A 69,076-nucleotide genomic window follows, 5' to 3' on the forward strand; every position below is an offset into this window, starting at 1 on the left:
GTTATCATCTCGGTATTTTTTTTTGGGCAAAAAAGAAAAATCAAAATTTTGCAAAATTGAAGGCTATTTATTCACGCTTTTTGGGCAATTTTGTAGGTTTTGGGACCTAGTGTCGTAAAGTCTTGAGATACTAGGGGATACATCGCGGGGTCATATAATGTCGTTTGGAACCATATATGATCATTATACGTAGTGTGTTGTCATAAATGTCTGTGGTAGACATGAGTTTATGAAATCGGTGCAAGTTGCATTCTGAACGGCTAAATTGGATGTTTAAAGGTAAAGTGAATGGTTTCACCCACCCAATTGGACTCCCGGAGGGTATTAGGTTCCATGGTTATCAACTCGACAATTTTGTTTCCGGGCAAAAAAAAGTCCAGAATTATCCAAAATTAAAGGCTATAATACACGATTTCGGGTCAATTTGTGACATTTTTTCAATAATAAATTGAATGCGTGGGTGACTCCTGGGGTCATAAGGTGATTTAAAACCATAAGACACCTATAAATATGTCTATAAAGTATCAAGAATGCGTTTTGGCTCTATTTTGAAATTCATAAAATTTTGAAATATAAGTTGATAAAGGGTGAAATTGTGAGATTGTTTAACTTCCTATAAATGCTTGTTGATAATTTTACATAATTTACAAGTAGAGGTGGTTATTGGACAGGGTAGTCCAATGATAATAGGGTAAGGGCCAAGCTTATAGGGCTTTTAATAGACATGGCTATTAATGGACAGGGCCCTTATTGGGTAGGGTGGCCAACATGTTTTTCCAATTTAGTTGATAAAGAAAATACATAATGTAAAAATAATTGTATAGATTAATTTGTATTCATATGTATTTAATAATGGCTTTGTCCAATATTTATTTTAATTGATATTTTGTTGGTCCGTCCATTATCGACCCGCGACCCGCATTGGCCCGACCCTATATTGACCCTATAAAATGTGACCCTCTTTGACCCTGACCCGCAACCGACCCGCACCCGACCCACCCAATAACCAGGTCTATTTACAAGTATAGAAATTGTATGATTTTAAATTTACAAAATTATATTGTACCCCTCTATCTACTCCTTTCACCCGCACCACTACCAAACCATTATTATGTTGATTATTTTATCAATTTTGGGTTCACTATTAATCTATTGGGAAATTCTCTTTGGTACTCACATGTTTTTTATTTTTCTCTTTGGTAAACATTAAAATTTTCAATTATCTTTGGTAATCATGAATTATTAATATATATTAGTCATAATATTATTGATATACTTTAATTAAAATATTTAACTAGGGTTAGATTTATTATTATTTTAGTAATTAAATTATTTTAAAAATATTTTTCTTAAAAAAAAACCCACAAATCATTCCTTAACGACCAGCCACCCCCTGCCCACCACGCGAGCCCAGACCACACCCCGGCGCTAGCGAGGCTAGTCCCCTCCTCGCCGGCGCCGCGCTGCTCCACCCCCGATCGCGTCTCCCTTCCCCTTCCCTCCCCCACGAAACCCTTAAAACCCTCATTCAGTTTTGCTGAAATTGAGCAATTGGGTGTTGATTCTTGAATCTTGATGGAAAGGATGAACGCTCAATCTGAAAACCCATTTGGAACTTATTTCGAACTCGGATCGCAAACCATAAAATCTTTAGAAAATTCTTGAAAATCGTTCATTTGGGAATCTTTAAATTCTTCAATAAGGGTCGTAGTTCAACCATAACATCTTGAGGGTGAATTTCAGTTGGATCTTCTTCCCCCAATCCAAACCCCAGAAGATGAATTGGCCCAAATAAGGGTTTCTTCTATTTGGGTAAATTCGTCGAATTTGCAATTAGAGGAGAAAGAATGGGGTTTGGAAGTCGTGAACTGGTGGGGACGCTAGGCCGGGGTCACCGGTGGGGGAAGGCAGGCGCCGGCGACGGGAGGGCGCTGACTGGTCGTTAATGAGGGGCTGGCAGCCTGGTGGCTCGGTCGCCGCTAGTATGGCAGGGGGAGGGGGCTCCGGCAGGAGAGGAAAAAGGAAAAGTTTTTTTTTGTTTTTTTATTCCTTTATTTTTCTTTTAAATAATAAAATAAACCATGGTTAATAAATTATTAAAATGATTAACTAATGTCACCATTGAATTTATAGCAATAATACATGAGTACCAATGACAATAAATTTTTTTGATGTTTACCAAAGAAAAAATTAAAAAACTGATAGTTTCATTCTTTGCACCTGTTTTTCTCATCAATTAACCTATACTAAAAGCGAGCCTAAAGTGACACTTGTCACGATGTTGTAAAAAATTTTCCCGCCTTTTCTTCTTTCCTTTTTTTTTTTTTTGGCCAAATTTTAATAACTTCCATTTTATAACCTACCATAATATTTATTTCCATTTTGACAACACATTTAATCCAATCATACTCAATTAATTTAATTTATTTTTTTTCAACAATATTTTATATACTACTTCCTCCGTTCTATTAATATTGCAACAATGGACTTTTTGCACTATTCATCACTCTTGTTTGACCATATAATATGAGTTATACGTTAAGCAAAATATAGTCAAGTGGGATCTTGTTGGATTCGTCTCATAAAATACTTTCACAATATCAACTTTTTATAATTTTTATTCTTACACAATTATAGATATTTAGCATATAAAAGGTGTTTCGGGATGCGTAATTTCCTCCTTGTTGCAATATTAACAGAACGGAGGAAGTATAAATCTTTTAGTTACAAATATACTAACATAGTTTAAAATTAAGGTATTGACATATATCATCATCCAAGATTATCATAATATTATTATAATTTTTTTTCCTCCGACTTAAAATTTATTATAATTAAAAATAGGAATAATAATTTTGGTAGGATAATTTGTATAAATCTTACAAATATACATAATGTTTATAAGAACAACTTAACAAAATCATTTTATTATATTATACTCCTCCGTTTTTTTATAAGTTATGGTTGGATGCAAATTTATTGAGACACAACTTTGGCCATCAATATCTTTAATTAGAGACTATTATTTTGTTACAAATATTTTTTTTTTATTTTGGATAAATTTGTTGAATTAACACCATTCTTTATAAATTTTGTTGTAAAGTTTAATTATGACCGTGCATGGCACGGGATTTAACCTAGTACTTATATATTTGTCAATAGACTCAACACCCTATTTTTATTTACTCCTAATTTATTTAATTAAGGGTGTTGTATAACAGATACTTTGTCACAGATTGCCTTTTTGCTCCACATCTTAAAACTCTTCTTTTTCCTACCATGTGATGTAAAGTAGGACAATGGACACACAAGATGTAACACTTTTAAATGGGAAAAAGATACAAGTATTTAAAACTATTACCTGCTTGTTTTTCATAATGAGCCTCTTAAGTCTTCTCTAAATACTTGTGTACACTTAGACCTCGTCAGATCATTACCTTAGCAAAGTTTAATCGGATGCCAGGGTGGTAGTTTCGACTGTCTCATTGTTCTGTGTTTCTGTAAATGACAATCTGAAATGAAACGAAAAATGATGTGTAACTCGAGATTGCCTGAAAGGCGAATGCACTGATTAGATCAGGTTGTGGAAAAGATCATATATTTACAACCATTGGCAAGGGAGGCAAGATTATAGTTGCAGAACAAATCCATTTTCTCGGTAAAGGGCGAGGGGAAAGCAAATTTCCAGCTAAATGATACAAATACACATGTTCCGTTCTTTTCAACCCCTTTGCTCCCTCGACCCTGTTATCTTCTAAATGATTACTCTTATTTGTACTTTATAGATACTGTACAGTGATGAAACTACAATGGGATCCCTTGGCCCGAAAGCTTTACATACTAGCAACAACAGAAGGGAGGTCTGATTCAGCTTCGGCTTCTCCTTCAGAACTTTCAGCCTCTTTCGGTTTTTGTTGTGAAAGATAACGGTCTAGGGCTCCTTTCCCATAAAGAATTCTACCTCCACGCCCTTTTCCCTCTAACCCTATTGCTTCCTCATCAACAATGACAGCATCAATGATATCATCACCCGTTCTTGTGTCAGGAATCTGCATGACATACATCGCAAACATTCACAAAAAAAGATATCACAAAAAATGAAGGTTATACCCCCAATTGTACACATAGGCTCCTTATGACAGCATCAACAGAGCAGTGTGAGCTTCTAGTCTCAACAAGGATATACAGATGAAAGAGGCTGATCATGTTACCTCGTACATGGAATCCATGAGGATATTCTCCAGTATGGCCCTCAATCCCCGAGCTCCAGTATTTTTATTTACTGCTTTTTTCGCAATTAATCTCAATGCTTCGTCTGTGAAATGCAATTTCACCTGACAGAGAGAAAGAAATTAAGTCTAACCTCAGTTGTAAGAGTGGGGATGCATAACACCAAACCAACAGTGAAAATGAAGTAACTCTCAAAGGATCACACAGTCACACCTCTTTCCAGAAGGAGTTATCCAAGACCATGTTGATCTGAAAATAATCTAGAAAAGGGGTTTCGGAGGAAATACTTACTCCATTCATTTGAAACATCTTTTTATACTGCTTCCCAAGAGCATTCTTTGGCTCCATCAAAACCTATAGAACAAGAATTACATCAATTAAACATTGATAGCCAAAAAAATTAGAACCCAAAATAAATCCAATTATCTTCTCAGCATTAAAAGTTTCCCTTTCAAATAGCAGAACTAAGGCCCATGACTTTCAGAACTTCCAGGAGAATCATGTACAGGTATACCCAGCGTCTTTATTACCAATGTAAATAAAATCTCGTCCTTTTCATATGTTGAATTGTCCCTTACTAAGATCATATGTTGAATTGTCCCTTACTAAGACTAACATTCCCAAGATTTAACACTGATGATTGACAGAAATTATGTTACATTGTGTACAAGATCACAATAGAAAATTACATCATATTGAGAGAAAGTATTACCTCAACAAGTTGATCTTCAGTAAGGGCTGACAAATTAACAAGGACTGGAAATCTTCCAACAAATTCAGGTATCAAACCATAAGCTATGAGATCACTACTTTCTACCTGAAAAGGTATACAGCACACAACAAAAAATTGTAAGCAAAGCTTCTGAGTATGAATTTAGAATACCAGTAAGAATCTGCAAGAAAAAAATATCTTCCAGTTATTCTAGGTGCAAACCTAAGCACAAACATACATTATCCAATAAAGATGAAGCTATAACAGCACTTGTGGGACCACTTGTTCTCATATTGGCCCGTACAGGAGCACCAAAACCAATAGATGAATCATGGCGCCTGGGATAAAAATACAATAATTTCTTCAGCTACTTCATTTCCAAAATGGTTTTTTCCAAGTCAATACTCACAGAGGAAGCAAATTGCTGAAAAAAGGCAGAAAAGAAAATAAAACCTTTCTGAGATGGTTTTCTCCAAGTCGATAAAAGCACCCCCACAGATGAAAAGAATATCCTTTGTATCTATCTGCCAAACAAAAGATGAATAAATAAGAAATCAAAAGCCAACCATTGAGAACATTTGTTATGCTACCCAACAAAAGCATGGTCTTGACTTGACAAAATACATTTAAGTTATGAATCTCTGTACCCATGTCAAAATACACTATGATACCTGGATATTGTCACCCCGGGGATGCTTCCGAGCTCCTTTCTCAGGAACATTAACAATCTGGTGATAATTGTAAAGATCAGTAAACTTACTTTGTCTAACTAACAATACCAATTGGACAAAGTGATAACAACAAAGCTCAAAACGAAAGATGTGAGCTAAGGCTTGCTTAAGTCCCAACTGTACTAATGCAAAACAAGTACTACATCATAAAGAATAAAAATATTTATAGTTGGCAAAAGTTTCTTTAGGCACTAAGAAACATGAGGAGACTCCAATCAACAAAAAAATTGAACATAGACTTGGTATACATGATCCTATATATTATTTTCTGAAAAAAAAAAAGGGAAAAAAATTCAACCATGCAAACCCTTTTCTCTATTACCCTTTTAATATACTCCGCTGTTACAATCATCTAAATATGATGCAAAAGCTAGTTCCTTAATACCAATATGGGTAAGATGATACCAACAAACACTAAAGACACATCATCTATTCACGAGAGCTTAAATAACCAACATTACCTAGTTTATCTTTCAATAGAACACTATCACTCAATAAGCAGCATCAATCACCCAGAAACAAAAGGGCATAGGAGTAATATTTAAGCACCCACTATAAACTAAAAAAAATGAAATATTTCTAGAAAATATAAACACATGTTAAAAATTTTGGTTAACTTGACAGAAAGCAAAGGTTTACTTACTGTTCCTTCCAGCATTTTCAATAATGCCTGCTGAACACCCTCTCCTGATACATCTCTACTGATATTAAGGCTCTCAGCCTGCAATTTGACATACTCAATCAATTAGGTGTTAAAAATAAATAAATAAATAAAAATAAAAATCAAGCCTACTAAACCATAAAACCACAGAAGAAAAAAAAAAACCTTTTTGGTAATTTTGTCAACTTCATCAATGTACACAATGCCTTGTTGTGCAGCTGCCACATTATAATCAGCCACCTGAACAAAAAATAAAAAAATAGAATATATAGCCTCTTGTCGCAGAAATAAACCATCATACTGACATTATAATTTTTTGGTTTAACCAAAATAAAGCTACCCAACACTTGGAATCCCAACCTAGATAATACTAAATCCTTGCTAGACAAATACTTGTATCCAAAGTTTAATCTAATTCCAACGGCAAGATAAGATAAGATGCCAGCGAGACAGGAAAACAGCTAGACTGCTAGACAGAACTGGTCAATATTGCATCTTGCATGATTAGATGAAATTAACATTTATTACTCCCTCTATCCCGATATAAACTTCATACTTTTCATTTTGGGAACTCCTGTATAAACTCAGAACTAAAAGGGTTACTCATTTCCTGTATTATAGAGAGTTGTCTAGTGAGCTGGTGTCATCTCTAAAAATCTAAAGAGTGTATGTCTGTGAGAGTAAACTCATTTTATGGGTCTAATATAGTGAGAAAGGGCCTACAAGCATCTTCCGCGGATAACTTGTCTCATTACGAGAAAATAGTGAATAACAAAGGATAAATTTTTTATCAGTCCGTTCACTGCTTGCATTTTTCTTATTTTCGTGTGCTCATTATTCCTCAAAGATATGGAATTTATCTTGAGGCATTCAAAATGCAAAGTGGCAAGTATTCTTTCACAGGATACAAATTTTATTAAGCCACAAGATCTTTCAAAATTCATATGCATAATTAAAAAACAAAAGACAAACATGGGTTAATGATGAATTTTAATGCTCATCAAACTTAATTGAGAAGGAGCTAGCTGAAAAGCATGCCACAGAATAAATGTTCCTAAAACAATTTAGGAGTTACCATGAGAAGCTTGTATAAAATTGACTCTACATCTTCTCCAACATATCCTGCCTGCAGGTACGAAAAGAGCACATAAACATCAGCCAGCAGCCAAATTACAACAATATAACAATCCAGGCTGCCACTTAGCCAGTAATCATTCTCTTGAGACACCAAGCAAGTTAAGCACATGCATGCAGGGGTAAAAATAAATATAACAATGGTTTAGGCTTACAGTACTGAATGAGACAACATGTGATCCCAAAACAAATGTTTTTCAAGATAAACCTCAAATATGCAGAAAAGGTAGATGTAAAAGAGCGGTGCCTCAAGAAAAGTGAAAAGGGGAGATATTTAACTTTCAATACTTGATAACAAGGGTCATTTAATATTTAATTACATATGAAATTTCATAACAATTCTCTTAATTCATATATAAAGGACCTCAAATTAAAGTAGTCAAAAAGAGGATTATGGAAAGAAAGATGTCTTGAACCACTGTATAGCATGAATCCTGACCTACCTGAGTCAATGTGGTTGCATCTGCAATTACAAAGGGTACATTCACCAGCCTCGCCAATGTTTTTGCAAGTAATGTCTTCCCTGTCCTTGAGAAAGCATTACAAGAATGAGACGAAAAATGTAAATAGATTAACTTAGAAAAATAAATAAACAGAGGACTCCAACCTCCTAATACAAAACTAAAGCAAAGGTATGAGTCGTATGACCAAGAAAACAAAAAAGAGATTCAGCTCCCAACTCTTTCTCTATTTTTCACTGTTCCCTCTATTCTGTTTACATATGATTACCACCACCAAATTGGAACATCTAAATGCCTAGTAAATTCCTACTAAGGTGTCCAACCTATCGTTTCTTGCTCTTAAAATCATTAAATAAACCCCCAATATCTTTCTTACCATTTACTCAATCCAACATCTAGGATTTCACATCAAAGGAGACATTCTCATCTTCATTACTATTGTTTTAAATTCTAATAGGTCAACAGCCTTGATGGCTTGTAGAATGTCCCCTTTGCATCGACACCATGAAAAAGGAAGAATAATTTAGCCATCTCTATTCCTTGAAAGAACAGCCCTAGGCATTATCTTTGGTATAGCATCAATTTTGAGTTCCAAGTTCCCCTAAATTCATGTTCCAAGTAGTCTACTATAGCTATTCTTAATATGAAACCATTGATTCCAAGGGTATCTCTCAAAAGGGTCAATGCTCCAAATTGTCATTGACGTCTCCTGACTCTTCTCCACCCACTTCTAATAATATCATATCACTTGCAAGAAGCACACTACGGAATTTTTCCTTGGATTATCTTGGTGAGCTAATCTACAATTGAGGTGTATATCAAAATCAATCCCTTTAAGATGTTCAACATTCTATAATACTGATGAATTTGCTAGATGGCAAAAAACCGCCATATGTATATTGAATATCCGTAATATATGCTATAGTTATTTCCTTTTGCCTCTAACTCCTCTAATTTCTGGGTCAATAAAAAGAAAAGAACATAGTTGATCTTTGCATAATACAAATCCAGACTTCTTGGAAATGTATGACCTCTATCATATGTCCCCTGGTCTTAAAACCTTGAATGATAGACTTTATATACTGATAGCTATACAACATTAACTCCTTAAGTGCCTCCTTGTATACTTAGACTTGAGTATGGCATTGCAAGCAATTATTACAGAATTACAACATTGGGAACAAAAGTCTACAATTTTTCTCTCTTTAGAAAGGGATGGGAAAGAGTGAAAGACAACATCATCATCAGAGCCTTAATCCCAATACAGGGGGTCAGCTACATTAACCAAGATTTTTATTCTAATGGTCATCAATATTCAATATAAATCCTCTCCCTCTGTTCCCTCCTTTCACATGCTATATGCTCATGTAAACCCAATTTCTTCAAATCATTCTCAACTTCCTCTATCCAAAAACAATGAAAAAGAGGCTTTCTCTAATTTTATCAACATTTTCCAGCTTGTTTCCAGTATGTATAGCATAAGGAAAATATAAGGAACAGAGACAAAGGCATACTGCAAACTGCAGAAATGAAAGGCAGTGAAGTGGCCTCTAAAGTCTAAGCTAAATCCTAAGAATTATCAATAAGAATAACTGAGATCCTGCTAAGAAAATCATCTAGGGTGACAACAGATTACCTGACCCTGTAGGCCCCATTACTAGAATGTTGCTTTTTTCAAGTTCCACAACTTCATCAGTGGGATCTGATTTTCCATTAGCTGACTCCGCTAGTTGCCTAGCTTTCCACAAACCATAAGCAATTAGTTAATTTTAGCAAGATATTCATAGCGTATTCAAATTACAACATAACATAGCAACTACAAGCAAAACAATTATCAAACTGAGGCCTGTGAAAGCTTGGGACAATTAGTACTTGAATTCTTTGTCAAACTCAATACATCGGGGTATAATACCACACTTTACACATGTAGATTCCTAAAATCCAGAATATATTTTTTAAAAATAAATCATTGCCTATCAGAGCAATGGAAGCCATACTAGTCAATTCATTGTCCCATTGTCCTATAAGAGCAATGGAAGCCATACTAGAATTTGATTCAACTTCAAACATTATAATAAATATCCCATAACATGTTCCACATCCAACAATAAAGCATGCAAGACGGTTCATCCTGATGTATCCCTATAAGTAAATGGTTCATCTTCCATTAATAACAATAAATACATGCAACAGAATCACCAACCTTTGCAAGGCCTCATAATATATCCTCTTGTAGTGGTTGTAAACAGCAACAGAGAGCACCTGCAACCAAAATGAGTGTGCCAGAATTTCAGTTCAAATTCGCGCATAACAGGAAACCAATAGTCAAAAGCAAAAGTAATGTGGCAAAAAACATATACTCTCAGGCTCTCAGCATAACAAGAATTTGGATAAAATTGAAAAGATATCCACATTCAACAGGACACCAACTATTATTAGCTCAAAAATGAACAATAACATCTTAAGTATCAAAAAAACTGAAAAATTGTATACATACACAACACTCATCCAAATGATCATGCAAATCATTCTCCCAAACTCAATATCAATAACATAATACAGTAATTGAAACACACTAATACTAATCTTAGTCATAATTTTATCAATCTTCAATAACAATCATAAATAACATTTATGCTACCAAGTGTAATCTCATATAAAGCAAAATTAAACTCAATTTCTAAGTAACAAACAAAAATGGCATAAAAGGAGTATACCTTCTTAGCTTTCTCTTGCCCAATCACAAACTTATCAAGTCCTTTGCAAATTTCCTTAGGAGTAGGAAATCCACTCCCCAAATTAGACCCACCCCAGCACCCATCCTTTGAATTGGATCCAAACCCATCACCCCCACTCGAACCGGCATTCGAACCACCACCATTTCCACCACCTCCACCTCCACCTCCTCCTCCTCCTCCTCCTCCTCCTCCTCCTCCTCCTCCACCTCCTCCGCCGCCTCGAGCCCGAACAACAACCCCATCATTAGGAGGCTGCCACACCTCCGGAGGATCCCCAGAACTCCTCATAACATTAGAATCAGAACCCAATTTCCTCTTATGATGATTAAAACCCACGAATTTACTACCTCTATCAATGAATTCACCTCTGAGTGAAACAGGCTTGAATGACATGAAATGATAAGGTGTGTTTATTAAGTTATCTTCTGGTTTACTAGCTTTGTAACCAGTGTTAGAGCTTGCCATACGACTCATATGCATCTGATTCATCACAAAGTATCTGAATTGGTAAGCTGTTAAGATTGCTGTTTCTTTTGTTGATTTCGATCTAAGAGCTGCTGCTGCCATGGCGGATTTTCGATTGAAAAATAATCAAAGAAAACAGGGGCGATTAAAATTGAGAAATTCGAAGAAAATTTCGAGAAATTAAGACATGGGTTTTGTAGATTTGAGGATGAATCGAAATGGGTTGGTCTTGTTTTTTGCAGAAATCAATGAAAAACGCAGATTATTTTAAGAGAGAGAAAGAGATAAATAGGGAGAAATTGAAACTGTTAATAGATGTGAAATTGAGATGGGTAGTTATAAGATTTTTTTATTTTTATTTTTATTTTATGAGGAAATAAAAAAAACTGTAAAATTGTGAAGAAAAAATGATGATTTTAGAGAGTAGATATATGATTATGTGCACACAAAGAAGATGAAGACAGAGAACAAACAAAGTATTTTCTCTCTCCTCCCTAATCTGATTAATCACTTTAGAATAGAATATCTTCATTTTAATTTTATTTTATTTCATTTTATTTATAATTTTCATTTTTATTTTATTTTTTTGGTAAAGTGGTGGGTTGATAGTTTGATACTATGTCGTTTTGGGAGGGGATTGGGAGAATTTAGGAATCTTGCCTTTGCTTTCATGTCAAAATTAGCAACATGGCATATGGTAATTGGCAAATGGCAAATGGCAAATGTGGATATTTGGTTGAAGAAATTCTTAGTTTTACTAAATTTGGTTGTTGAAAAGAATTTGTGGAATTAAAATGGAGCAAAAATATGTAAATCTTATACAGATTATACATATGAAGGGCCTGTTCTCATACGATTATTTTCAGTTTAGTTTAGTTCAGCTCTAATAAGTTCAGTTCAATTCAGCTTCTAATTTCCTTCTCTTATAAAATATTCAGTTTAGTTCAGTTTAGTTCAGCTCTAATAAGTCCAGTTCAGTTCAGCTAAGTTCAGTCAATGAGACCACGTTTTTATTTTTCGAATTTAAAATTAATTGACCTTTTTCAATTGACAATATTATTTTCATACATATTTTATTACGTCTTGGTTTCATAATGACCAATCAAATCAGGAGATATATTATACTTTGTAATTTGTATTTAACAATGGAAATTTTCTTTGATGATGTGAGTTTTCAGTTGTGCTACGCAGAATGCCAGAATGTAATTAACGAGCCGAAGTGACACATCGACTCTCAAAATGTTGAAATTCATTATAGCTTACTTGTGAGTGTTTCACATTAAATAAAGATGAGAGATGATTCAACTTTATAACATAGAGGAATTACTTCTACTATTACCAATTGATTTTAGTATAAAATCTCCTAAGCTTTGTTCGTAGACCAAACTCTCCTTCTCCTTGTTCAGGTTGACTAGGCTCATTTCATATTCTCTCTAAAATTAACACAAAATGGGTGGCAAGTGGTAACCTCCTTTAGCGGCAAGGATTGGCAATTTGGCATAATGAAAGTCCTCATACATTGAAATAATAATGCCTTCAACGGAGAATCGGAGATAGTAAGAATATTGTCAATATATGTATAGTATTTTCATATTTTTGTATAGATTAGTATTTGTAATTTATTTATAGCATAAAGAATTGAAGTGCACTACGTACAAAATCTGAAAGGGAATAATGCACCGGTATATGTATATTATATTAACAAGACCAGATCCCAAAAAAATGATTAACAATGCGTAAATACAGTAGAAACGTATTAGATTAGCTAAGTCGTAGATAATATTTTTCTTGATTGGATTGGTTATTGAGAGAGACTGAGAGTAATGTATAGGTTTTCGACTTTTTTTTTTTTTTTTTTTTTTTGTGACATTAAAAAAAATAAAAATATAAAATAAAACTCTAATCCGCCTAATTCATGTGCACGGTGACATGGTCCATAATTGTGATAGCTTAATAGGTGTATAATGTGATACATGTGCAAGAACAAAGAAACAGGAGAGACTAATTAAAATTATCTTTAAGTTAAAGAAACCTAGCCCAACTCGGAAACTACCAATTTTTTTTTTATTAAAAAAAAAAGAATAAGATAAAAAATATAATTCATCAAAGTAAATATATATCACCATGTATATCACATAATGTGTAATATTAACATACTACGTCCAATCATATTTCATCAAAATAAAAATAACTCTATTTTACGTATACATGATATAGTTTATCGATTTCAATAAAATATTATCCTACTTCTTTTTGACATAAATTTTCTATAAATCAAACTTGTTCCATACCTATAAATACGGTTACATCACAAAAAAAAAAAAAAAAAAAAAAAAATAGTGAGAAAGAACCAACAACACTCGTTCAACAACAATGTCGTCGTCTGCAGAAGAATCCTCCAACAACGAGGTAGGAACAACCCTCAATTTCTACACAATATCAAAACGCCTCCACAACCATATCAAAACGATCCTACTTCCTCAAACCCGATCATGGCTCGACCTGATTGACCCCGCGGGGTTCTCCCACCCAAAAACCCTCCTTGAGACCAAAACCCGGGTCCACAAAAACTTACGGTACTACCGTGACAACTACGTAATATTCCTAACCCTAATCCTTGCTCTATACCCCAACACTTTCACTATATTGACGCTCTTCTGCCTCATCCTAGCCCGAACCTTCATCTACGGCATCGAAGAGCCGCCTCTCGTGGTAGCTGGCTTCAACTTCACAAATGATGAAGCTTTTAGGTTCCTTATAATGTTGGTTATTCTTCCTTTGAGTTTTTCATCACCCGTCCTTGTAACTGGTGTAGGGGCTATTTATGGTCACGCCGCGTTTAGGGTACCCGAACGAGACGATGTTCCTTTAACTGACGATAAAGAATTTGTTCATGTTGATGTTGCTGCCGATACCAAGTGACAAGTGATTCATCCCCATCAACACCGCCTTTTCAATTTATTTTACGTACTATTTTCTCTATTTATTTTGTAATTTATTTAATTTACGTCTCTATCTATAAAAATACGGTTTTTAATTAATATCGTTTCATATTATTGATTTTATGTGTTAGTTCAAGATTCTAGGAGTATGTTAATGAACTTGATTGACTCGAACCAATAAGGAAAAAAAAAAGGTTTTCACACATATGTTGGTGACTCGAAACCTAATGAACAACTCAACAATGGTTTTTGTGTTTTATACTCTATCAGTTTTATCAAATAAAAAGCGACTTATATCTCATAGATCGATCCGATAAAAATGCTAATATATGGTGTGGTTTATTAATTAGTATTTTCCAAATTACATACTTTTTGTATCATGATTAGAAGAATTTAGGGCTTGTTTGGCATCAGTTTTAGTTTTCAGTTTCCTGTTTTTTTGAAAACCAAAAACCAAAAACAGGAAACAAGAAAAAGATGTTTCCACTTTTCTGTTGTCAGTTTTCAAAATTATCATAATTTTAATAAGTTTATATAATTTTTGATTCATTATGGGACTCATATCATATACTTTTAGAAAACAAAAAACCAAAAAACAGAAAACCACAGCAATGTCAAACGAACCCTTAATTTTTGAGTTCAGAAAGTTTATTAATTTTTAGGAGTATAGATATACGTAAAAAAAAAAAAAAATAGAATTGTAGCTATTAAAGTATTAAGTAGTAGCCATGCATGAAAAATATGAAGTACTATCACATTGATTAGGGGAGAACACAATAGTCAATTGTAGATTAGAATTTCACTTGATGCATTGAGGTCAATGATAATTTGAGTTTCAACCTTATAGATAGCTAATAACTGAGATTTTTTTATTAATTCTTATTGAAGATTTTTTTTTTTTCACGCATTAGTTGTTAGTAATTAATCAGTTGATTTGAATTATTGATTTAACACATTAATCTTAAAGTCCTTAAACTAACAATGACCCCAAATTCCGTATAATCTGATCTAAATCATACCGTACTTCCTTCATTCTTTTATAGTTGATACATTTGCCTATAAACAATTTAATAAATAAGACAGTTTTGCAATGGCTCTTGGTGAATCGATCTTTTAATCTGAACCTTGAAATTTGGTATTGATTGATGATGAATTTATTTCTTTTTTAATTCCAGTTTCTATGAGTCCCATCCTGGTAAAATAATACGACGAGTCAAATCTTACATGGGACTACATGACACCAATAAATAATTGCCACCTAAGAATATGACAAATCATAACTTGCAACCTTTAGCATCACCCTAAAGTTTAATCCTACTCTACTATTAGGATTTTTTAAATAAACTATCCATAAAATTTAACCTACTCTACTATATAGATTCAATTAGGATTAGGAATTTTATAAACTTTCAAATACGTTCAATGCCTATAAACTATAAAGACCATCATCGCATCGTACTCCATCACAATGATTTCCACAACATATTTCATCAAAACTTGAGGTGTTTTATTTAAGATTATTTAGTGAATACCAAATCTCAATTTTCAATTCAATTTGTGTGCTCAATTGCTCCTCACATACATACAGTGTCCACCAATGATTCCACCCCCGCCACCACCCAAACTTATTTGTCGCGTCTCCATAACCATTTCAAAACCCGGCCCCAATCCCGACCATGGCACGACATGTTGGACCCCGCAAGGTTTACTCACCCAAAAACCCTAGTTGAGGTCAAAACAAAAAAAAATCGGGTGTAAATCCGTTATAAAGTTGTCCGATCAAAAGTTATCTTTTAGGCTATGTTTGGATAACAAAAAATGGAAGGAAAGGAAGGGAACGAAGGGAAAGGGAGGAAGACAAAGTTCCTTGTTTGGATAATATGTTGGGGGGACAGGGGAGGGAAGTGTAGGGGGAGGGAGGGATCCACTTTCCCTCCTCCTTTAATAAAGACCATCCCTTCAAAATTGGAGAGATTTGGAGGGAAAATGGAGCTCATTATTTCCTCCACTTTCCCTTCCTTCCCCTCCCTCCTATTCCCCCCCCCCTTCCATTTCCCTTCTAATTTGTTATCCAAACGTAGCATTAATGATTAAAAGTTACCGACCCATTATATTTAAAAGTCTGTCACAAGCAATAATACAAATAAAAGTTAGCTAAATTGGTTTTATTTTGACACATATGATGAGACTTGAAACCTAATGAACAATTCGATAGCAATTGTAAGGTCAAATTAATCCGACCTAATAGATGGATTTAATCGAAAATCATACAAAGTATATGGACTGATTGCGTTTTATTGTTGAAGGATCAAATCAATCAAAAGTTTAAGCTTATGGTTAAATCCCACGCACACCCTCACATGAAAAAGTCATTTAAAATTGAAATATGGGTGCAGCATGGACCCCTTTATACCCAGCGTGAAATAGTCCACCTGAAAATAGAGAGTGAATGAGTTTTAAACCCGTGACCTACAAAGTCATGTAATGTGAACAATGAAATTATACTCATCTATGTTATTCTAATTGAAAGGTGTGAAATTGTAAAATTTTGAGAATTGCTATGGACATGAGATTCTAAGAGGTTGCGTTAGTGTTTTATTCCCGTGATTCGATAGCCAGCGCAACAAATCTAACCAAATAAGAGCTAAGAGGTTGCGATAGTGTTTTATTCCCGTGATATCAATAGGCAGCGCAACAAGTCTAACCAAACGAGAACTTGGCTCGATTCTATACCACTCCAAACAGCCAAAACCCAACCCAACCTAACAATTCGCAGTCAATAGGGTGAATAGTATTAGACTGTCCCTTGTTCTAATTCCCCACCTTTCCCAAGAATTTCACTTCCAAATTCAGATCCCAAACACTCTCTTTACAACTAGAAGATGTTCAAGGTGATCGGAAAACTTTTGGGCAAAGCTCCAATTCTACAGGCAGCTCCAAAACCTAATTTTATCTCTTCATCTGTTCATGAATTCCAGTGTAGTAGAGGTAATTTAATGATGTATTTTGGTAAATTATTGATTTTTCCCCCCTTTTTATGAATTGGGTTTTTTCATTTCGTCAAATTAAGATGACGATTGTGAAATTTGAGAATCCATTTGAATGTTGGATTCTGTGGTTTGTGGGTTTTCATCATTTTGTTTTATTGCCCACCAACTGTTTGTTAAAATGCTGCTTCTATCTAGTACATAAAAGCCTAGCTTAAAATTGCTGAAATGCTCAAAATATGATTGTGTTTTTAGGTTGTATAATTCGTTTATGTTTGATCATTGATTTGTTATCTGGGTTATTTTGTACTATATTGATATGTTAATCTTCCTATTAATTGTAAATGAGACATTCTTAAGCAGTTAAGCCCATGAAATTTTTGGATACTGTTTGCTGTTTAATTAAAGAAAGGTGCAACTTTTTTTGGGGGGGTGTTAGTTTGAATGAGTAGTACTTAATAACTTGAATGCTTAGAGTGTTTGCGCATGGATATTTGATTGGAAACTAGGGCATTTTTGGGCTCACTGTTCTTATTACAATATTGCATTGTGATTGAGATGAGACGAGGACAATATGTTTTGTGAAGTGCATTGTTTGAAGTTTTGGAGCTTTTGTTAGAAGAAGTTAGGTCTACCACGGTAGGGGGCAACATGGTGTGATAGTGAATGTCTAAGCCAAGATAATCATGACTTTTTAAGGTAGGGAATTCAAGAAATTTCGAAACACCCAACTCGCATGTTCTTCCTTGTTCGTGTTAATAGTTGTTATTGGAGAACTGTGAATCCAGTCTTTGGGGCAGGGGGTCATGTAATTTTTAGCTATAACATGTAATCTGAAATGGTTATGCATGGTGAACTGTTTAGTCCAAGAACGTGTTGTGATTGGTTGTTGCTCTAGGGGTTAGTGTACTCTTGTGATTGGTTGTTGATCATCTACTTATCTAGCTACTGCTCAGTGCTAAACTTCTTCAGAAATATTTGTTGTATATGTATGCTTCTTGCTATGATTTTAGTGCTTGTTTGGTTAGACATAGGAAGTAAAATTGCCTTGGAAGATGCTTTTTCATGTACTTTTGATTCCTAGGAGTAGCTATGTTTCGTCTGGTTGATCATAGGAAAATTTACTTCCCATGGGAAAATCCACTTACGTAGGGGGGGGGGGGGGTTGGGTATGTAACTTTTCATTTCGTGGGTAGTATGAAGTGCAACTTCCCATAGTTTTTTCTAACCAAACAACCTTATCTTCTCCCACTTCGTAGGAGTACTTACGTCCCATGAATTTTGATGGCAACCAAACAATCACTTAGTTTCTTCATTGATAGATGACAAGTATTTCTATTTTACTGCTACTGTGCACCTCCAATTAAATAAAAGTGTGTAATATAACAGAGCTTCTCTATTAGACTATTAGTATTGGCTATAATTTATAACCGGATTCAGAATTCGGCTTCACACAGTTTTTGATTGTTGTTTAGATGACACTTGACTGGTGAATAATAATTATCAGTTTCCCTATTACTCTTTCATTAAATGGTTGGATGATTGATTAGGGGATCAATGGTAGGTCTGGCTTTTGTGCTGTTTGATTGCAAAAAGAGATTATACTCGGTTATGTTATTCTATACCTTGTTTAATGGTTTGCTTGTTATACTAATACCAATCATGATCGGTGATACGGATGTAAGAAGTTCTCTTGATAATTGGTACTATTTACTGAGGATTTTTTTTTTTTCCTTGTAGGCTTTTCTACTGGAGTAGGCGCATATGTTGGTGACAAGCGAAACATACTGGACTACCATCGTAGACAGCTAGCATCTAAGTACGAGCTGAGGAGAAAGCTGTACAAAGCACTGTGCAGAGATCCTGAGCTTCCTCTAAGCATGAAAGACAAATTTCGTTACAAACTGGCCAAACTGCCAAGAAACAGTGCCTTCAATCGATTGAAGAACCGTTGTATCTTCACCGGGCGTTCTCGAGCTGTGTACGAGAAATTCCGGATGTCTCGTATTGTTTTCCGTGAGTTGGCATCTCAAGGCCAATTGCAGGGTGTAAAGAAAGCATCCTGGTAACCATCAGATTTTCCAATTAAACAATTTTGGAAAACACCTGCTTTGCTTTTGAGTTTCTATAATCAGCAGTGTACAACTGATCTCTTGTTATGCCTTCTTTTTCTTTATCTTCATTACAATAGCTTCATGCTTGGGGTGATAAATTTATATTGTTGTTTAGTTGATTAACTATAGCCGCTCTATTCATGGTCCGGTGAAGCAATTCTTTCTACGAATGTCAATTAATATGACAACACAGACCAATATACAGCTTAAAGGTGTACATCATCTCCAATATTTTGATGCTTAGTTTATTAGTTACAGGGTTGTGTAACTTGTGTTGGCTACTTAAAAACAGAGAAGAAAAATAAAAATGGCAGAACAAGGGCCAGTTTAAATAAGGAAGTACAAGTTTATGCTAAAAAAACATACTCTCTGCGTCTCATAATATAGTTCCTGTTTTCCTATTTTGGATTTCCAAAATGTTTTTTCTGTTTCTATTTTCGGATAATATGTAAGGTTTATTACACCTTCACTTTTCAATGTATTTTCTAACTTACCCTTGAATTTTATTCAATGTACTTTCTAACTTACCCTTGAATTTTGCACATGCTTTGCTTTGTACTTTTTCTCTTTTTTTTCCTCTAACTTTTGTTTATGATTGTACTTTTCACTTTTATTAATATACTTCATCCACTTTTTCCACCTATTTCTTAAATACTGTAAAAAAAACACAAACAGGAACTATATTATGGGACAGAAGGAGTACATGAACATTGAAATTTCCGTTCACATATTTGCATAGGCATAGTTATATTACTCGTATTAAAGTTAAAAACCAAAGTACATACAAGTATACAACATAATCACGAACTGCGTATTCCAGTAATGCAATTCTCACGAAATTCTGGTTCCCGAGGTTTTAATCAGCAATGACTCAATAAAAGCAAATTGCACAAATAATTGCATCTTAGTTGAGACATTATTCCTCATTCAGCTGTAACAAAAACATATGCTAATTTCCAAATCAATACAAGAACAAATTATACAAGAATGAAATGATATTATTGGTTAGAGCAAGCAGTGGCTCAGTTTATTCAATTTACTCCCCATGATCATTCAAAATCTGCAGTCAGTTTTCTGAAATCGCTCAGAGCAGAACTTGCTGCGTACAGCGCCATCTTTTTCACCTAGGAAAAAAAATGAGCAGAAAATCAGTTTCACCATCTGACAGTACAAGTGACATGAAGAGAGATGCGAGTCAGTAGATTGCAGTAAAGTTAGTGATTCAAACACAAACTTTACTTTCGGAGATATGCACATTGAGATTGACAGCGGAATAGGCAAGCATTGCATTTTTGCAGATCATTACAGGTATCCCATTAGAAGGCTTAAATTACAATCATAAGAAACGCGGATGAACTATCCCATTTGGCAGTTCCCACCTCAAAAGTGATAAGGATTTGTGATATTCCAAATTTGAGGAATGCATCATGATTCAATTTGTCAAGGTAGAAATTTTGCCTCTACCATAATATCAGAGCTCTAAAACATAGATAAATGTGACAGGATTAGCTGATAAGAAAAAGAGATCACATTCACAAACCTCCAATTTGTCCTCTTTAGATCTGTGGTTTTTGGGGAGCAAGCGAAACTCATCTGTCAATCGAATGCATTCTTGAACATTCTCAGGGGATACAAAGTCGAGGGCCACTTTAATGCAAGACTGAAAAAAGTGATAACATTTTGGTAAGGTAACAGTTCTTGACATGGAAATGATCATAAAAGATGCAAGATGCTTTGTCCACACCACGTTGCTTAAATACAAATTCATGTTTCTCAAGGTGATGGAAAGATCTAATGTAGACCAGCTCCGTAAGAAACTTTAAAGCGACAGAAGTAAACTACTCCGAATAAACTAAGCTTCACAGAAGACAGATAAATTTACAAAGCGGCAATAGTTAACCAAAACGAATAATTCTGGCCTTTATTCACCCCTCCCCCAATTTTTTGGTGAAAAAAGGGGGAGGGAGTACAGGGTAAAATGACGAGACTAAATCAAGATGAATAAGAGTCTCCCTGAAACAACAGACGCACTGTAATATGACATTAAGCTTCATGAAATGCGGGGATAAAATGGCAGGGGTTAGAAAGAGAGGTTCATCATAAATGTTGGAAGTAAAGAAGAGTTTCACAGGAAAAATTCTACTCAGGAAGTGTGGCACCTTCTCAAAATGAGTGCAAGTACATCATGCCTCTAACTCTTGTTGCCAAAGCTCAAAACAATCCCAAATTATCAATATCCTATCATAAACTTTTAGCCATAGTTTTGTATACCTTTGGGTACCAAATGACAATTCTATGACACTACAGTGTAGGTAGATTGAAACCAACATCTTTCTTTGCCTAAATCAAATTCTTTTCTTTTCACTGTGATTCCTTTTAAAAGTCTAGCATGATCAATGAGAGATCTTCAAGATTAAGAATTTCTATGTTCAACCATCAAGCAACTATATGTCTACATCAAACCCTAAGGTCCGTAAATATGAAGAATTCACCATTGAATAGAAAATAAATTACATGATGATGTATCAGTCCAACAAATACAATAAATAAACACAAAAAATTATGTTGAGACTGAGAATCAAATGAGACCAAACAGTGTGAAGAACTGGAAACTTTAGAAGTAAAATGATACTAGAAATTACAACCAAATTTTTGAGGAAACTTACTAATCTATTTCTCACTTGATGGGGACATCCAGCAGGTATAAAAACAGCCTCACCCAAGTGTTGTTCAAATGTCCAAGGTTCCACACCTGCAACATATTCTGTTTAAAATTCCTGAAAATTTAATGAAAATAGTAATAGATACACCATAATAACTAGGCAATTCTTACCAAACTCGTCTTTCAGCTGTTTCTTATGGATTTCAGTCATATAAAAAGTCTGGTCATGAATAGGATGGACAACCTAGGGTAAATGGAGTCAAAATTAAAGGGGTTAATGTTGCTAACAATAATATCTAGTTGAATAATCAAACAGGTGTACAGTCCAATGAGTCAATATGACCTACTGATTTCACAGGAAGATTGTTAATGTGATTAAATTCTCGCTGATGCCTTTTTAGATAATCAAGAAGTTTTGGGACATCTTCTCTTCTAAAAATATCCCAGAGAGCACCCTCACTGACTTTATTTTCATCAAAATCAGGGTTTTTAGACGATAAATCATGCTCTCCACCAGAGCATGAAGCTTCCAAAGAACTATCAGCACTTCTTACAGCACCAGCTCCATCAGCAGAGGGGAACTCTTTAGCAGCAGAATAGTTCAGGATAGCATCAGAGTTTTCATTAGTTTCACTGTCATGTTTATCCGCAGATACTGATGTTTCTGGAAAATGGCAGACGGTGCTTACAGAGCCATCTCCATCAACAGAGGGAAACTCATTGGCAGCAGAGCAGTTCAGGCCAGCACCAGAGTTTTCTTTCGTTTCATTGTCACATTTATCTGAATACACTGATGCCTCTGAAAAATGGCTGAGTGTGCTTTCAGCACCAGCTCCATCAGCACAAGGTTTGGCATCAGAATGGTTGACGGCAACATCTAAATTTTCTTTAGTTTCAGTGTCACTTTTATCTACAGTTACGGAACCTTCAGTGTCATAAGTCTTTTGCAACTTGTGTATGACCTGCTGCTGAAATGAGCTAACATCAACCTTTGTTGTGTGCATCAACACATTAACCTAAAGAAAGAGCAGCAGTAGACAGTAGTCAAGACCAATAGCACGCTCATTTCTCAATGCATGTGAGCCCAAAAACAGAATAACGTGCAAATGAAAATCAGTGCATTTATAATTTTCTTTGGGGGAGAAAGCAGAAAATAACTCATACCGCATCAGATATATCACAGTGCAGTTTTGTCATGGAATCACCTCTACCAAGCTCTTCTTCATAACCATATGCAATGTATGTTTTTGGTCCCAAATCTGGCTTTGGCACACCATCTGGAAGTTTGGTAACAAGATTAAGGATACCACATTCAGGATGAGTGTAGTCGCTATATGGAAGCATCATGATATATTCAGCAAAGTGCCTTGGCAAGCATTCTTCAAATGAATTTGAAGCAGGCCAATCCTTCAGTTTTAAAATTTCTGGCCAACCATTACTATGATTCCGACCATGCAAATAGCCCTTGAAAAAGTGATAGATATCAATCTCTACCTGCAAAAGGAAAATGACTTTTTCATATGTATCTGGGCCTTCTATTCTTGAAGAAACATGCAATTCTTCCCCAGAGCAGGATTGCGACTAAACAACAGGTTCAGTAAAATCCTAATAACATATACAGAGAATTTATAAATTCTAAAGGGGGGGGGGGGGGGGGGGAAACTGCAAATTCCATTCACCCAGAAGCAGTTACAATACTTCCAGTCAGTATAAGGTAGCAATGTGAAACTTCAAAATATAAAGATCAAAGAAATTAGTGACTGAAAACTGGATTTTTATTTCTGCTGTTCTAATATCTGTAAAGAAAATTGAGTTTATAATTCTGAAAGAACACAAAATTATTCAGTAGACAAAATTTGATACCAATTCTTCCCACAAGGAGACAGGAGATAGTAAACTTAATTCTAGTTTAAGACACAAATGACTTGCTTAGAGAGTAACAAAGGATAATACATACCAATAGACAGTGTAAAGTACCGTTTAACATTTCCAAATTCTGAAATAAATCGACAAGTCTATCACACATCGCAAGTTCAGAATCCAAACGCATACCTTGAAAGCCTAGCACGTACCTCACACCAGTCCAAACAATCAATGGCCTTTACATTCAGTGTATCCTCCTTCATTATCTTTTTGGCTCCTCTGAAAGCCCTCCACATCACCATTGGCTCCCAACTCAGACCAGATCCTTCTTTCAATACATCTCTAACAATCACAGGTTCACCTCGTGTCCAATGCCTTTGAAAATGATCAATATTAAGTTCATTCATACTTGAAACACTCGGACAGTATAGAAAGTTATCACAGATATTCAGCCTTGAAGCTGCCTTTCTTCTTTCAGAGGTAGTACTTTGAGCATCTGAAGCAGTGGGGAGGCAGATGAGACATTCCTGACTAGAATCTGTCTCTGGCAAATAATAATCAATAGTGACCTTATCAATGCTTTCAATCACTGTGTCCACCCAATTAAGTTCAAGGACACGTCTCAGTTCAAGTACGTGAAGTCCACAACCACCATGTCCTTTCTGAGGACAAAGAATACTATCATTAATGTTCATGCTCCCACAACCTGTAGGGGGTAAATAATTGCCAACAGCAAACATTTCACTGTCCCCCATCTTATCAGCATCATGTTTCTGGCTGTTTCCCGTTATATCATGATTCAAGGAACCTCCTGTAGAGTGACATGAAGTTCCAGCTTCAAGGTCATCAGACCTTAAACCTGATCTCAATTCTTGACAACAGGATATACAGAGATCATAAGAGCAAACAGAATTGGGGCAGCTTCTGTGAAAATTTACAATGGATGTGTGGCAATTATCACTGTTGAATAAGAATAATGTTAAGGTCCAAGTGCTTGGCATAATTCTACATTATTTCTACTATCTGACACAGAAAGAATCTTCATAGGGGAGGAATAATGTTAAGGTCCAAGTGCATGGCATAGTTCTTCATAATTCTACATTATTTCTACTATCTGATATAATTTCCACTAAGAAACTCAGCAAGAGTAACTAATACCACTTTTCAGGTTCAAACTCATAGCCCTAATGATTTCACAAGTCAATATTGCAATATAGAGCATATTGCATATTCATACACCCAGTCACCCTGCCCAGGAAGTCCACTTCGCAAGTTGCAAACACTAGATGTTTTGATTCTAACAAGCAGAATTATGGGCACATACCAGTATATCCGATCATCTTGATCAAATCTAGTCTTCATTATATCCTCTTCTTTAATTGGTTTGCCTACCAAAAAAAGGAAGTAAAATACAAGGTTAAGGCTCTACCTAGAATAAGCAACAGTTAAAAAAAAAACATGAAGTCCACTATGACATCAAAAGTCGTTAAATGTTTATATCCTAATTCTAGTTCTATAAACAGCCAAGTTTTAATCATTCATTAATATAACTATATTTTCTATATACATCAAACAAGATTGCGCACCAAGTATTCTAGCTTCCACTTCCAGCTCAGCTCTCTGCTCTTCTTGTATGCTTTTTAGAATGGGGTTGATTTTGCACATCAAGTACAAAAGCCTATCTAACTTGACCTTTCTATCAATGTCTTTCTGTCTGTCCTGAAAACATAAAATTTATCAAGCATCCAATTCCAATGCATCAAGAGTAGCAAACATCAAACAAAGCAAATAACAGGCACCAGAACCTTCATAACTAGCTTCTCCTGGAGGCATATTTTGCAATTGCAATTCCCACGACAAAAAGGGCACGCCTCCCGTACTTCCTCCTTTGTTCTTTCAGGATACCTGATCCATTACGCTAGTTTTGAGACCAAACATTTATCTTGCTGAAGCATGATGATAAAGGGAAAAAAAAAACTTCGTGGTGTAAATGATAGTTCATAGTAATGACGTCTAAACAGGATAACAAATATACCCCAAATTCTAAGTAGATGAAAGAGCATGTCTTTTACAGTATTTACTATTTATGTACGGAGTATAATTTTAAATTCACTAGAAGCGATGCTGTTTTAGTATATTACCACTTTTTAAGGCATGGGAAACAATAACGTCTCTTTTTGCAGAATGAGCAAGCAATGATATCATTCTTTTCGCATCTGCACTGGTGACACCTTGAACTGGGCTCTCTTCTTCTAGAACCAGCGACAACCTGAACAAACAATCAGATGAGGGTGGCAAACATAACTTCTTTTTTTTTTGACACAAACCGGAAGCTCAGCATTTTATTCACAAACATAACATAAACATGACATTAAAAAAATATATTCACAAAAGCTACTTTGCAGCTTATGAACAACAATCCAGCCAAGCATCACCATCTTCTCTTTCTTTTGGGAGGACTGCAAAGATATGGGAAGAAATAAATGAATTTATAGCATCTTTTTTTTGTCTTGCTACTCCTACATGATTGTACATAGTGTGAAAATCTTTTCCTAGATATAAGCAATAAGCAGGCTCTGAAATGGTATATTTGGTCATTCAAAGTAAGCAGGACACTTCATCCAACACACAAATGACACCAAAAAATTCATAACAATGACTGAACACTTCCCACATTTCTGTTAATTAGTTTTTAAGGAATTGAAAATTGGTCGATCAAACTTATTAATGGATCCATCAAATATGGAGTACCATAGAGCACAAGGCCGATACACACTAAAGTAAATAAGTGTTATTTGATTCCATCCAGAAATCTATTTTCTTCCCTATGAGTTAAAGGCAGATAAATACATATACTAGCTTTAAATCTGGCATTGTAGCACTCAAGAAATTTCAAAACCGAGAATAAAGCAAGCAATTTCAGGGCTACTATACATGAGTCCATTTTTCCATGACTAACATAAGTGAGATTTGACACATAAAAGATTATTAATGGTGTGAATCATCTCCAACATTCAGATATATATCATTTATTAGTTTACCTAGCTTCTTGTAAACTATGTACAGAGACTGCAAATCTAGTCAGTGAAAATATAAAATTTAAACTCTAAAGCTGCCACTCTGAAGATGAAGTTTTGTCATCACCAGCTTATTACTTTCTTCAGGTTCTTATCACAATCATCTAAGAACTGATTGTCAATCTCAAAGAAGCTTTACCTCAGGCATATTTCTCGCTCTCAACTGGTAGTTAGAGGCCTTTATCTGAGGTTTCTGATCTTCAATTGCTGATTCAAGTAGCATTTCAGCATCATCCACCTTTTCATTTCCACAATGTCGCGGTAAGACAACTTCCATGTCCTTTTGCACAACCAAGCCTCTTCCTCCAGGTAGTGAGCTAATAACTTTGGGAAGCACTCCATCAACAAGAATTACCCTTTTGTTTTTCAAACCTCTAGGCCGTCCACGCTTCTTCTTTCTCCGGCGTACTCTTGCACCAACATGATCAGCAGGCTCATTCCTCACAACCTGCACAGCTTCACCACCTGCCTCACCCACTTGTTCTGAACCTTCTCCACAACCAGCAGGCTCATCAGTCTCATTTCTCACAACCTGCACTACTTCACCACCTGCCTCACTCACTTCTTCTGCACCTTCTCCACAAACCCTTCCCCTCCTACCAATCTTCCTCTTCTTCTTTGTGGAACCCTTAGGCCGCCCCCGCCCACGCTTCACTACCTTCTCCCCTTCCTCTTCCACCACCTCAGCAACCATAACCACCTCCTCTTCCTCATTTTTCGACCCTCTAGAACGCTCACGCCTCTCAACCTTCTTCTCCAATCCCTCTTCCTCCACCTTAGCAACCACAATCACCTTCTTCCTTCTCAACTTCAACCCCTTAACCCGGCCTCGCTTCACCACCGTCTCTTCCACTTTCCCTCCAACCTCCTCCCCCGGAAAATCCTGAATCACATTCTTTTTCCGCCTTTTCGAACCTTTCAAACTCACCAATGCACAACCCCCATCATCAATTCCTTCCCCACTAACCACCACTCCACCATTCTTCCCCATTTTCGGCTTATTCTTCACACCCTTTGGCCGCCCTCGCTTCCTCTTAGGCATGATCACCTCCTCTCTAACACTAGGCACTTCTTCATCACCCAAACCCTCATCAATTCCTTCTTCAAAACCCTGAATTCTGTTCTGATCATCTTCTTCACTATCAGACTCAAACAATTGCCTAACCCTCTTCCCAATATCATCATTTCCACCAAAATTCACACCCATTTCATCAAATTTCTTACCATCATTTTGATCAACAATTTGATCATCCCTTAACTGTTCTTGGTTTTCAACCACCATTTTCTTGTTCTTGTTCTTAGACCCTTTGGGTCGACCCCTTTTCCTTTTTTGCCCCTGACCCACCATTTCTTTGCCTCCAATTTCATCAATTCCATGAAAATTCTCTGCCATTTTTGTTCCTGCAATTTTTTCAATCTTTCTCTCTTCGAACACTTCACTAAACAGAATTTCCTGTTTATTACTCTTCTCATCACTACAAACAGAAGCTATAAAGTCATTTTGAACCCCCAATCCACGAATTCCGCCACCCGATTCATCAAGGGTAATATAGTAATTTCCCTCAAAACCACCATTCAATGCCGGTTCAGCTACCCTCTCAACCGTTTCCTTAAACCCCGTACTTAAGTCACCAAGGACAATATTGTCTTTTCGGCTTCCGACTACATCTCCCTCATTCGAATCAACCCTCGGTTCACCAAGGGCAATATTGTCATTTCCAACAGCGCCGCCATTAAAAGCCGGTTCAGCCACCCTCCCTCCCACTTCCTTAATATCCATCTCACCCAATTTACTAAGGATAATATCGTCATTTCCGCTCCCAAAGACAATTCCAACCTCTGAACCGATCCTCGGTTCACTGAGGGTAATATTGTCATTTCCAGTAGAGCCACCATTAAACACCGGTTCAACCACCCTTTCCTTAAAACCCATCCCACCCAATTCACTAAGGATAACATTGTCATTTCCGTCTTTCGTATCGATCCTCGGTAAACTCGCTTCGCCACCTGTCCAACCCGGCATAAATTGAGACCCAAAACTACCCTCACCACCACCACCTCTTCCAAGGGTGTTTAAGTAACTTCCCACACCCACTTCACCAAGGGCAATACCGTCATTTCTACCAAAACCCGGTTCACTCCGACTCGAATCCCCCTGAAAATCAAAATCAATAACCGGTCGATACGGCTCAATAGCAGAGAAAGAAGCAGACACAGAATCTCCGTTACTCATTCTCTCTCCTTCCGGTAAACTTCTCCGGCGATGATTCTCGCCGGAGATTCCCTTCCTCCCATCTAACGGAAAACTTTTCCGGCGAAGTTGCCGGGAAACGCTGAGAAAATAGTGCTTCTGACAATAAGATCTTCCAGGAATAGCTCTTTCACGGCACCTCCAATTAGGGGTTCCCGTTCTCCGGCATCTCTCGCCGTCTTCCGGCGCCGGAATCTCCATTTTCTCTCTCCTCTTTCTCAATTGTATGAATGTGAAAATGGGTTTTGGGGGTGATGATTTTAACGAGGGAAGTGAGATAAAATGAGTAAATGTGAGAGATTTTTTAAAGAAAGAAAGAAAAGATTTTGATTTTGATATTTCAATTGAAAAGATTGAGTGTCATTTTGTGTATCAGTATTGATTTGGGTCCTCACTGTTCTTTTGCTACTGACAACTGATGATTTTATTGTATCGAATTTAATGACCTCATTTTTTTCTTTTTTCTTTTTCCTTTTTCTTTTTCAGTTTTTTCTTTTTCTTTTTTAGGATTCTTCGAAAAAGACAGGATTTTTTAAAAAAAAATATAATAAAATAATAACAAGTGTTGGTGATAGTTTATCAGTTTTTAATTTGACTTTTGCAATATTTTGATCATGTTTTACTTATGGTAGTCGCTCTTTTTTTTTTTTTTTTTTTGCATCATGATAATACACGAAATTTTAGGAGAGTAATAAAGTTTCATAAGTAGATGAATAAATTATTATAGTAAAAGTAAGATGGTGACCATGAAAAGGTATGTGAGAGAAAAAGGATATTCTTATTAGTGGAGACAATGAAGGAAAAAAAATGATAATCCGTAAAATAATTTGAGTGGAGTTTAAAGTAAGAGATAATGATAAAGCATAATACAAAGTTACCAAATATAAAAGTGATGCATTTAAAAAAAAATCACCCATAAAAGAAAAGTGATGCAATTAAAAAAAAAAAAAAGGGGGGAGTATGTTTATCTCACCACATCAGTTTTCAACTAAGGTTTAAATTATTTTTTTAATTATAAAAATTGTACTTGTTTTTATCCACTTTTAACCTATTACTCCGTATATCAAGACTCACCTCATATTCACTATTTATATATCCATTTCTTTTATAAAACTCAACAACTTTTTTTAGTTGATGAGTTGGCAGCTCCTTATTGGCCCAAAAAAAAAACAAATTGTGTTTTTTGTGAATTGTAGAGTCTAAAGATGAGTTTGATTGTAGAGTCTTAACTCTTAAGATCATTTAAGACTCCTTATAATCTTGCACCACTTTATATTGCAAAAAACATATAGTCTTGTATGTGAGTCACCAATAAACTCTCTTATATTGAGTATCAAGACTCACCAATAAACTCACCCTTATATTGAGTACGGGCTTGTTCTCTTCAGCTTGATTTTAGTTCAGCTCCAATCAGTTCAGTTTAGTTCTTAATTTCCTTCTCTCATAAACAATTCATTTCAGCCTTATTCAAGTTTAGTTCAGTTAAGTTGTTTTTAATAAATCAGAACAGACCCTACATATATTAAGCACATGTTCTAGCTTAATTCCAGTTTGGTTTCCAATCAGTTTCATTCCTAATTTCCTTATCCCATAAACAATTCATTTCAACTCTATTCAATTCAGTTCAGTCCCAATCAGTTCATTTGTTTTCAGGAAATCGGAACAAGCCCTAAACTAAGTTGTAGGTATATTTTAGAATCACTTTAAGTTATAATTTTGAAATATTAAGTTATTGTTTGGTTTACAAGGGAAGTGAATTCCCATAGGAAATTATATTTATGGAAAATAATTTTCCTAGCCCATTTTCTAGGAATTGACCAAAGTTTGTTTAGCTCATAATATAGGAACTCAAATTTCCTAGGAATTCATTTCCAAGTATTAGTTAAAATTTGTTATATACACCCGGCTGCACCACAAACCTAAGGTTAGTTTTTGTTTTTCATTTGATGATAAAATGAAAAGCAATATCAAAATGAGAACAAATACTTACGGTACACCCAAATGTACACTAAACTTGATTATTTGTTATTTAAGGGCCTATTCACATTTACTGAACTGAGCTGAGCTGAACTGAATTGAACTGAGCTAAGCTGAGCTGAAATGAATATTTTATGAGAGGGGGAAATTAATAGCTGAACTGAACTAATTGGAGCTGAATTGAACTGAAATTAAGTACATGTGAACAGGCCCTAAGTAAATTAATTTGGAGAGATAAAGAAATAATTGTGAAAAATGTGAGTTACCAAGAGGGGCTTGGTAAGTGAATTCTCATTGAAAACTTTCTTTGGAAATTTTACTTCCCCTGATTTGATAAATTTGTGTCAACCAAACAACACACCCATATCCTATTTCCTAGAAAATGGGATTTAAGGCATGTTCTCATACGTTTATTTTCAGTTCAGTTCAATTCAGCTGATTTCAGTCTATTAGAACAGACTCTTACCATGTCTTTTTCCTCTAACCAAACAACGCTTAAGTTTTATAATTTTTAATTATTGATAGTTGATACTATATTAAAATTATAATTTTTTTCAAAAAAAAAAAATTATCATTGACTAAAATTCTTCACGAACATGTCTTCAAAAAAAAAAAAAAAAAAAAAAAAACTTCATGAGCAAATATATCAGATACGATCATACAAATACATAAATTATATGGCTGATTTGATTGCTTACAATATTAATAGCTATTTAATTCTCTGTACTAATTTATGGTTGAATCTGTTGTACTCATAAACTTGTTAATATGTACTAACAATTACGGAGTAAAATCTAGTTTTACTTTTAAAAACTTGTTTACTAAATCAAAACTATTATATGCAGTATATTCTTTTTAATTGGCCCGTTTCATTTTTAGGAAGTGAGCATAATTTTGCATTGATTTTATCTTTTTATAGAGTACACAGTGATTTTTTATAAGAACTTGTTACCAATTTTGTATTAGAAGTAATAATATGAATTAATTAGTTTGATAGAGCTGTATATGGTTAGTTATCACAGCATAATAATTCTGGAAAAAGTATGCTCCCATAAAAAAAAAAAAAAAAATCATGCTGTCACATTATACTTCTCATGTGAAAAATTTATACTTCCTCCATTTTCTTTTACTTGCAACACTTTCCTAAAAAGGAAATGTCACAATACTTGCAACACACTATAAAAGGAAACTTACTTTAGGGAAAAACTATACTATTTCCCTTATTTAAAGCACATGGCCCACTAAATTACACTCCTAACAACCACTCATCCTATTTTAAAATTTATTATATCATGTAAATCCCACCTTTCTTAATTACCGCGCTAAAGGGTGTGTTGCATCTAAAAGAAAACGGAGGAAGTAGATTTTAAGAAATTAGGAACATGTATGGTTTGAAATTATTATTTACGTTGCACATTGTAATAGTTGTCCAATACCCTGCCTATTAATACAGCAAGGCCCTGTTGTTCTTTTGAGTTACTTTGTATAAACAATACGGAGTAGTATCAAACAAACCCATTTTACCAAAATAATCCAAGCTCGCTTGGATTTGTACAATTCTACATAACAATAGATTTGTTCTTTTCTTGGAAAATCAAGTAATATCCTTAATTAGGACAATACATGACAAATTGGCAACTATTCTAACCAAGGGAGTATTTCAAACGTGATAAGCATTCTGGTGTAAAGAAAATACTGGGGTAAGCCTAAAGGCCCCAAGAAATTTCTTTCGAATGCTGTAAAAAATACAAGTTAGATTAGTTTCAAGCCAAAACCTAAGTTCATGTTCTTGCGGAAGGGGAAGATAAGAGATGGAAGGAATTCATTTGGTACCTCACTGTGCGATTCCAATTTCCAACTACGCAGAACCTACAAACTAATCACCCAACTAGAGCCTAATCTGCCACCATGTCTGCAGTCCCTGAAGTTAAGGGAGAAACTTGATTAGCTCCAAACCAAGATTCTTCAACGAGGTCATAATGACAGCCTTAGTCCTCTAACGGGAGCATATCATCGACTATCGAGGAACCTGTCTGTTTTGTACTGCAGATGTCTGCAATTGTTGCTGCCAAACATCATAATATCACATTAGCATTCAGCAATTTCAATTACATCTTCACCAGAAATGGCATTCAGTGATAAAGAAAGAACTACCTGTGCCATGAAAGTCGAGCTATCAGCTAGAAACTTAATAAAACTTTGCTTTTTCAAGTTGAAGGTTTGCTTTTCATGCTCTAACATTGCATGTTCTCTCCGAATATCTTCCAGAATTCTTTCCTTTTCCCATTTCTTCTGTTTTATCTGATTTTCAAGCTCGTAATACTTGTCAGGGAGACTTGCTCTATTGGAGCATTTTGGGAACCTCACATCTACTTCTTCCCTTGTTTCAGTAACATCGAGAAAAACAACAGCAAAGTAACAAATAAGAGGTTAATTCAATTAAATTTCAGAAATGATCACAAAGAAAAAAAATAAAAGATAATTAAAGTCTATCCTGGAATTACTGAAAAATAAAGAATTAACTAAATAAAGTCTACCTAGGAAATACTAGTATGGAGGATTGAAGATAGATATTCTTTAAATTCAATGGAATTTGGTCAATGAATAATGATACAAGTAGTACAGCACTTTAGACCACAAAAACGTAATCTGCAAGCTAATGATACAAGTAGTACAGCACTTTAGACAACAAAATCGTAATCTGCTAGCCATAAGTTCAGTAGACTTGTCCTATTAGTCCTATTTGAAAGATTGGCAGTGAAGTATGTGAAATAGTGAGCGACAACAGTGCAGACTGCAGAGTGTACACTACCATGACACTATGACAATCGCCACAACCTTTCAAGTGCCTAATCCAATAATCCACAACATCCAGGAAAGAGACATCATCAGAACGACAACACCCATGGCCCAAATGACAAAAGATTGATGAGCAGAAAAGCACAAGGCTCATCAATCCTTAGCCTTGCCCTAGGTGTTTAGCCAGAGGGAAGTAGCACGTCACAGAAAGTAGACAATGACATCAAGCAATACTAGCGTTTTACAGTAGCAAAGCTTTTATATTGAGTGAAGCACCATACATATCACAAAGTATCAGCAACTGCACACAGCTTATTCCAGATAGGTGAACATTAATCATTTATAGAATCAGATGCACTATTGTGTGTTCAGAAAATTTGAAGATTATGTGCAAAGGTACCTGCTACCAAGGAAGAACACACCAGTAGACCTGATCATTCCACCATCCAGAGAGATGGCTCCATCACTGATGCATGGAAGAGCACTATGCATCTCAGCTCTTGTTCTGTAGACTTGAAGACGTGAAAATAGATTGTAGAACAATGTCTCCCTAAGGCCACACCCATTCGAAGTCAAACAAAAGATATGAGGCCTATCTACATGAATCATATTTACAGCAAAGCCAAGAAATCCAGCTGGAATATCACCGGTAGGCAGCCTTGGTTTTGGAATATCAAGTCTCCTCTGAGGATCGCCGGACAAATATTCACCAGCGTATGGTCTGCACAAAGAAAGGTGTTAAAGTGACTAACATACAAGCTTAGTAGACAACACAAAGTTTTGGAATCGTGCCTTAAGTTTTCAAGACATATCACAGAGAAACGACCCTCCAAAGCTCGTCCAATAGAAGTTCCTGCGCCATGAATTCCAGAATCTTTATTTACAAGTCCTTCACCATCATATATTTCCAAGGCTTTGATGCCTTCATAAGTTTTACAGACAATTGTGAGCATAGTCTGCAAGCCTAAATACTCAGAAAAAAGCCTGAGTTTGCAATTTGCAAGCACAAACAAAAGAGAATAGTCAGTCTATTTCAAATATTTCGAAAGAAAAACTTTGTTAGCAGGTTTTGACCATAAACAATAATAACATGGTTTCTTATTATAGCCAAAGGAGTGATTTCTAGTTTTCTATAGTCTGGGTGCAGTGTACAGTGGCGCATTCAGGCATTAATTTTTGAACAAGTTTGAGTACAAGTTACCTGCTGAGATTGTCATCATCTACTTTTCCTAGTGAGGCAACAATACCAAGAATATCTTCGCATAAAGATAGATTTGAAGTCTGAGAATCATGATTATTTTTGAGTTGGCAATAAATACCAGCAGCAGAATTTTCATGCTTTAAAATTTGCTTGATAGTTTCCTCCTCATTTTGAACATGAGAAGTGTTGCCATCTTCAGTCTTGGTTGCAGCACTTGAGGAAAGGTATTTACCAAGACTAACTACAGAATAGAAAAAAAAAATTGCATTAGATATGAATATAGAATACCAAGGAAGAATGCAAAGAGAGTGACAGTATAATGTTCTCTACTTCTCTTAAAGACAGCTGACATCCATCTGTTGATATCTTTAAAAACATTTGAAATATCATAATATATAACAAATTCAAACAAACAACTTTCTCTCAAAAGTCAAAACAAAGTTAACCAGGAAATTGGACTGTACATCTATAATCTATTGAGCACCAACTCAGGAACTTAGCCTAATGACCAACTTTTTTAACAAGATATGTGGTGCTTACGTGATTTGATTTTATTCACATGCCTAGTCAACAAGTATTTACCTCTTTTACATAGTAATCTGAATATTTGGAGCTTAAAAGTGACCATTACCTCAGCAATATCAATTTCCTATACGCCTTTTCTCCGTAATCAACTTATATTAATCTTTGGAGCTTAAAAGTGACCATTACCTCAGCAATATCTATTTCCTATATGCCTTTTCTCCGTAATCAACTTATGTTTTCTCTCTCTATAAATGCTCTAGGACCATACACATTTCCCATAAGAATGAGCAATTTTTTTTCCACAAAGTCTCTTGCCTCCAGATTCAAACAAGTTCAAAACTTCCCTATGATAAAAGATAATATGACAAGAAATCAAGCATACCTTGCAAATCAAGTATAGCATCATCCAGCTGATTTTTCTGTGCCTTAAGAAATTTTATATTGTCCTCGTGCTGCTTCATTTTACTCCCTGTTTTTTCTACTTCATCTTGCAATTTCTGCACACCGCATACAAACAAAAATAATGGACATCATGTTCTCCTTGCCACTACAGCCTGGCAGTGTATCATAAGTTACAAGGAGTGAATCGCATGTCTATCTTCCCACTTATATATACATCATCAAAGGGAGCATGAGTATTAGTGTAATTAGGGCACCAATCCATTAAATTAATGTAATCCAATACATATGTATCAACCACCAACAGAACCAACCTTAGAATTAGACATTATGGTGTTTGCATAAGGAATTGTTCCATTTGAAACGTCAGTCGCAGTATTTGCAGAAGAGTTATTTGAATCTACACTATTTAGAGCTGCAACATCTTGGACAACTAGCGCCTGGGCATTTATTGGAATCTATCAAGAAAAGCATAAAAATCGTCAATTTACGATACAAGGTAGCATGACTAACAAGTAGCTGTCAATATATGATTGGGGATTTATATTTAAGCACTCAAAATAACAAAGCTGTGGTGCAACTGCACTAACATCTAGTTCTGTAGATATTACATCCACAACTTTGTAAAAGTCCTCAACACTAACTTGTAAAGCATATTCTAATACTCATGACCCTCACCATTATTTCTAACAGAAAGGCAATATTCAGCCAAAGTGAATTCCATAAAAAATAAGACAGACAAATCATTTTTTTTTAAAAAAACCCATGACTTCATAAGCTTTTCCTTCAAAAATACAAAGAAACTCAACATAACATGACACAATAAGTCACAGTCTCCCATCACAACAAATAAGAACCCCTCGTGGTTCACTGGTTCTTACATAATTCTTCCCATCCCCAATCACATGGGGAAAATAGTTAGAAACTTAGAATACTCCAGCTTCTAAAAAATGATAAGGAACAAGAAAACTAAAAAACACATCATACATTTAAAAATAAGTATCTATTTTAGGGCAAGATTATACCTATCTCTTGAATCTGAACAGATTATTGTCTCTCAGAACGCATCGGAAAGTATTCCACCAACCCATACAAGTAAGCTAAATGTTTTTATTAAACCAAATGATAAATAAAATTGAGGTAAGAAATGAATCCCGTAAAAGAGCAAAACACAACTGTCTCTGTGACAAACAAAAACCTGCTTGTCATAGCTTGTAAGACTTTCACGCCCAATCCACTCCCCCCAAAAAACCACCTTCTACTAATGACTCCATACTATCATGGACAAGTATATTCTAGATTACTCGAAAAAACTACAAATCATACACGAGTAACGCGACTACAGTAACTGAAACATTTATGTGAGCTTGCACTAAATAAACAAGTATCAAGATCACATTGAAAAATCATTTAACGAATAAAAACAATACAGCAAGTTGCATTATAAAGCTTAACTAGGAAAAACTCCAAACAAATTGGGTCCGTCTAACCTTTGTTGATATTTAAACAGATTACCCAAGGTTGATTTTAAAGCCCCTAAACGAGATAATAACTTTAAAAACGATATAAACAAAAACGAAAAAAAAAAAACAAAAAAAACTAGGGGTAATAAAACCCAACCTCTGCTTAGAATAGGAGAGAGGAGCAGAAAATGGGCAAGTATAACATTGAGAGTATTGAGACAAGAACAACTCCCCCTGAGGTAAAACGGCAGTGCTAACATCCACCTAAACAATTGAAAAACAGCTTGTGTCCGAGGTAAATATCGTTAACATTATATTAATTTCTCCCCCCTTTCCCTATCCATCTGAAAGTTACTTAATTACTTGCTGATTTTTACAATTACCGAACGTTACAATCACAGTCAGAATAGCAGCTGATATAATAGTCATTGATTTCGTGGTCAGTTGCATTTGAAAAAAAGTAAAGCCCAAACTTGCTACTATTAAACATAGCTAATGCATTCTACAATAACAGCAGCTACTAAGCTAAATTTCAACCCAGCAAAAATCTGAACTTTTCGGCTTCTTCGATCCCCAACAATGTCACATCATACTGTAGAATGACAATTACTTGCCTATATTGATCGTCATTACTCATCAATCCAAAAACACACACAACTTCATGAGTCAATTTTCATCACAACTTTACACAATGAAATTCATTCATTATAAGTAATTCGAAAATACACACTCACACAAACACACTTAGCATCACACTACAATGCGGAATTAGTCAAATCTAAAACAATTGAACCAATAAATTATCAAATGCGAGAGAATACAAAACATGAGAATTTGAAATAAATCTAAATTCACATTAAAATCAAGAAAAATAAACCTAATTGAGCTAAATAAACTAACAATTGCACATCAATAATCGATTATAAACACCAAAAAGTTCCAATTACATTTCATAAATTAGAGTTCGAGCAGCAAAAAATTCAAATCAAAGAAACTGCGTAGTAAAATTGCATGCATGTGAGAGAAGAAACCCTAGAATTGAAAAAAAAATAGAGAGAGAAACGAAGAAGAAGTAAAGAACACTTGCCGGAGAACTCGTCGGAAACATGGTTAATTGCAGAAGTACAGTGTCGCTCCTTCAATTTCTCTCTCTAGATTTCTAAACTCTGTTTTGTCTCTCAGGCCTCAGCTTCTCACCTATTAATTTTACTCCGTACGTAGTAATTTGTGACTTTGAGAGAGAAGAGGGGTTTTTTTAAAACCCGAATTGAAATTAATGACAGACACGGAAAATTCTTACCGTTCAAACTCATTTTATTTTGAACCATTTATTACGATTTACTTTTTTCATATTGTTCAAATATTGAACTTTGTATTTAGAGTAATAGGGTTTTAAAATTAGGGTGTTTTTAGAAATCTACTAAAAATAACATTTAGGTGTTTCAAATTTGAATCAAACTAATGACCCACTCATTCCAATTTGAATGATTAATAGTACGAAATACTAAGCTTTATATTCGGAGTTATATTTTGGTACTCCCCACCCCCACCAAAAAAAAAAAAAAAAAAAAAAAAAAACCAAAATTGACCAAAAAATCAAACCCAAACTTCGACTATTAGCTTAAATTGTGTACGACCGTATGAACCAAAATATGGTGTAAAGTGGAATTGAGCTAGACATGAAAAATTGGTCATGTGCCATTCAGATAATGTTTTTGCCTTTTGTAGCTATGGAAGGAATGGATATACTTCTATCTATACCTTAATATTGGCAAAAATCATGTGTAGCACAAGTTCCTTCTGTCTTTAACACCAAAAGTATATATACATCACCATCAAAATATGGCATCATTGTACGACTAAACAACCATACAGTCCTTGGCACTTTGCCCCTTCACCTACCAAAATCAGTTTACCATGCAATGTAATACGAAACTGATGTTCCAAACACTACTACTAACAAGGACTTTGTGTGGGAGCAGGCGCCGTTGGAGTTGCTTGCAAGGACTGCTGTGATAATTTGAGTTTATATGTTGCTTCCTTATCTTCAATTAACTTCAGGAACCCAGCTTTTTTGCCTTCAAATTCGCTCAAACAGATTTCCCGCTTTTCAATGATGTAAGGAATGACTTCAGTCACCCGCTTCAGTTCTGATTTCTTTTCTGTAATATCTTCCAAGATCTGCTCTCTATCTGAAGACACTTGCTCCTTAGCAATGACAGGAAAATGCACGTCCACATGCCTGAACAAATATTCAGTCATATCAGTTATCTATTACGAACTTCAATAGCACAATATTATTTCTTCAGTAATTTAACGGAGTGAAGGAATCATACATGGATCCTAATGAAACTGTGCCCTTTCTGCGCATGATCCATCCATCTAGGGAGATTGCACCATCTGTTATACAGCCAAGAGCATACTTCAGTTCCTCCTTCGTCTTGTACACTTGGAGATCCCCAAAGAGATGATAAAATAAGGTCTCACGAAGGCCACGCCCTGCCACTGTCTTGACTTGAATGTGTTCGGCATCTATGTCAATCATATTGACAGCATACCCCAAGAAACCAGGCGGAGTTGATCCATCAGGCAACGTAGGGTTTGGTAAATCCAACCTTCTTTGATGATCATTCTCTAATACATCCCCGGTATATGCCCTGGAATTCATTCTTTAAATAACTTTGTGTAGTTGTGCATATGCAATAAAAAGTTCCGGTGTAAATAGTTACTTAAATACTTAAATAGACTTGCCTGATATCCTCAAGACATATAAATTGTTGACGACCTTTAAAACTTCTTCCCAACTCTTCAGCTAGGTAATTGATGGTTGTTTCGTAAACATCAGGTGTTTCTATAGCAGCACTGGATAGGCAGACAATTCCTAGCATTTGATCTTCCCCCAAATATTCAGCAAATAAGCTGCACATTATTATCAGTACACTAGGCTGTCAACACTCAACACAAGCTTTTACTTGGCGAAAGATAAGTTTAAAAGGAGGATGGAGAAAGAATATACCAACTATGCGTAGGTGTAGGTGCTGTTGCAAGAAGGGCAACAAGGCCAACCACATCGCCCATGAAATCCGGGAGTTGATTTTTTAATTTCATGTCCTGGGAAGCAATACTGTATATTGCAGCTGCTGAATCAACCTTGCTTTCTATTTTTTCCTGCACCACTTCTTTCTGAGACATGGAATTTAATTGCGATAATGGCAGTGGCAGCACTTCTAATTCAGCTGAAACAGTTCAAGATACAACCATAGCCTATTAGTCTGTTTGATGACAATTGTATCATTTCTTCAATTTACATGGGAAAAATATAAAATAAGGCACCTTGCAAAAGTCTTAGTTCTTCCGTGATGTGACCCTTGTGCACCATAGCCCATTTCAAGTCGCCTTCTATATTTTTAATACAGGACCCATGATCGTGGATGTCTTTTTCAGCAATCTGATGATGTAAAACACAGCAAGACCACACATTGTAGCTCAATATTATAACCTCTGACATGAAGTAAATCAAGAAAAAATCCTCTGAAATTACACAGCAAACTAAGAGCTATTCATGTTGATTATAACATAGTAAATGTTGACGCTTAGATAGATTCATAATTCAATACTAAGCTAACACTTATTGTTATCTATTGTTATATTTACCTCAAATTGCTGTAAATCAGATCCCGATAAGGTTATCGCCTTCTCAGGCGTAAAAGAATCAGCACATATGATCTTCCTCTCTGGAGTTTTGAACATATCGTTGTCGTGCTCACATTTCAAATCAGATTTCTTGTTTAAATTTTGTGCAAGGGTAGCCTGAAAAACAGAAACCTTAATAAGAAATTTCAACTCTTTGTTTCATTTTAAAAAGAAAAGTTTTTATCAACTTTGAAATGATGCTGAGAAATCATTAAAATGGACAGTATAGTTATCACACTTTCTCATTCTACCTGCTGCTTTTGCAACTTTGATTCAGAAAATAATACAGGTGAGGATTTTTCCTGCTTCACCATCGGAGTTTGGAGGGAAGATAATGTATCACACTCCTCCTTAGGTACCGGAACAGTTACCTACACAGAAAATAAAACAGTTAACTTGCAGCCTTGCAGGAAAAAGGCTCTGCTAGAATTTCAGAATGAATTCAGTCAACAACATAATTTAGCCCCAGTACAGGGAAAAATAATTAGGCTCGGGTATGTAACGTCAATATACCTTTGAGTTCTGAAACTCAAGCCCCTTGTTTTCCAAATTATTTGCAGCATAAGTAGCTGAAGGGGATGAGAACCTCTCATCTGAAAATTGTGGTACATCACAATCAAGCTCTTCCGTACCTTGGAGATCAGACGTGGTATCATAATCTGTACGAGTTGATCTTGAGAGTGTAACCTGCAAAGTAGGGAAACAGTAAGTCTATGAATGATGTAACCAAAACCTTATATAAAGACACCATTATGCAGATTTGGATAACCTCAAATTTCACACGTAGTTCTTGGTAGAGGGAGTGAGCAGCCTCAATGCAGAAACGTCCTTCTGTCTGAGGAAGAGTAATCGATGGAATAGTGCATCGCCCCTTCTGAAAAGCATATCTTACAGAATTGTCATTTACCAGGTCTGTCATCAATCTTAATGTGTGTGATTTTCCGTGCTTGGCTTCATCGTCAACAGTTTGATCAACATCACCTTCAACATTTACAACCTCAAAAGCAACATCTGTTAGCTTTGAGCCTGCAGGACAAACCTCAGGTACCTAATAGCAGAAAATTTTAAGAAGGGATCAGGACTAAATATAGATGTGAGAACATTCTCATCACTAAAAAGAAAAGAAAGCAGAGCTACCTCTGTCGCAATCCTCAGCTCCCGTTTCTCAATTTGAAACTTTTTTGTAAAGATGATGTTGTCATTATATTTGACAGTGATAGACACTAAAAAAACACGTGCAAGCGTAAATTAAATCAGACGGACAGACAGACATGATTTGAGCTAGCAACAATACAATACAGCTCCAAAACTGTCATTTACAAGTACAATGCAATTAATTTACCATAACTGATGCAATCAAATGGAAATTAAAAGGTAAAAATCAGGAAGAGAATGAACTTCAACCCAGAATCATTTTGATTACTTAAACCTGAAGATAACTATCAATAAGAACTAATGGACACCAACAAGACAAGGCAAAAGCCATGTCTTACCTGGTTTACCATAACCTTCTGTGACTTTCAAGATACCACTAAGATCAACACAACCATCATTATCAACCTGAACCACCAAAAAAAAAAAAAAAAAATAAATAAATAAATAAATAAATAAATAAGCAGTAATATATTATATATCTACTTGCAACACACGCCTTTCCATAATGGAACTAGTAAGAGATTATTCCAATGAAAGATTAGCAAAGAAAAGAACATAATCGTATCTTCTTACTTCTAGGTTCTGATAAGTAAAAGTATTATCGTTTGGAGAAAAAAATGTGCAAATTAAATGATGTATATGATTATGATATATGCTTTCAAGCTGTTAAGTAAGAGACTACATTACCTTGCGCTTTAGACCAATCTTATCCAGGAAAGAGAACCCATGGACGTCCAGCTCTACTTCAGTTCCTGGTTCGACATGATTCTGATGTCTATCGAACATCTGAAAGCAATTATTTTATCAAAATTACCAACAGTACATATTCGTCAAAACTTTTTTTTTCCATTTATTTGAACATAGTTCTGAATCAGTGATGAGCCAAAAGTGTCCAAAATAAGTCTTTAAAATGATAGCATAGTCTTTCAAGTGTTCTCCTAATTACTTTATCCGTACAATAGACATGAGACATTCATCTTGACAAAAAAAAAATTTGCCACAGCTGAATCCATGACAAGTCCAAGAAAGATCCTGAATACAAATAAAACAAATCGCTATTTTTTCAATTGTTACTTAAACTCCAATTTTTCAATCAGATAAATATTTGAAGTTCAAATACATATACACTAAGTAAATAAATGAAATAAATTTCACATAATGATGTCAATTTCAATTGAACCACATAGATTACTTTTAATCTGGTATGTTGTTTTATACTTTATATCTAATGTTTCCATATGGTGTAATACCACAGATAAGTTTATCATTCCTTAGTTATGTTTGATATCTTATACAAGAAAAATTAATTTAAGAGTCACTCTATCATTATTTCAAAATCATGAAAAAGAAAAAAAAAAAAAACTATGTACACTTATAGCTCTGTAGGTAATATGGATAATCATAAATTCACATTACAGAGAAAATTGAATAAAAAACCTTCCTGGATATTTAAATACCTCCAATTTGAAATCTTCAACCACCTGTTGGGGAAGTAAACCTTTACCCGATTCTGATGATGAAAAGTGGACACGTTGAAGAGATCCAGGAACAGCTGATGCGAAAACAAAACAAAGTAAAATCAAATCCCAGATTAAAAAAAAAGAAAAAAGAAAAAAGAAAACATGATAACTTATATTGATTTCCAAAGGAAGAAAGCTCAGCAACTGAGATATCAGTAGTTCAGTACATTACTACCATGCTCAGTTGCTTACCTTGACAAGAAATGCTGAGGATGGGGCCCTTATTATGAGGCAGAGACAAAGCCAACGTAGCTTCATAACTTGGGCGAATAATGTCTAGCTTATCAGTTTTAATCCTTGCATTCTGGGAAAACAAAAAAAAATAAATAAAAAAAAATAATCAATATGCCAAATAAACAATGCTGTAAGACCAACCAAATTATTACAAAACGAAAAGGCACTACAGTTCATACCACAACAGTCATTCTATGCATATCTGATGAAAGTTCCACCTTCACATTCTGTAAGTGGGATATCACCGTCTCATTGGACATTAAGTGACATTCTATAGGTGGAATACTCTTGAATGGAATAATGTTTTCAAATTCATCATATCGGCAAAATGAGAGTGGTGGGAAGCAAGAGCCTGCACTGTAGTATAAATTTGACTATATTAGCTGCTGTTACTGCTGTTATAGATGTCAATAATAGACTTAACCCAGTAAGTACACCTGCAATCTTTAAGAAATCATGTCCTATCAGGCTATCATACAGAGTATATGCTAACATTCCAATATGTTAGAACTTAGAAGTAAAAATTTGTACCAGTTTCTACTTGCTACAGCTAACAAGATTAAATGCAGCTCAGTAACATTTTTTTTCTTCCCAAATTCTGGTAAGCAATACCAAAATCAAGGAACATTCAGCATAGGTAGATCTGTGACTGATACCATACCTCACTCTCAATGCAATTGTCTGGTCATTACCCTTCAAGAGTTCCCATCGTTTGACCTTGGGTGATGCAGTGACCCTCACAATTTTTTTACAACTTGCAGTGGTACAATTTTTCTGAAGCAAAAAAGATCATTGTTGTAATCTTAGCAGATATAGGATGCAAGATAACTAGAGAGGGTACGTGATATACTTACAAGAGAGAATGAGAATGAGTACGCCCCAGCTTTTTGAAACAAATTTGGGATGGAAACTAATGAAAAAACATAAAAACCCTGACATCCTTTAAGAGATGAATTTTTAACAGTCAATAGATCAAACTTAAGGCCTTTTCCATCTTCAGCCTCAAAATTTATGTCCAGGCACATCTCATAATTGTCCCTTAAAATGTATTTTTGGTCTAAATCATTAGCATTACAGCTTGGACTGAAGTTTGACGGCCGCAGAATAGCAACAACTTCTTTTGGAGGTAATGATCCAGCAGAAATTGAAGCATCTGTAGGTAATGCCTGAAGTGCAACATAACAGCAACAAACTCAAGATATGATGATTGTGATATGTTATCATATAAAAAATAAAACATGAAAAAGAAGCCAAAATGTTAAAATAACTGTTAACTGACCCCGTCAATATCTAATATTTTGCATTGCTTTGGTCCCAAAACTTCAATTGCCGAAGGCATTTTGAGATTTTGCTTGTCAGATTGGCAATTCCATTCACTGTCACTTACAGCAACACACTGCAGCAAAGAGCACACCATTATTGGCTGAATATACTCAAAATCAAAACATGAAAGCAACATGCCTATTTTACATCCCTTCCAATGCTTGGGTGCACTAACAACGGGAGACAGCTTTTCCATATGAGTAAGTGTTCCAACCTTTCCTGAATCTATCACAGTGATAGGCAGAGATTTCGATTTACGAAGTTCCAAGTTTGTGCCAGAAGCATCAGCTGTAAGCACACTACCATCTTCATCCTTAACACCTAGGGGCCTTTACAATCCAAAATATCAGAAGACATACTGGTGATGAAAGAATGTGGTAGAAGACTAAAAGAAAGATAAGTTATCAAACCTGCACAAGACCCGCGCCTCTCCTGTTTTTTATAAACTATTTACAGTCAGCAACAAGCAGAAAATGAGAAAGAAAGAATGGTGGAAATACTTATCTACATATTTTCTGGACAGATTTACATAGAATGTTGGGGTGAAAATGGCACTTACCACCTGCCTCGTTTTGAAAGCCTTCGAGTAAAAAGTATTCTATTGTCGCATACACATTGTTCTTGTAAAGACCAGGACAGGCACCTTTGAAAATTTTGACCTTTTGTCCCCTATTCCAGGATTTTCCCTTCCGAGTAACAGCTTGATGGACTCTCGCAACTAAATAAGTAAAGGAAAAAAAATGTCAATGGAACATTTGACAAAGATGCTACTACCACTATATCTATGATGAAGTTTCACTTTGTATATCATTACACTTTTCAAAAAAAAAAATGATGATCAAAATTTTAAAAGCAAACATAAAATGGTAAAGAGTAACCATCAACTCATTAACACAATAGAAAAAGCTTTTTCTCTTCATTAGGGTAACTCTTTGTAAAAAAGTCCCAAAAATATTTCATATTAGTTCTTATTGTGCAGAAAGGTTGAATAAAATAAAATAAAAAGATAAACAAGTTCTCAGTTTAATTCACATACTAGTGGCTTAAACCTTCAAGGCATGGTACACATCTTAGCAGCCCATAATCATTTGTTGTGTGGACAGGGAGGGTAGTTATGTAAAGAAGGAAAAAAAAAAAAAAAAACAGAATGAAAAGGAACAAAAAATATAGACTACTTTACCATCAGATGTGATGCCAAGTGCTTCTTTGTTAGATGGACTCAGGAGCAAGACAGATTCATCGTCTCCACAGTTGCATTCGTCATCGTACTGACCATGCATTTGCAAAATCCAATCCTGATACTCTCTTACAAGCTGTTGCAATGTCAATTGCTTCCCATCTCTCTCGATTTGGACTTTTACAGCTACAAGAAATTTACAATCACGATGTACATTATGAGCATTTAAGAGTATATGACCTTAAACATTTTGTAACCAACAGCAGCTCACCACCTTTTTCCTTGGTATCATCTCCCAGATCTTTCAATGCTTTGGTGAAAGCATGTTGAGGAGCAAGATCAGTCTGAAACAAAAGGTGCACAACATTAACAAGAGATAATAAGATTATTTACTAAATCAATACAAATGTTACAAGTTCATAGTGAAAGAATTAAAAATCCCATAAGGCTTAAAAATCCTATTCATTTGGTTGATCACATAATGGATCATAATTCTTAAAAGATTGTAATTTCAATGGCATTCCCCACTAGCCCCACCCCCCTTTCTGCCCAACCAATCAGAAGATTTCAAAACACTGAATCTTGGAGGAGACATTATCTATGAACTTTGGTCATATATTATGATGTTATAAACTTCGAAACGAACATAGTAAAATCCTGAATCTTGGACCACTTTTTAAGTATTTACCCTAATATTCATCAAGATTTAAGACAATATCTTGAACTCTTTGACATTTTAACTTGTAGTTTGGTTGATTAATATGGATTCTAATTTTAGCAGCGGCATGTCTAAAGTTATAATATGACAACAAAAATTTAGATGTGGCAAGAAAAAGAACCGAGCAGGCAAGCTTCTCTGACTAATTGCATGGCCTAGCCTTATGTGATTATGAGTTTGTTGATCCATCCATCCTAGAAACACCAACTCACAGAAGTACAGAACTCAATACTCCAAAAACCCTTGTCAATGAAAAAAAAAAAAAAAAAAATCACGACGACCAACAAAATCTACTCGAGGATGCAAAAGGGCAGACACCTAGTATGCAACATGCTCCCGCCTCCCGCTCTGTAAACTAGAATATATCCCACATATATCGTTTCCTTTGATATATTGTTCTGCATTCTTAAAAACAATATATATTATTCTACACATGCCAAAGTGATCATAATAAGCACAGATAAGGCAAGAGCTTTGATATCATAACATTTCTGATTCCTACTGCCTAAAAAATAATATTATGACAACAAAGAATTGAATGCAGTTCTAACAAAATCAATACCTTTGAAGGTATTGGATTGAATCCAGCATCTGTGTCTGCAAAATAAAAAATTTCATCACAAGAAAAAAGACTTAAATATGGCACAAACTTAAACCCTTTTAGAGATTTATGTAGAGCAAAAATCTTACCAATAAAGCACTTAACTCTCATGCAGCATCTCTTTAAAATTTCAACTTTAGCGCCCCTCTTCTGTTTAGGTTTCATGAAGGGAAGGAGCTCCTATGGTACATATTAGAAAAAGTTAGCATGTTTGTAAAAGGCTAAGCCTGATCCATGCAGTAACAAACTTGACCAAATTAAAAGGATCAACGAGTGCTTATTTTTCCTGTAAATGATGCATATTAAATAGCACGTTACTTTACACATCTTTCCTCAGATAAAATTCTATGTTGACCTGCAACCTGTTACAAGTATAAATAGGTATAGTAGACAGATTGTAGGCCTTCGTTCTGCATACATACCATTATGTCATGGTGGTAGTTGATGATGTGTCAAGGACATGAAAGCTACACTTCATTGATACAATTGAGTATTTAAAGTTTAGTCATGATCACTTGCTAATTTATGGGAGCACATTAAGGTAAAGAAGACGATCACTAGAAATTAAACAGAGGTTATCAGAAATATATCATACAATTAAAGGCAGAAAGAATATGTCCACTAACATATCACCTCACCGCACAGCCATAAACAAAGCATGAATAAGTTCAATTATGAGACTAACTAACCCAGCGAGCTTCAGGAAGCAGACGGCCCAACCGCCTGATAGAAATTCGGCTATAAGTTTCATAATCTTCTTTAATATCCAAACCATCAGCATTCAAATTTTCCAAAATTTTCTCAATACTCTCCTTACCCTGCAAAGAAAATTAAAGGATCAAAAGACTCAAAACCCATGATAAAAAGTTGAAGCTCAATACAAAATTCCTATACCTCAATGATGGGAAAGTAAACACACTTCAGACGTGCATTTCCTTCACGAGCTGCACTTGAACCTGAAAGCACAACCGAAGAAATTACTGAAAAGCAAAAAAAGTTACAAGTACAATGCAGGTCATCAGACCAAGAGACAACTTTACCAAACAACCAAGGAAGAGGGTGAGATATTTCCAGAGTAAATGAATAGAATTTCCGAAGTAAATATTCAAAATATGGTAACAAGATAGGGTTTAGTCTCACTTGGAGATTTAGACATATCCTTGCCCTCTTCAATAGAAAAGTGAAGGTTTACAACGAAGTTTAAGCCATTACAGGAATGCAGATTCGTCACTGCCACTTCGCCACCTTCAATTTCAGCTAAATTGACGCCATTGATCTGCAAAATCCCAGTCAAGTAAAGGGCACACTAGTAGAACAATCTTTAAATAGAACATAAGCTCAATATTATCACAACATAACACCATAATAGGTGGATACACGACCAACTAACGAGATATATAATATACGGAGTACAAAACTAAGTAAAGCAAGAGCTCCACAAAAAAAAAAAAAAAAAAAAAACTAGGATATGAAAGCAAAATTTGCAACTCAAAAAAATCACAAAAATGTACAAAATATATAGAACCTCGAAGTCCACCAATGTTGTAGTCCTCCCAGCCTTTGATATCTCATCACACTGCAGAAACATTGCTTCACAATATTAATCCAACAAAAATTATATTAATTTCATCTCTAAGAATATAAGCAACTAAGAGTAGGCTCTTGCTCTTAAATTACTTTAGAAGTATAAAAAATGATCAAAAGTGACTAATATAGATAGCAATTAACTTAAGGCAAAATGGACAGTAATGCTCACAATGCAGGACCTAGCACTGCAGAATGCAAAACGTCCAGATAGGCAGCAATAACTAATGTTCACTCCTTGGACAGACTACAAATATGGCATATAGAATCTTAGGACTTAACAAGTCAAAAATCTAAAACTTTCTGAACTTCAATACATAGAAGAAATTCAGTAATAATTACAGGACTGCAAGCGAAAATTTCTAAATTACCACATTGAAGTATTTAAATTGATCAAAATTCACTTCTACCTCGTACACTACAGTAAGATCAGAACGTAAATATAGGTGTTATAGCTAGATGAAAGTGATTGTAATGCTATTATTTAATTTCCCGAGAGAGTGGGGGTAACATATAACCTAAAAGCACTTTAGCACTTTCTAACAATGAAAACTGATGGGGTAGAACAAAAGTTCCTTCCAAAGTTGAAGATGTGATTTACTGATCAGGAGAGCTTTATTAGTCAATAGTCAAGACTCTCAAGAGGAGGAGATTAGTTAAGGAAACTCTTGAGTCCGGAACTAAATGGTTTTCTGAAGCCACCCAAGAGACAATGGCTTACATTCAACATTTCCTTCTGATTAAAGTATGGAACCAGCCAGAGACAGAACCAAAAAATGAAAAGGAAATAATAAGAATTATTACGGTAAGAACCAAGAGTCTGAGACTCAGTACATTTACATATTAATTGCTAGTCACATTAATATGATACATAGATATTGGAAAGGCAGCAAATTAGTTTATTTTAATTTAAAACATGAGCATACCTGAATGTAAGGGAAATAAATATCCTTGAGCTTGCACTGGAGTTGATATATATCAGGGAGCTTCAACTTGGGCTTCATAACAATCTGCAGTGCATTGGGCAAAATTCCAAGGTCAGAAGTTCCAAAGGCAAAATTCCAATGATTTAACAATCTCTTGAGATATCACATCGAAAGTTCTAATCCTCTAGAGGCTTTCCAATTCTCTTAATCATAATTCGTAGTATCTGCAATTCAAAGGGACATGGAAACATACCAGTGAATGTAGTAGATCAGTCATATCAGTGATACATTTTAGTAAAAAGATCACACAAGTTATAAACATCACTCTCCTAGAAATTAAAGGCTAAAACCAATAGCATGTCCATTTAATGTCTGAACCGAATCATTTTCCAACAGATGTTGAGATTAATCTAATACAGTTTGTCTTGAACAATGTAGCAATCTGACCAACTGATCATGACAGGCTCGAGTAGTCGTTATGCTTTTTGAAGTTCAACAAGCATCTCTTATATTGTACCACAGTCATCAATTCAAAATAGAATGAAATTTTGCAAGATTTTTAGGAATCTGTAGACTTGTAGAATACTTGCTCATGGCTTGATTATCATGAATTCATGATTATAAGGAAAGAAATTATCAACTAGGATGATTCCTGTAAATAGTAGTAATACAAATTTGCTAATTGCTTCTTTAATCAGATGCTAATGTTGCTGATGGTGATGATAGAGGATATGATTCCCCACACTAAAAAATTAACTTAGTGAATATGTTTCACAAAGTGTACCTTAGTGAAACTTCCATGAGGGGACATTTCAATCTCTCCATCTGACGGATCTCGCATTCCTCCAGCAGCCTGAAAATTAATCACCAATGAAAGAAACTGAGTTTAACTTCTGGGCCAGCAAAGTATTGTCTAAAGAGAGGAAATCTCAAAAGTTTATTTAAAACAAAAGCTATAACCTTCCAGCTATGACCAGAACCAGATCTCTTTAATAAAGCATCTCTATCAAGACGTAGCCAGTAAACCTTCTTGGACTCTCTGGTCTTTGCAGAAACCTCAGCACGACTAGCAAAGGGCACAGAATTCAGAAATGATGCCAACAAGCATGTTGCAAGATCAAAGCTTCAAATTAACCAATTAGGAGAAGTTCGTTACCATACCTTCCTAAATGCATAGATGCAATGGTTCCACCATATCCAAACATTCCAAAGAAAGGCTACAAAGAAAAGCAAACCATTCTTCAGGAAAACGTAAATTTCCATAGTATAAGCTAAAACTGAATCAAGCAAAACTTAAAGTTGAAAGTAGTGAATCCATCTTCCAGGTTAGACTTGACTTAAAGTTCAATTTCAGGCCTTCTTTGATATAACATGAAGTATCAAACTTCCTCTTGTAAGAAGTGAGTCCATCTACTTTGAACTTCAAATGCCAAGAAAAATACTAATCGACAGATGAAGTATAATAACTTCCATAAACAGGTTCGTTTATTGTCTCTGGATATGTATGCCACTATCTTTGACATAAATTTTGACATTACCATAAGATATGGAGGTTTTCCACCAATTGCAAGTTTTTTAAAGGATCTGTGAGCTGAAGCCCCCATTTTGCCCCTAATAAATGAAGGAAAATGGAATTTTAGTAGAACTATCATAAGAGATTAGAACGAAGCATAAGAGACAGAACCAAGGGGGCAGCAATTTTGGTAATAATAGCCAAGAAATAAAACCATGAAGGTCTAAAATTCTCCGAAGGATAGAGTGATATACCACTTCTCTATTGAATTTTCATCGCTTTCATCCATGCCAGGACCAGTATCAAATACAGAAACTTCATCCTCATTAACTTCAACACTGCAAAACAAATCATTTCTCGGTATCATGGCTGACAAGACACATTAACGATCATAATTCCATCATACAATTACTGATTAAGATATGAAATAAGCAGGTCCAGCACCCCTAAATTTCTTCAAAAAAAAAACACAAGCCATAAAACTTACAAGAAAACTCATACTAGCACAACTACATGTCTACAAAAGGATAAACCAAAAAAGCATCCATAATGTAATCAGTACCACACTATCATATATTCATATGAACAAAACAAATACAAAATCTTTAAAAAGTGAAAATAAAACCACAATATAGCATTGGCAGTACCATTAGCCTCGTCCCATGTATAACAACACTAACAACTCATCAGTATCATAATATCCTTTGTTAAGGACAACTTAAGGTTAAGGCAGTAAACAACTCACAATAATATACAAATAAAACATACTACGTATTTCTGATCCAGTAAAAGTGGTTAGAAGCTGAACAACAAAAGCATATTTACCTAATAAGCTTCCTTACATCTTTGCCATTTGACCACACTGCCTGCAGTGAATTATCCTGTGAAAACACAAGCAATGAAGCACGGATGCAGCTTAAACATGAAAACCCAAAGCTGACTCCTTAAATTGAATTGTGTTATCTGATTCAAACCCCAAAACTTACTATCAAGTCTGCTAAGGCAGTCTCAAAGGTATAGTCATCAGGAAGTTCTGTCAACAAATCTGTGTCTGGTGTCAAGTCCCACATATTCTGTCCAACCCAACAAAAAAATAAAATGATAAGTGCAAACAATCAATCAATCATCCAATTAATTCAATGAAAAAGCTCATGTTAAAGTAATACAAACCTCAAAGGTGTCAGCAGTCTGATCAGAACCATCCTATAACAAAGAAACAACTCTAAACAAGTAAAATTCTTGCTTGCTAAACCAACAATATCATTTCAATTAAAACTATAATTTGGCAAATATATCACATCATATAATACATCATAGTTGAAATTAAGCCAACATATAACATCTAAATTTGACATTTGATTCTTAAAACCAGTTAAGGATGAATCCACAGCCAGTATACTAAGCTACTTAGCAAAACAACATTCATATCATGAACATAAACAAAAGCATTGTAAACCAGTAAAACTTTTCAGATAGTCTATACCATATTTACTTATTTAGCAACATACCAAGACACTAAAAAAACACATTTAATCACACAATTATAAGCACAAAACATCAATGTAATAGGTTATAGCCCTTATAATGAGTATTATATCATGGAATACAATAACCTCATCTATCCAAAGCAAAAGCCACTTTCTGGATAAAAAAATTCGGCTTGCAGATAGATAACACCATAATCAAAACATTAAAATATTAAAAAAATATTAAAAAAAGAAATATATACATATATTGTACCTCATAAGAGTCATAACATCAAACCCAAATTTATACTACCCATTATATATTATTTATTATTTGTAATGATTTGACATAAAGTATAGAAGAAAAATATCTAATCGTTACAAATAATATGAAACGGAAGTAGTATAAAAGATATGAAGAGAAATCATACAAATATATATTCTGGGATGACACCAAAACCGGCAAAACCCCAACACAAATACGAAGTATAATAAATTACCCATTTAACACATGACAACAGACAACATATAATTGATCCAACTCACAAAAAATTACCCATTAAACACAAAAAATTACCCATTAAACACAAAAAATTACCCATTATAAAATCATATCAAACAAGAATTACAGTAACACATACTGGGTAATAACATAGATTAAACTCATAATGACATTAAAATAAAATGAGAAAATAAGAGTAAAATGACTTACAAACAACTTCAAAAAATGGGTTTTGTTAGGCGAAAACCCATTAAAAGAAATATGATTTCTGAATTTGTTACCCTTAGTATCTTCCAAATACAATTCTTTACTATCCCACAAAATCTTTCTTCTGGGTTTTAAATCATCTTGCTTCAACATTGCACTGTAAATTTTTTTCACAAAATCATCAACAGAAATTCTCTCATTTTCTGGGTTTCTTTTTGTCCATGTTACATTCGACCCATTAGGTAATAAGACATTAAATTTGTAAACTTTTTCCCCTCCATCATCGTAAATTTTTTTAATGCTTTGAAATTTCCTCTTTTTCCCTTCCATTTTTCTTCAATTCTTGCTCAATTCAACCAAAAAACAAACCCCAGAAAATAATTGTAGATAAAGAAGAAGAATATTCTTTCCTTTTATTTTATTTTTTTTTTGGGGGAAAAAAACTCAGAAATTTGGAAGATGTAAAAGTGGAAGTGAAAGAGAGTGGCGCAGTATATAAAGGTGTAGCAATGACGATTGTAATACTTAGAAGGCGTAGGTTAGCGTAAGTCGGTTATGTTGGTGCTATAATGCGCGTTGTGTGAATGGCGCTTAGCTGTCCTTTGAGTAACACGTGGAGGTATTTTTGGAATTTGGGGTCCATTTATGATTTTGGATGCTGACGTGGAAGGGTCAAAATTGAGTCAATCGTTCAACTTTTCAGCTGATTGATTGGTGACCAAGAAATGGCGAGTACAATTTTTTTTAATTTTTTTTTAATGTAATCTTGTGATTTGTGAAGGTTTTGATTAAAGAGACTATAATTTGTAAGCAAAATGATTTACTGGTAACGTTTAATAACTTTCTCTGCATCCATTCTTTAAACTTAGGGTCTGCCTCATACGTTTATTTTCAGTTCAAATCAGCTCAGTTCAGTTCAGCTCCTAATTTCCTTCTCTTATAAAATATTCATTTCAGTTCAGTTCACTTCAGTTTAGCTCAGTTCAGTTCACTTCAGTTTAGCTCAGTTCAATTCAGCCGAGTTCAATCTATGAGAACGGGCCCTTATTTAGGGTCATGTTCTGATTTAGGGTCTGTTCACTGTTACTCCCTCCGTCCCCTTTTGAGAGTCCCTTATGGGCATTTTTCACGGGAATTAATAAACACATAAAAGAATAGTTAAAGTATATTAAAAAGGTAAATTGACATTGGGTATGCAAAAAACTAGAGAGATAAAGTAATAAAGTACATGGGAAAACGAAATTTACATGGGAAAGTTAAATTTGCACAAATATTGTTGCAAATTGAAGGGAATTTTGGTAAAAAAATTAATATTAATAGTAGTTGGAAAAGGCAAATGGGATGAACAGTTTGGGACTAAAATTTGTCTATAAGGGACTATCAAAAGGGAACTATTATCAATTAAATGGGGACAAAGGGAGTACTTAATTTCAATTCAGCTCCTAATTTTCCTCTCTCATAAAATATTCATTTCACCTCAGTTCAGCTCCAATTAGTTCAGTCCAGTAAAAATGAACAGACCCTTACTGAATTGATTAAGTTGTACTGAGTTGTTTAATAAGAGAAAGAAATTTAGAAACTGAACTGAAATTAAGATAAAGAAAATCGGCCGTTAAATGTTGCTTTATTTAGCTTTTCATGATATTTAAACGTTTCTTACACTATAAAATCATCTTAGTCCCTACATTATTATATGTGAAAATTATAGGAGTAAAATATTATACAAAATATTAAAAGATATATATTGAGCCTGGTTATATTAATTTTAATAGATTACTCCATTTTTATAAGTGTTACACTTTATTTTATGGCATAAAGTTACATTATAATATTTTATGGCATAAAGTTACATTATAGTATTACTTCCTTCGTCCCTTATTGATAGTCCCTTATGACTATTTTTTAGTCCCAAATTGAATTGATAGTCTCATTTGCTTTTTTTAAGTACTATTAATATCAATTTTTTTTACCAAATTCACGTTCAATTTGCAACAATATTTGTGCAAATTTAACTTTTCCATGTAAATTTTGTTTTTTCACATACTATCGTTACTTTCTCTCTCTACTTTTTTGCATACCCAATGCAAATTTACCTTTTCAATGTATTTTAGAGTAAATTTTTTTCTTTCATGGTCCCCCCAAACCCACTACTATTTTTATTACCGGGTATTTTTTTTTTCTTTCACATTCATTACTTTACAATAAATTAATAACCTAATTATCTTTCTTTTACGAAGTACAATTTTTTAATGTTTCAACTATCCCACTTACCTTTTATTTTATTTAAGTCAATTAAATTATCTACAACTATATGTTGGTCAAAGTATAACTATGTGTCGATCAAAATATAACACTTACGAGTATTAAAACACGGAGGAAACATTGGGAATCCATGGTTAAGTTTTAATACTTAGCTTTAACCCAAAAATGATTGCAAATAGGGCAACCTTTTAGAAATAAGGGGGAAAATATTATTGGAAAACCAATTTAACATGTTACTCCATTAATCTAGACAATATTTTTTGTGGCTCTTTCCCATAAATGCCTAAATTTGAATGAAGTATTTGTAAAACTTTGATGAATCTATCTATCTTTTACAATAATAATCTATACTATATATTAAAAGGCGTTTCTAATCAAGAATACACGCCACATGGCACACCTCTCTTATACTAAGAACATGCCACGTCACCAAGGAGAATTGGAACACATCAACTTAAAAATGCTTATGTCAAGAATTGAACTCGAGTTCATTAAAAATGGATAGGAAGTCATACCATCTTTGCTATCTAATACTTTTGTTTATTTATTCCTTTTGAATATAGTTAATGTATGGCATGAAATTTTTGTTTTATACAGATTATTTTATTAATCTAAATCTATAATAAAAGTATTTAAGATTATTATAATACAAGAAAACTATAATTCGATGTAAAAAAATATTTAACGTATAGATTCGGGGCATCGCCCGGGCTAAACACTAGTAATATTATTAAAACACAATGGGACAACATGCTAACGACATGTGTCACAATTCCCTCAATATGATTTGGAGCCACATCATCATTATATGTCACCTTATGTGTATCACTCTAAAACTCTTTTATCACTCTAAAACTCTTTATATGTGTAATATTCATGCTTAACTTTCCCATACAATAATGTAACCTCTAAGTAATAGCACAATAAATTATACTATTTTTTTTTTTTTTTGAAAGAATAAATTATACTAATTTTATTTATAAGAAATTAATCACATACTAATGATTATTGATTCCTTCAATGCTAATTTTCTAGATTCAATATCAGCTTAACAATTAGACAGCTGGACAATTTGGAACATTTCCTCAACCAGCGAAGTATTCAACTAGTAAAAAAAAAAAAAAAAAAAAAAGGGCATAGGCTTTGACTGTTGATGTGGGCATTTTGTTTTTCATTACTCTTTAGTCTTTACTCTTTAACATATGGTTGATTTGTTAGGATTAGGAAGTATAGGAACAACATTTCACCTCAAGTTGGTTTTGTATGGGGAAATATCTACATAACGGAAATCACAATGGGCCGATATTAGTTGTATGGGAAAATATCTACATAACGGAAATCATAATGGGTCGATATGGTTGGACATACCGACATACTGTTTGAATTCGATCCATAAATGGCCTTTGTTAATATCGGCATTCCTATAAAGTAGACATATCAGCATGTAGGTAGCTGTCACGTGTCGCGCTCACAATTGACACGTGGCAGAAATTACATTACTTATTAGACTGCCATCTGTCACCTAGTAAACATATAAATAATCCGGTTTTACTTCATAAACAAGGTAGCATTTATTACAATATCTCTCTCTCTCACTACTTTCTCTCTCTAAATCACTTCTCTTCTATAAACACTTACTGACTCAATCTTTGGAGTGGTTATCCCCGGATTCACCCCGGGGCTAGTTCATCTCTTCTCTTTGTGTAGGTTCTTATTTGGCCGATAGGAGCAGAACGGGTCATATACTCGAGCTTCGGATCCTGAATTCGGATTATCGGATTTCTGCATAAACAGTTGGCGCTAGAAGGAGAGGAGCTACTTAATAGCTTCTATCGCCTAAAAGAGCCTTATACTTTCCGATAAAAAAAATATATATAAAAAAAAAAAAAAATATGCCTGATCTAGAAATTCAGATTGAGGATGAGACTCATATTCTGGGGGGTAATGAATTTCATATGTCGTTAACCCCTGAAAGGCAGGCTGGGACAGATATAGACCCTATGGCAGGGTTTACATCAGAAGAGTTGGCAACAACTGCAAGGGTAATGACAGCTATGAGCAAAAAAAGAAAAGAAATAGGGGCAACCCAAGATGGAGGAGGGATACCTTTTACAGCTCATGGCAATCAATTTGACCAGGCTGGAAGTTCGCAAAGACGCCGGAATGATGGGTCGCCGACAAGATCCCAGCAAACCCCTAGGGAATCAGAGGTTCGATCCTTAGCTCAGGACGAGAGTACGGGAACTTACCAGCAAGGAGCAGTGCGAAGAGTATTTCAGTTGAGAGCATCACCATTTGTACAGAGCATCCTTGATCAGCCAATGGAGAAAATCAAAATGCCGACATGTCGGTATGATGGTAGGGGAGATCCAGGAAGATACATGACCTCGTATGAGGGTCACATGATTTTATACACCAACTCTGATGTCGTTTGGTGTAAGGTGTTTCCCACTACTTTGATTGGAGCAGCAGCTGATTGGTTTAATAATCTTGAAAATGGAGCAGTTCACAGTTTCCAGCAGTTAGCCGAAATGTTCGTAGGGCAGTATGTCAGTAATAGTGTTCGGCAAAGAACTTCTGGAGAGTTAATGGCTATTACTCAGAAAGCAGATGAATCTTTAAGGGATTACATAAGGAGGTTTAATAATGAAGCCAATACAATTCCAAGATTGCAGTAGGAGATAGCAGTCATGACACTAATGAACGGTCTGAATGATTCGGAATTTAAGAGATACCTAACTCAAAAAAATCAACCAACATTAGCTGCAGCTTTCAATAAAGCTCATGATTATATTAAGAGTGAGGAATTAATGAAGACAAGCAGCCGAATAAGTTCTACTGATAGAATTCACCCTATGTCTGAAGGGGGATCTTCAGGGGTTGTAAGGTCGAGGAACCCAACGGCAGCAAGAGGAGGAAGCCGCCAAGAGGTCAGAGGAACCAAAGCACCAATGCGATATAATTCGTATACACCTCTAAATACACCAAGGGCTGCAATATATTCTATAAATCAGAACCGAGAAGGATGGGTGAGACCTGTGCCGATGAAAGCGAAAGGAAGGGATACCAAGAAGTATTGCATGTTCCACCGAGATGTAGGGCATTACACTGAGGACTGTGTGCAGTTGAAGGATAATATCGAAGAATTAATAAGAAGGGGGCATCTTACGCAATACCGGTTGCAGTCTGGGGAAAGTCAGCAACAATAATATAGGCAACCAGAACGCCAGCAGATAGAATATCGGCCAGAAAGACAAGGTCAAGTGAACCGACAGGGGGAAGGCGGACAACCACCGTCATCTACTGGAAAAGGAGTTGATGTAATAACTGGTGGACAAGTTCATGGAGGAACCATAAGTGGAGCACGGAAGCACCTGTCGGAGTATCGGCACATTGTTAATGCATTAGATGTTGCTGATCGCCCACAGCCGTCTGAAATTCCGAATGTAACCTTCACCAAAGAAGATGCAAAAGGAATAGTGTTTCCTCACGATGATCCCCTTGTATTAATAACAAAGATTAATGGGGCCGATGTGAAAAGGGTTCTAGTTGATGGAGGAAGCTCGGCAAATATCTGTTTATGCAAGCCTTCAATGAGTTGATGATAGGTCGACAATATTTAACGCCGGTATCATATCCGATGATTGGGTTTAACGGTTCAACAGTAAGGCCAGAAGGGAGTATAGTTCTCCCTATTAGGCTCGGGGACGGTACAACAGCAAGAGATGCGATGGCTGAATTTTTAGTAGTGGATGTACCGTCGGCGTATAATGCAATTGTGGGAAGGCCGATAATTCATGACATACAGGCAGTAGTATCAACTTATCATTTAACTATTGCTTATGTGTCAAATAGAGGGGTTGTGGAAAAGGTACATGGGGGACAGGTGATGGCAAAGTCATGCTATGTCACGGCGTTAAAAAATCAGGGGAAGAAAGGAGAAGTACCAAACAACCCTAAGCGGGCAAGAGAACCAACAGTGCGAGATTTGTCGATGGAAAATTTTGATTCTAGGCCGGAAACTATGCCGAGACCATCGCCAGGAGGTAAAACAGTGCAAGTAGAGCTCCGACCAGGAAATTCAAGTCAGACAGTTAAGGTGGGGGCTGATATGGACGTTGAAATGAGGTGCAATCTGATGAGCTTGTTGAGAGAAAATGCGGATGTATTCGCCTTTTCGGCAAGTGATATTCCGGGCATACACCCAGAAGTGATGGAGCATAAACTCAATGTGGACCGAAGGTTCAGACCGGTAAGGCAGAAGAAGCGCAACTTCTCCACAGAAAAAATTGAAGCCATTCAAGCAGAAGTCAACAAGCTGTTAACGGCAGGATTTATAGAACCGTGTACTTATCCAGAATGGTTGGCAAATGTTGTAATGGTTAGAAAGCCAACCGGGAAATGGCGGATGTGCGTGGATTTTACGGATCTGAATAAAGCTTGCCCAAAGGACTGTTATCCGTTGCCTCGGATAGACAGGTTGGTAGATTCGACTTCTGGCCATGAAATGCTAAGCTTCTTAGATGCATTTTCTGGATATCATCAGGTTAGTCTTAATGAAGCTGATAGGCCTAAAACGGCTTTTATAACATATGCTGGGGTATACTGCTACAAGGCAATGCCGTTTGGGCTGAAGAATGCTGGTGCGACATATCAAAAGTTGGTTGATAAAATTTTTGCAAATCAGAAGGGCCGTAATGTTGAAGTATATGTAGATGATACAATAGTAAAAAGCAAGCTGAAAAAAGATCACATAGAGGATTTAAAGGAGACCTTTGCAACTTTGCGGCAATATCAGATGAAGCTCAATCCAGAAAAATGTGTTTTCGGAGTCCGATCTGAAAAGTTCTTAGGATTTATGGTTAGCGAGCGAGGCATTGATGCAAATCCAGATAAGATTAATGCTCTTCTCGAAATGAAACAACCTAAATCAATTCGAGACATTCAGAGATTGACAGGAAGAATGGCAGCCTTGACGCGCTTCATCAGCAAATCGGCAGATAAAGCACTTCCGTTTTTTGTAGTTTTGCGACAAAACAAGACATTTGAATGGGGGAAAGATCAAGCTGATGCTTTAGAGGTGGTAAGAAACCATTTAAAGTCTCTCCCAACAGTTGCACGACCAGAGCCGGGAGAATACTTACAGTTATATATATCGGCATCGCCAAAAACAGTGGCCTCAGTCCTGATAGTTGAGAGGACCAAACAGCAAATACCGATATACTTTGTCAGTCATGTCCTTAATGCTGCTGAGCGACGATATCTAGTGATTGAAAAAATGGCCTTTGCTGTCGTAATTGCTGCTAGAAAATTACGACCTTATTTTGATGCACATCCAATAGAAATTCTTACAAATCATCCATTGGAAAAATCATTGCAGAAAATGGATACATCGGGAAGGTTATTGAAGTGGGCTGTAGAATTATCGGAATACGAGCTGTATTACAAACCTAGGGTGTCAATAAAAGCACAAGCCCTATCAGATTTTGTTGTAGAAACCTCCTATAATGATGAAGAGGAAGAATTGGGGACATGGCAAGTATCAGTAGATGGCTCAGCAACCTCAATGGGATCTGGAGCCGGTATTGTGATAACAGCCCCGAATGGAGAGGTTTTTGAGTATGCCTTAAAGTTTAAATTCAAAGCTACAAATAATGAAGCCAAATACGAGGCAGCAATTGCGGGTATTCAGCTCTCTATAGCGGCAGAAGCAAAGAGGTTAGTCCTCAAAACCGACTCGCAATTGGTTTCCAGTCAGTTTCGTGGGGAATATGAAGCAAGAGAATTGGCGATGGTAAAATATCTGGAAAAAATAAATGAGCTTACAGCTCAGCTGCAACATTTTGAAGTTCAATTGGTGCCGAGAGCACAAAATTCCCAGGCTGATTCTCTAGCAATGCTAGCCAGTTCAAGTTTTAATGACTTGGAAAGAACTGTTATGGTAGAGGTTCTGAAATAGAGAAGTATAGACGAATCGGCAAAGGAAGTTCAGTGTATTCAGCTGGGTGAGCAATGGTATGACAAAATTCTAACATACTTGCTGACAGGGGCTTTGCCGATAGAGAAAGAAGAAGCTCGGAAAATAAAAAAAAAATAGCGTATGGTTCATACTGTACCAGGGCCAACTTTATAAAAGAGGGTTCTCGTTCCCATTACAAAGATGTATAACAGCAGAGGAATCTACAAAGCTAATAGAGGAGATTCATGAAGGAACTTGCGGAAATCACCTAGGAGGACGAGCTCTTTCAAGAGAAATAATGAGACGAGGATATTATTGGCCAGCAATGAATGAAGATGCTTCCAATTATGTTAAAAAGTGTGAAAAATGTAAAAAGTTTGCACCTATTCTGAACCGGCCACCAAATGATTTGACGCCGATATTGAATCCAATGCCGTTTGCGCAATGGGGGATGGATATAGTTGGTCCCTTTCCGTCAGCAACTGGAAATCGAAAGTTCCTACTGGTGGGTGTAGATTACTTCACCAAATGGATCGAAGCAGAACCGGTAACAACGATATCGGCAGCAGAAGTTAGAAAGTTCATGTGGAAAAATATCTTTACAAGATTTGGCCTTCCGAGAGCAATGGTTTTTGATCATGGATCACAGTTTGATTGCAAGCCCGTAAAAACTTTGCTAACAATTTACAAAATCAAATTTGCATATGCGGCAGTTTGCCATCCGCAATCAAACGGCCAGGCAGAAGCAGCTAATAAGCAGATAGTAATGGCAATAAAGAAAAAGATCAAAGATGCCAAAGGGTTATGGGCAGATTTGATTCCAGAGATCTTATGGGCAAATAGAACAACAGTTAGAGAAGCAACGGGAGAATCCCCTTTCCACTTAGTTTTCGGAACAGAAGCCGTTATACCAGCCGGGGTCGGTCTGCCGACATTCAGAATACAGCATTACTGTGAAGAGCAAAATGATCTACTATTGCGGCAACAGTTAGACTTTTTGCCAGAAGTAAGGGAAAAAGCGGCAGTTAAATCGGTCGCATACAAAAACAGAATGTCAAGGGCTTACAATAAGAAGGTTAATCACCGGCCATTAGTTGTTGGAAATTTAGTATTGAGAAGAACATCAGCAACAGGAAAGGGTAATGAAGATGGAAAGTTAACGGCTACTTGGGGAGGTCCATATCGAATAAGAGACATGGTTATGCAAGGATCATATTATCTGGAAACTGAAGACGGAAAGCCGCTGAAGAATGTCTGGAATACTGCAGTTCTTAAGAAATATTATGTATAATACGAAAGTAGAATCAAAGTATTTTGTATGATAATAATGATAAATAAAATCAGATGCAATGATCTACTCTACAATTTGAGTTTAAAGGCATCCTCCAATTAACAGATCACCGTTAATTGGGATGGACAGCTAAAAACCACTTCCGTGATGATAACGCTCTCACAACCTGATCAATTGTGTTCGTTAAATCACGAGGTTGTGGGTTCAATATAATATCCCGGCCAAATCACTATATAGTATGCACCGATATGAGGCCCAGCTAGAACATGATAGCCGATAAGGGTACTTGCGAAACTATTATATAGTTGCACAAGTGACCAATGAGTTATAAAACAAACTACCGCCGTATAAAAAAAAATGTGTAAGTACATACATCATGAAAATGATGTCTGCACTATGCGGGGAAGAATGAGGGGCTATACTATGCCCGATATTAACCCGATATTACAGCCTTAATGGGGGGCTATGTTGATATCATTATACTTATAAGTATAATGGACGAATTATTTAAAGTAAATTGATTCCGAAATGAGTGATTAAAAGCAATAGAAGTTAAATAAAAGTTAAAACTAAGACAGTTATAGTGTTTACGAGAATCACATAAAAGGTATACAAACATAACATCGTGAAAGAAGCAATTCTTTGGCAAAGCTAAAATGAAGATCGACAGACATCACCGCAAAAGGGTATATGCCGATAAAACAGCATTGTCAAAAGAAAGTTTTCTAAAAGTACATAATCAAAATAGAAATTACAATGAGTAAGGCCCGATAATACAAGAGCCACAAGATGATGATGGTGATGGTTGCCCGCCCCTTTAAGCTGTTTTGTTTTCGGGTTCCGGAGAATCCAAAATCTTAGGATCAGAAACACCGATATCATCAGAAGGAGCAAGGTTAAAGATATCTGCGTCTGAGAACTCTTGTTGCTCAAAACCAGAAGGTGTCTTGTGAGCATCATTATTAAATGCTGCTTCAATCTTAGCCCAGTCTTCTTGTTTTAGGCCGATAGCATGAGCATCACACCTCTGAGCAGCAGTCCAACCACCATCAAAACGATCTTGTAATTTACTGCAAAACTCAGCCGATGACAAATAACGACTAACCGCTCTTTGCCGTATACCAGGTTTATCGACCTCTATTTTTTGCAGCTGACCTTCTAGGTTGCTGATTGTTGTTTTAGCCTTAGAAAGATCACTCTGTGCAATGGAAAGTTGATCCTTCACAGCGTTCTTATCTTCAAGCTGAGATTTAAGATCCTTTATCTCCTCTTCAAGATTTTTCATGTTTTCAACTTTCTTGCGCAGAGAAGACAATTCGGCATCATCTTTTGCCTTTATCACCTTAATTCCATCAAGAGCCTTTTTGACATTCTTCAAAGCTGTCTCCAAAGATTGTTGGTTAGACGTGTTCTGATGATACTTATCTTGATAAAACCTATACATCTCAACCAACTCTGTTCCAGAAGCAACTGCCTATAAACAAGTACAATATAGAAGAAATAAGCCAGGTGTTTAAAAAAAAAAAAAAAAAAAAAAAAAAAAAGGATTATAACAACATACCCTCATCAGATCATGCATGTGTTGGGCTGCAACTGGGCCGATCTGTCCAGACGGCCTATCAACTGGAGTTGGAACATTTCGTAGCAGCCGATATCCCAGATTTCCACCTCGAAGTGGATCATCAGTGAAAATGGACTCATTGCGGAAGACGTCCATTTCAGGCCGCCATTGATCACGAGAACAGCCCTCAGGAGCCCTTACTCTATTTAGAACCTCATCAGGAATCTTTCCTTCAACATGTTCGATCCACTGTTCGCCCCGATAAGTGATACCGGGAGCACTTACGTCAGAAATAACAGGACCAACCTGTTGAGGTTCAGCAGAAATGGGAACAGTTTCCTAATATACAATGAGTTAGTAAAAAATAATAAAAATAATGATAGCAATGTAATAATAATTTTATTTTCGGCCGTTATAACAAGTAAATTTTTATATACCAAATCTATTACCTGTTGAGGAATAGGAGACACAGTCAAGTCTTCAAACACCTTATCGGCGTTTTCTATGTTTGTTGCCGAAACTGTTTTTTCGGGAGCAGAAGTTTTAGGTGGCGATGGAGCCTCTGGCTGTTCAGTATCGGTCTTTGACCGCTTTGATTCCGGCTCATCTTCCTTCCTTGTAGAAATGGAAGGAACGCTACCACCGCGTCTGTTAGCCAGCGAGGTCAGACGCCGATTTCTCCTCACATTCTCGTCAACTATCTCTTCTGCTCTTCTTTTAGGATTACGTGTAGGGGCACGCGAGCAGAAAGAAGTGAAGGTTTCTAATGCCGGTCTCGGAGATGGAGGACAACGGAACAACACTCTCTTGCCGTCAGATGATAAGCCGAGGGCTGCCTTGTCCAACTTTTGCGGGCCTACATATCAAAGATTATCAATAAGTATAAACCATTAAAAACCATATCTACATAAGTAATACAAACAAAAGTATTATATTAATGCGTAAATACTGACAATGTAAAGGATAACAATAATTTATAAGGTTAGTACCATAATTGTTAGTCCGACATAAACCGATATAAGATAGTGGTGCATTGTTCAAAATGTACTTTACATTTGGCAGCCACACTTTCGGAACAACACGAGTTTTTCCATCAATATTGACCCTAACGGCATCAAAGTAATCACAAGCCTTCTGTTCTTGAGGGCCAAGCTCTCTTTCAGCAATATGGCCGAAACGAGGATGAGGCCGAAAGAAAGTTCTCCTGATAGGAAAATCTTCCGGGACACTCATGAAAAAGAACTTATCCTGCCAACCTTTACAGCTTGACAACTTAGGGTTTACGGTAAACTTGTGAGAGGCCGTATACAATGACCACCAACCCTCAGATTGTCCGTCACGTTTCAAAGTTATTAACCTCCTAAACAAATTCAAAGTTAACGGAAAATTTTTATATATCAACACCCAAACCAGGGAAATGACAGCGCGAATAGTAGGAGGAGTAACTTGTACCAGGCATAAATTCCATGCCTTAAAAATTTTAGCAATAAAAAGATGGAGAGGAAATCGGAGGCCGAATTCAAAGTGTTTGGCATAAACGGCGATATGACCATCAGGACAATCAAGAACAGTAGCAGAAGGTGGTGGGAGTACTAACTCATACCCATCCGGCAAACCGTAAAATCTTTTTGCCTTACGGCAATACTCCTTTTCTTCGGCTAATTTCAACCAAACCTTGCTAACGCTAGCTTCAGCGACCTTAATGTTAGAAGGTAAGATAAGAGGTTGTCGGAAATCAGCCTCATCAGTTTCAGACTCATACTCCTCATCTAAACTTTCTTCATGAGTGACTTGAGGCATTATATCAATCATTTTGGCTCTCTCAGGGCTTTCAGCGTTGCCGCCTTGATTTACTTCTTCATCACTATCATCATCATCATTTAACAAAGATTTGATAGCGGAATCGTGAATAGGAGATTTCGAATCTCTTTCAGACTCGGAGCTAGAGGAGCTTATAACTTGTGCTTGGCCAGGCCTTTTACTTGTCTCAGGCCTAGAGCTTGGTTCAGCCTCAGCGGTCTGAGATGGGTTATCAGTCGGCCTAGATCTCGGCATATCAGAGGTTCGGATGTGAATATTTCCGACGTTACTTCCGTATTGATTAAAATCAGGTTTATCGGCAAAACTCCGCAAATGATACCGAATGCTAACAGGTTCAATCTCAAGAACCTCAACGTCCTCGGGAATGTTAGGGTTTGTAGGGCGTCGTGCCTTTTCCCAATCCGCTAGTATTTTATGGCGATAAAAAGCCTCTTTTTGCTCTATCTCTGATAACGGCTGAAAAGGGTTGTCAATATTATCAGACAAAGACGAAACTCCACTTTGCTTATGGCCGAGATCTTTTCCCAAAGACTGCCTAATAAGACGCCGCCTAACAGTACTAAGGGGGGTTTGTTCAGAATTACTATTGGACATTTAATAAACCAACTAAAAACTAAAAAATGGGTAAACAACGAATGTATTCCAACGCATGCAAATTGAAATTGAAATCTTTAAAATACCTTCAACTACTTGATGGCAGCGACGACGCAAAGAAGAATATCAGACACTTCAGTAATGCGAAAAATCCAGCAAGACCCAATTGCGGTTATCCCAAAGCCTTCTCCGCTAAAATTCGCAACTTTTAGTGAAGGAAGTGTGAAAATGTGAAAAGTAAAAAAAAAAGGAGGAAAGAGAAGTTAAAAAGGAAGTTGAAAAGGCGACGTTTGATATGACACCTAGTCAGAAATCTAACGGTTAGAATAAATTATTAATTTAAAAAATAAATCGTTAGATCATCAACACGTGTCCTCTACTTTATATAATTTTCCCGCTTAAAATTTAAAACCATTTTAATTAAAGTAAACCTTGTTTGCTAACGGCAAACAAGGTTACTTAGGGGGAAAAACGGAGTTTTTTCGCTCCCAGCCTAAATATAGTTAAAGTAAACCTTGTTTGCTAACGGCAAACAAGGTTACTTGGGGGGAAAAACGAAGTTTTTTCGCTCCCAGCCTAAATATAGTTAAAGTAAACCTTGTTTGCTAACGGCAAACAAGGTTACTTGGGGGGAAAAACAATATAGTTAAAGTAAACCTTGTTTGCTAACGGCAAACAAGGTTACTTGGGGGGAAAAACAATATAGTTAAAGTAAACCTTGTTTGCTAACGGCAAACAAGGTTACTTGGGGGGAAAAACAATATAGTTAAAGTAAACCTTGTTTGCTAACGGCAAACAAGGTTACTTGGGGGGAAAAACGAAGTTTTTTCGCTCCCAGCCTAAATATAGTTAAAGTAAACCTTGTTTGCTAACGGCAAACAAGGTTACTTGGGGGGAAAAACGAAGCTTTTTCGCTCCCAGCCTAAATATAGTTAAAGTAAACCTTGTTTGCTAACGGCAAACAAGGTTACTTGGGGGGAAAAACGAAGCTTTTTCGCTCCCAGCCTAAATATAGTTAAAGTAAACCTTGTTTGCTAACGGCAAACAAGGTTACTTGGGGGGGAAAACGAAGTTTTTTCGCTCCCAGCCTAAATATAGTTAAAGTAAACCTTGTTTGCTAACGGCAAACAAGGTTACTTGGGGGGAAAAACGAAGCTTTTTCGCTCCTAGCCTAAATATAGTTAAAGTAAACCTTGTTTGCTAACGACAAACAAGGTTACTTGGGGGGAAAAACGAAGTTTTTTCGCTCCCAGCCTAAATATAGTTAAAGTATACCTTGTTTGCTAACGGCAAACAAGGTTACTTGGGGGGAAAAACGAAGTTTTTTCGCTCCCAGCCTAAATATAGATAAAGTAAACCTTGTTTGCTAACGGCAAACAAGGTTACTTGGGGGGAAAAACGAAGCTTTTTCGCTCCCAGCCTAAATATAGTTAGGTGTTTTTAAATTTAATTTGATTAAAGGTGTTTTTTATTTTCATTTGATTACTATTTTTTTATTCTAAAAAAATCCTTTATTAACCCTTTTAAGAACTTATATGAACTTAATTTGCCGAAATTTATTTTTTCTTAAATAATGA

The 69,076-nt window shown here is 35.6% G+C and overlaps 6 protein-coding genes across 7 annotated transcripts; 2 read left to right on the plus strand and 4 right to left on the minus strand.

Moving 5' to 3' along the window:
• Positions 1-3,581: 3,581 nt before the first annotated feature.
• Positions 3,582-11,573, minus strand: LOC145631621 (CLP protease regulatory subunit CLPX1, mitochondrial-like). The gene is made up of 14 exons (XM_081683740.1): positions 10,647-11,573; positions 10,133-10,191; positions 9,566-9,663; positions 7,912-7,991; positions 7,410-7,460; positions 6,500-6,574; positions 6,317-6,394; positions 5,614-5,670; positions 5,396-5,466; positions 5,181-5,280; positions 4,943-5,047; positions 4,522-4,584; positions 4,212-4,334; positions 3,582-4,049 (listed from the first exon to the last, which is right to left on the minus strand). The coding sequence occupies exons 1-14, from the start codon at positions 11,232-11,234 to the stop codon at positions 3,834-3,836; spliced, it is 1,764 nt and encodes a 587-aa protein (XP_081539866.1). The 5' UTR covers positions 11,235-11,573; the 3' UTR covers positions 3,582-3,833.
• A 1,932-nt stretch (positions 11,574-13,505) lies between these two features.
• LOC145631355 (PRA1 family protein B3-like) lies at positions 13,506-14,054 on the plus strand. The gene has a single exon (XM_081683427.1). The coding sequence runs from the start codon at positions 13,506-13,508 to the stop codon at positions 14,052-14,054; it is 549 nt and encodes a 182-aa protein (XP_081539553.1).
• Positions 14,055-16,791: 2,737 nt separating this feature from the next.
• LOC145631624 (small ribosomal subunit protein uS14m-like) lies at positions 16,792-19,272 on the plus strand. The gene is made up of 2 exons (XM_081683743.1): positions 16,792-17,062; positions 18,802-19,272. The coding sequence occupies exons 1-2, from the start codon at positions 16,957-16,959 to the stop codon at positions 19,128-19,130; spliced, it is 435 nt and encodes a 144-aa protein (XP_081539869.1). The 5' UTR covers positions 16,792-16,956; the 3' UTR covers positions 19,131-19,272.
• A 468-nt stretch (positions 19,273-19,740) lies between these two features.
• LOC145631622 (uncharacterized) lies at positions 19,741-29,461 on the minus strand. Of its 2 annotated transcripts, XM_081683742.1 has the most exons (13): positions 27,553-29,461; positions 26,917-27,459; positions 25,842-25,969; positions 25,506-25,605; positions 25,287-25,419; positions 25,025-25,088; positions 23,910-24,660; positions 23,002-23,331; positions 22,185-22,853; positions 22,009-22,081; positions 21,842-21,927; positions 20,716-20,835; positions 19,741-20,299 (listed from the first exon to the last, which is right to left on the minus strand). In XM_081683742.1, exons 1-13 carry the CDS (start codon positions 29,227-29,229, stop codon positions 20,225-20,227), a joined length of 4,749 nt encoding a protein of 1,582 aa, XP_081539868.1. In that variant the 5' UTR covers positions 29,230-29,461; the 3' UTR covers positions 19,741-20,224. The 2 variants fall into 2 exon arrangements, with proteins under 2 accessions (XP_081539868.1, XP_081539867.1); XM_081683741.1 differs by having other exon boundaries at positions 26,917-29,461.
• Positions 29,462-32,508: 3,047 nt separating this feature from the next.
• On the minus strand, positions 32,509-38,616 carry LOC145630167 (protein DEFECTIVE IN MERISTEM SILENCING 3-like). The gene is made up of 8 exons (XM_081682415.1): positions 38,480-38,616; positions 36,244-36,387; positions 35,913-36,027; positions 35,006-35,246; positions 34,597-34,788; positions 34,205-34,525; positions 33,160-33,385; positions 32,509-33,070 (listed from the first exon to the last, which is right to left on the minus strand). The coding sequence occupies exons 1-8, from the start codon at positions 38,498-38,500 to the stop codon at positions 33,023-33,025; spliced, it is 1,308 nt and encodes a 435-aa protein (XP_081538541.1). The 5' UTR covers positions 38,501-38,616; the 3' UTR covers positions 32,509-33,022.
• Positions 38,617-39,059: 443 nt separating this feature from the next.
• Positions 39,060-54,484, minus strand: LOC145631625 (structural maintenance of chromosomes flexible hinge domain-containing protein GMI1-like). Its single transcript, XM_081683744.1, has 39 exons — positions 54,015-54,484; positions 53,007-53,039; positions 52,823-52,909; positions 52,662-52,717; positions 52,091-52,174; positions 51,862-51,934; positions 51,485-51,540; positions 51,284-51,389; positions 51,108-51,176; positions 50,324-50,407; positions 49,339-49,389; positions 48,954-49,089; positions 48,708-48,769; positions 48,503-48,631; positions 47,903-47,993; positions 47,775-47,809; positions 46,769-46,838; positions 46,498-46,680; positions 45,877-46,035; positions 45,728-45,749; positions 45,532-45,646; positions 45,274-45,390; positions 44,849-45,160; positions 44,656-44,768; positions 44,174-44,351; positions 43,953-44,064; positions 43,698-43,792; positions 42,928-43,026; positions 42,579-42,645; positions 42,223-42,308; positions 41,855-42,133; positions 41,599-41,772; positions 41,337-41,456; positions 41,047-41,202; positions 40,726-40,840; positions 40,409-40,628; positions 40,144-40,311; positions 39,729-40,049; positions 39,060-39,634 (listed from the first exon to the last, which is right to left on the minus strand). The coding sequence occupies exons 1-39, from the start codon at positions 54,339-54,341 to the stop codon at positions 39,349-39,351; spliced, it is 5,046 nt and encodes a 1,681-aa protein (XP_081539870.1). The 5' UTR covers positions 54,342-54,484; the 3' UTR covers positions 39,060-39,348.
• Between the last annotated feature and the right edge of the window lie 14,592 nt (positions 54,485-69,076).

This window comes from Chenopodium album, chromosome 5, assembly GCF_948465745.1.
Source record: "Chenopodium album chromosome 5, dcCheAlbu1.1, whole genome shotgun sequence".
In the NCBI taxonomy this organism is placed as follows: Eukaryota; Viridiplantae; Streptophyta; class Magnoliopsida; order Caryophyllales; family Amaranthaceae; genus Chenopodium; species Chenopodium album.

Bases quoted from the DNA above. Each gene is read 5' to 3' on its own strand.
- LOC145631621 (XM_081683740.1), bottom strand. From the start codon at position 11,234: ATGGCAGCAGCAGCTCTTAGATCGAAATCAACAAAAGAAACAGCAATC. The intron at 7,992-9,565 runs GTAATCTGTTGT...TCTCAAGGACAG, and splicing joins AATGGGGCCTACAGGGTCAG to GGAAGACATTACTTGCAAAA. The intron at 5,671-6,316 runs GTAAGTAAACCT...AATTATCACCAG, and splicing joins TGAAAATGCTGGAAGGAACA to ATTGTTAATGTTCCTGAGAA.
- LOC145631355 (XM_081683427.1), top strand. From the start codon at position 13,506: ATGTCGTCGTCTGCAGAAGAATCCTCCAACAACGAGGTAGGAACAACC.
- LOC145631624 (XM_081683743.1), top strand. From the start codon at position 16,957: ATGTTCAAGGTGATCGGAAAACTTTTGGGCAAAGCTCCAATTCTACAG. The intron at 17,063-18,801 runs GTAATTTAATGA...TTTTCCTTGTAG, and splicing joins TGAATTCCAGTGTAGTAGAG to GCTTTTCTACTGGAGTAGGC.
- LOC145631622 (XM_081683741.1), bottom strand. From the start codon at position 29,229: ATGGAGATTCCGGCGCCGGAAGACGGCGAGAGATGCCGGAGAACGGGA. The intron at 25,970-26,916 runs GTAAAGCTTCTT...TTGTTTGTTCAG, and splicing joins GAGCGAGAAATATGCCTGAG to GTTGTCGCTGGTTCTAGAAG. The intron at 23,332-23,909 runs GTACGTGCTAGG...TTCCTTTTGCAG, and splicing joins ATTGTTTGGACTGGTGTGAG to GTAGAGATTGATATCTATCA.
- LOC145630167 (XM_081682415.1), bottom strand. From the start codon at position 38,500: ATGTTTCCGACGAGTTCTCCG. The intron at 34,526-34,596 runs GCACGATTCCAA...TTCTTTGTGCAG, and splicing joins ATATGTCTTGAAAACTTAAG to ACCATACGCTGGTGAATATT. The intron at 33,386-34,204 runs GTACCTTTGCAC...TACTGAAACAAG, and splicing joins GTGTTCTTCCTTGGTAGCAG to GGAAGAAGTAGATGTGAGGT.
- LOC145631625 (XM_081683744.1), bottom strand. From the start codon at position 54,341: ATGGAAGGGAAAAAGAGGAAATTTCAAAGCATTAAAAAAATTTACGAT. The intron at 49,390-50,323 runs GTATGCTCATGT...ATGTTTCTGCAG, and splicing joins TTTATTTCCCTTACATTCAG to TGTGATGAGATATCAAAGGC. The intron at 40,312-40,408 runs GTATATTCTTTC...AATAATGTGCAG, and splicing joins CCTACACCTACGCATAGTTG to CTTATTTGCTGAATATTTGG.